This window comes from Jaculus jaculus, chromosome 4 (assembly GCF_020740685.1).
Source record: "Jaculus jaculus isolate mJacJac1 chromosome 4, mJacJac1.mat.Y.cur, whole genome shotgun sequence".
NCBI classification, from domain to species: domain Eukaryota; kingdom Metazoa; phylum Chordata; class Mammalia; order Rodentia; family Dipodidae; genus Jaculus; species Jaculus jaculus.
This window is the reverse complement of record NC_059105.1, coordinates 129,820,186-129,892,274: the sequence shown is the minus strand read 5'-3', so window position 1 is coordinate 129,892,274 and position 72,089 is coordinate 129,820,186. Positions and strand designations below refer to the sequence as shown.

The following is a 72,089-nucleotide window of genomic DNA, read 5'->3' as shown; positions in this document are numbered from 1 at the left end:
AGCAGAGTGTGGTATCAGTCTCCTATGACCTTGGTGGTCTGAGGCAGGCTGCTACGGCTTATGGTGCGGGCTACTAAGGCTTACGGTGTGGGCTATTAAGGCTTATGGTGCAGGCTATTTACAGAAACCAAATAAGCAGTTCACTTCATTACTCATTTCCCATCCTTGAGAGCTATCTCATGCCCTTTTTACCTAGTTTTATATTAGGAGCGGGTTCTGATATAATGAGAAGAGGGATTCTTTACTTGCTTCCAACAGAGAGTAAAGCCTGGAGTTTGAGGTATGCAGTGGCCCGCTTAAGCTCCCTTTGGGGCGTGATAGTATTTCTGGGCTTCTGAATTCTTGGGCCTTTCACAACCTAAAACAGGCCATGGTGACTAATGGTCTTACAAAAACAAAAGGGGGAGATGTTGAGCCTTGAGAGGCCTGGATGTGAGGCCTAGTGGAACTTCCTGAGCCTAGCTAAAGTTTGGTGATCTGCCTCTGCCCAGCTATGACTCAGCAGGGGCCAAATGGCCTCTGGCCTGCTACTTCCACACAGGAAATTAGAGTTCCAGCCCATGCATGCTTAGAACTCAGCAGGGGGCCAAATGGCCTCTGGCCTGCCACTTCTGCACAGGAAGTTAGAGTCCCCCACTCGTGTGCGCTTACAACCAATCATCTCAGAGGTCGCAGTATGCTATTGGCCCTTACATCTCACCCCACCCTAAAGTCTCCACCTTCATTCTCAACATTATATAAACACCCGCCTGTAATAATAAAGGGAGTTTCTGCTTCAAAAAGACTCCCGTGTCAGTGTGGTTTTTCTCCAGTGGCCAGGAGAGGTTTCTGGGTCGTCTGATGCTCATCATCCCCTCAACTCCTAGGGAGGCACCAACAGGCCTGGTCCTTCCCTCGGCACTACCTGGCTCCACCCAGCAGGGCCCGGCAGTCATGCACAAGAATCAAGTCCAAGTCAGACAGGGACCTTAATATCAGACCTGAAACTCTGAAAGTACTGGTAACCCTTCAACATATTGGCATGGGCAATGACTTTGTGAATATAACCCCAGCAGCTCAGGAAATAAAACCATTAATCAACAACTGGAATCTCATGAAATTTCAAAACTTTTCTACAGCAAAGTAAACTGAATGGAGCAAAGACACAACCTGCAGAATGGGAGAAAAGTCTTTGCCAGCTATACATCTGACAGAGGATTAATATGCAGAATATACAAAGAACTACATAAAAAAATAAGAAATCAAAAAACCCAATTAAAAATGAGCTATGAAACTATGAAACTCCAAAGAAGAAATTCATATGGCATATAAACATCTTAAAAAGTGTTCTATATCCTAGCCATCAGGGAAATAAAAATTATAACCGCTTTGAGATTCCATCTCATTCCTGTCAGAATGGCTATCATCAAGAAAAGAAATGATAATAAATGTTTGCAAGGATGAGGAAAAAGGGGAAAACTTCTACACTGTTGGAGGGAATGCAATCTGGTACAGCCATTGTGCAAAGCAGTGTGAAGGTTCTTGAGACAGCTAAAACTAGATTTACAATATGACCCAACTATAGCACTTCTAGTCATACATCCTAAGGACTCTTCTTACTACCTTAGTGATACTTCCAAAACCATGTTTCCTTGCTGCTCTATTCACAATATTTAGGCAATGGAACCAACCTAAATATCCCTCAACAGATGAATGAAAATAAAGATGTGGTACATTTTAACAATGGAGTTCTATTCAGTGGTAAAGAAAAATGAAATTTGCAGGCAAATGGATTGATCTGGAAAGGATTATACTTAGTGAGGTAATTCAGGCCCAGAAAGCTCAATGTCGCATGTTCTCTCTCATAGGTGGATCTTAGCTACATAAGTGTAGAGTTGTGTGTGAGCTGGTACCAAAAATTGGTAGTAGAGGCCAGTAAGCTAGAAAAAGGCTATCAGGGAGAGACTAGAGTGGGGTAGTTTGAATAGGTGGCTCCAATATATTCAGGTTTTTATTGTTTGTAGTTTGCATCTGCAGCCACCTAGCTGGAGGCAGTGTCACTGGGTGAATCTTAAGGTGTGGTGGTGGGTTTCAGATTTCAATTTAAAGATAAGCAAAGTGCACCTAGCTGGATTTCCTGAAGTCAGCTGTGCTGTGTGCTTTTTGGCTTGTGCTTCTCTCTCTCTGCTTGGACCTGTGAAGGAAGGCCAGCTTCTTCTGCCATTTATGGGACTTCCCTGGATCTGTAAGCTTCAATAAATATCCCTTCCTCCGTAACTGTGCCTGGTCTGGAAGTTTATCTCAGTGAACCTGAAGCTGTCTGCTTCACAGAAGGAAGGACTTAAGGGGACGGTATGAGATTTCATTTCACTTTTTCATGGGTGTAGCAAGCACTTATTACTGTATTACAACCAGGTTGCACAAAATCTAGTCCTTATGTTAAAAATTCAAACACTGGGCATCAGGCTCATTGTTGGTTGTCTGATGCCCATTCCAAGTTTTCCATGAGCATTTCTCCAGAGATTCATCCATGATTACCATTGTCTAGGTTTTTTCTTTTAAAATTTCTTTTGTTGACAAGTTCTATACACAAAGACAATAAACCATGATAATTTCTCCCCTCCCCAACTTTCCCCTTCACATCTTCACTCTCCATCTTATCCCCCCCTCTCTCCATTACTCTTTCTTTTATTTTAATGCCACCATCTTTTCCTATAATGAGGGTCTGTGAAGTTATTTTTAAGCACTGCACGCGGATATCGAAGCCAATTACTGTATGGACAGTTGCATTGCAAGTAGTCGGACCCTTTCTTTGACTCTTGTATTCTTTCCACCACCTCTTCTGCAATGGACCTGGCAGGTGTGATAGAAATGTTTCAGTCCTGGACATTTCCCCATCATTTCTTACTATGTTGCCTTTGGTTTAACGCAGTGGAAACCAACATCTGAAAAGAGAAGTTACTCTAACCAAAACTGATACTATATGAACATGAATATTAAGTATATATAATATATAATAATATATAAGTGCATAAAATAATAATATCTGAATATCAACATTAACTATATATATGATCATATATAATAAGTATATAAAATAATATCTGAATATGAACATTAAGTATAGGGCTTACAGGGCAGTTTGGTGAGCATTATATATGCATTTAGGCAGACATGAGCAGATGTTGCACCCCTAACACTTTTGATCTCCCCTGTCATAGGCTTTTGATTAGGTTTTCAGTACCAACCATGTATTCCCTCCCATAGAGCAGCATACAGTCCAAATAAAAAGCATTTGGTTTTCTTCAGAGCAAACATGCCACTATTGCACCCATTCAGTCATTTTTCTGAGACTTCCAGTGTCCAATGATCTTTACTGCTGATGGTATGGTATATATGTAACTAGAAGAACAGATTAGTGGGAGTGGAATGGTCTAAGTGAGCCTAGGGGGAGAGATTGAGTAAGAGAAGGATGGGGGAGGGTCAATCAAAATTTAGGATATTCTGAATAAGACATATGAAACCCTGTGTTTTTGGATAATGGCACATCCAGAAACCATAGATTGTTACTAGAAAATATTCAGTGTCAGAGATGGGATACCTTCCAGTGAGTGGTTGACCAGGGAGTCCCCTGTTGCCTAGATGATATTTTTGAGCATAAGACTATTTTATATGTTTTGGTGCCTAAGATTTGTAATATTTTATCTTTTCCATGTGGATTGAGTTACTATTCATTTTTAAATTTAAAAAGTAATTATTTATTTATTTACTTTGGTTTTGGAAGTAGGGTCTCACTCTAGTCCAGGCTGACCTGGAATTTACTATGTATTCTCAGGGTGGCCTTGCACTCACAGCAATCCTCTTACCTCTGCCTTCCAAGTGCTAGGATTAAAGGAGTATGCCATCATCCCTGGATTAAGAAAATTTTATTTTTAACTGATAGATGAAAACATAAAATTTTCCTTGTTAATGGAGTGTCATGTAATGTTTCAATATGTGAATACATTGTAAAATAATTAATCTGGAATATATACATATATTTATCATTTCTTTTTATTTTTAGCTTGTTTTGGCATGGAGATGTGTGTGGTGAGCATGCATGTGTGTATGCATTTTCCCATGTGTGTATACATGTGTGAGCATGCCTGTGAAGGCCTAAAGTTAGCATAGCGTGTCTTTTTTGATTGGCCATTCTCCACCTTATGTATTGATATGGGGCCCCTTATTGAGCCCACGGTTTGCTAGTCTTACTAATCAGCTTGACTAGGGGATCCTGTCTCTACCTCCTGAGTGCTGGGATTACAGGCAGGTCACAGTGAGTGCTTGCCATTAGCAGGGATGCAACTGATCTATACTCAGGTCCTCATACTTACACAGCAATCATTTTATCCAGGCCTCCAACATTTAAAATTTCCCGGAAGTCAAATTCAGTTCCCTTGTTAAGTTTTAGCAGTCTTTTTCTAACCTGCTATCTATTTTGGTATTAATCAGTCTGTATAATAATTTATTTTTCCTGTTTACTGATAATAGCTTTTTCAAACCTTCATATTCAAACAATTTGCATATTTGTGCAATATATATATATATTATATATATATATTTCACTGTATTACCTATTCATTATTAATACATTTAGGTTTATTTCTACCTTAGTTTGAGCTAAAATTTCTTCTGCCTTTTCTGTTTGATTTTGTTGCCTTTAATCACTCTTTTGTTAAATTAATTGAATATGTTCTCTCATTATATTATTTGCCTTTTACTTACTTTTATTTTTATTTTTCTTACTCTACTTTAAAAATTATTACAAAAATGTTAACATGAATGTTAAACTATCAAATTACAAAGATAATAATTATTTTTTTTTCTAAAACAACTTACTGATGTTAGAATAGGATTATTACAGCAAATTATTACCATATTTTGTGCACATTTACAGATTATGTTTTTTATAAACAAAAAAGTAATAATTATTTTATATAGAAAGTTTTTGGATTTTCCATATTTCTTTGCTGAATATCATCCTTCATTGCTTCTTTTAGATAGTAAATAAAACTGCCTTTATTTTATAATCATTCTTGAAAATGAAGATTTGAATGTAGGAAATCTGAGTTCACATATTTTCTTTCAGTGCACTGAAGAGATTGTTCTGCTCTCTTTGGCTTCCATTGCTACTTAAAACTCATCCAGTGGTCATCTTTCTTACACAATTCATCTTTTTTTAATTTTAAAATCATTTTTTATGCTTAATGACTCATAACTTTATTATTGTATCTTCAAAATGTGCATTTTGCATTGTTAATTTTCTACTTTTGGGGCTTTTGTTGTTGTTGTTGTTTGTTTTTTTTGAGGTAGGGTCTCATTAGCTCAGGTTGACCTGGAATTCACTATGCAGTCTCAGGGTGGCCTCGAACTCACAGTAAACCTACCTCTGAATTCCAAGTGCTGGGACTAAAAGCATGCGCCACCACTTCTGGCTCAAATTTTTACTTCTTTTTAAAATTATTTCATTTATTTATTTGCAAACAGAGAAATAGAGAGAAGAGAGACAGAGAGAGAATGGGCACACCCAGGGCCTCTACCCACTGCAAATGAACTTCAGACACATGTGCCCCTGTGCATCTGTCTTACGTGGGTCCTAGGGAATAGAAGCTGAGTACTTTGGCTTTGCAGGCAAGCGCCTTAACTGCTAAGCCATTTCTCCAGCCCAAATTTGTACTTCTTAATAGGCATTTTCATTAGTTCTAAAAAATTCTCAACCATCTTAAATCTAAATGTTGCTTCTCCTCTCTTACTAAAAGTCTAATCATATAGGTCTTAAAATTTTCACTCTATCTTCCATGTGTAGTAATAGTTTTATAATGTCTTCTACTCTGATTTCTCTTTAGGACATGCAAATCTTTTATCTTTTATAATGTTTTCTACCTCCGTCTTCCTCTCTTGCTTTCCTATCTTTCAGATTGCTTTCCCTTTTATTAATTCTCTTTCTTATCTACACATATCTGAATTTTATACATCAGTATTATGTATTTAATTTTAATTATGATATTATTTGTTTTTCACTGATCAGTGTGACAAACTTTATATTTATTTAATTTTATACCTGCTTGGTAGTTATTTTCCATATTCCTTGAACCTTAATTATTTATTTTTTGGATTTTCAAGGCAAGGTCTCATGCTAGCCCAGGCTGACATGGAATTCACTGTATTCTCAGGGTGGCCTCAAACTCACAGTGATCCTCATATCTATGCCTCCTGAGAGCTGGGATTAAAGGAATGCTCCACCACACACAGCTTAACTGTTTAATATTATTTGCATGTACAATGAGACAGATAGAAGAAAGCTAAACAGAGGGGAAAAAATGGGCACATCAGGGACTCAAGCTATTGCAAACGAATGCTAGATACATGCATCTGGCTTTACGTGGGTACTGGGAAATCAAAACCAGGTTGTTAGGCTTTACAGGCAAGCACTTTAGCCACTGAGCCGTCACTCCAGTCCAAAGCATAAATTTTATTTTTATTTATTTTCAAGGAGAGAGAGAGCACATTAGGGCCTCCATCCAATGCAAAGGAACTCCAGAAACAAGCACCACAATGTGCATCTGGCTAATGTACATTCTGGGGAATTGAATCTGGGTCCTTAGGCTTCACAGGCAAGTGTCTGAACCACTATGGCATCTCTCCAGCCCCTCTGTATTCATTTTTTAATCTTATTTATTAATTTGAGAGTCAGAGAGAGAGAGAGAGAGAGAGAGAGAGAATGGGCACACTAGGGCCTCTAGCCACTGCAAATGAACTCGAGATACATGCACCACCTTGTGTATATGGCTTATGTGGGTACTGGGGAATCAAACTTGAGTCCTTAGGCTTCACAGGAAATCACCGTAACTGCTAAGCCATTTGTTCAGCCAGTCCTTATTTGTTTTTATTCTCTATTATAATTCACTTAATGTGCTAAACTCAATTTAGCCCATATTCTTTTCCTGATACATTCAATAAAAGAAGGATTGGAATCAGATTATTTTTCTTCATATTTTCTACTGTTTGTGTGTTTGGTCATTTTTAAACTTGAGTTCAACGTTTTTGGAACTTCATCTGTGCCAATTTGTTGACTTGTATTGAAAGATTCATTAGATGGCATTTGGCTGTGTTTCTGTATTATCTGAAGACTAGTGCTCTAGCACTCCTTTCATTACACACATGGTTTATTTATTTATTTCTATTTCCAAGTGCTGTGGATTGTACATGCAAGCCTAGCATGTGAAGATTAGCTTATGGTAGAAACTATCAGGAAAAAAAATGCTTTCTTCTATTTAAAGTTCAAGATGAGTAACTCATCTTGCTGATCCATTGGAGGGATTGTTTCTCAGAGGTTTGGCTAAGATCAAGTTAAATTCTTTGGAAAAAAAAGTGATGTTACAATGAGCACATGGATCTAGTGTCCCCGACTCTATAGAGAGGATCAGCCCTTTCCTTAGCACATACTAGCCCACTGTTCCCTGTGACCCGTGTAAACATAAAAACAAAATTCAACTCTTGAGGTTTACTCAGTGCCTTAGATTACAAACCATGCTACCTATTTTTGCTAAATTCTCTGAGTTTTTACTCTCAGTTCCTAACCTCTCAGTATCCTAAACTTTCATACTTACTATATCATTGATATACCTCAAATAATACTTTTTTGTTTTGTTTTGTTTTGTTTTGTTGAGGTAGGGTCTCACTCTAGCCCAGGCTGACTAATCTTAATCTTCACTAATCTTAGGGTGGCCTCGAACTCACTGTGATTCACCTACCTCTGCCTCCCAAGTGCTGGGATTAAAGCTGTGCACCACCATGCCATGCTTAAATAATACTTTTATATTTAAACCTGTATTTCAACTTTTTATAGAAGGAGTTGGCCTCTACCAAAATGGTATAAAATCATCTCCAGAAACTTTACCACCTCAAGTGGATGAAACAAACAGCTGGAAGTGAGAAGCCCTGTCTGGCTTTGTGCTCACTGCATGACTCTGAACCAGCAGGATACAGTGCAGCTATTGGTGTTTCCATGGGCAGAACAAAAGGTAAGGTGTCATGGTTTGGGTAATAGATCAGTAGATGAAACAGATGAATAGAGAGAGACAGAAAAACAGATGAACATGCTCAAACATTTGTCAACATAGTTGATTCAAGCCACTCAACTAGTGGCTTGAAAGTGTTCTGCAAAATAAAATAGTCATTATGTTTTACTTTCTTCTAGTTATGCTATTCTTTGATATGGAGTAATGTAAATGTCTTTAAAAATTAAAATTATAGACATGGTCATCAAGGTGTAATTCCAATGGATTTTGCAAAGGCTTCTGCAAAAGTTGCCTGATGTATTGCTCAAACAGAAAATAGTAGCTTACCTGGTAGTTCTGATTATTTTAATCTAACTAGCAGCAGTGGTGACTAGAGCAATACAGTTAACTTGAAGAAGGAAAGTTAAATGGTTTGGGATTTGTTGCTCACATATCTGTCTCCCACAAATTCCCACTGCAGTTAATGGGTGGGGGAAGCTGGACAAGTTTAATATAATGAAACAAGAGTCAGAAAACTCAGATTTTCCTAGAATAATGGAAGAAATCAAGATAACCTTTCATAAGGGCTATTTATAAATAGTATTGAAGGATTTAAGTGTGAAATATAATGTGAATCATGTTCTTTATAATACAGTTGTTAGATGTCTCAATTGTTCTGTTGTCCATCCACAGAGATGTTCCTAAGAAAATTAAGATAAAGTTTTAGGGTGCCTGATTTGTACATGACCCTACCAGTTCCCCCTTTTTCTCCTATCTTAAATAAATATTAACCTTTATTTTTATTTTTTTTATTTTGTGTAATTTTGTGAAGTGGATTGCCCAAGTTGCATAAATTTCAGAGTCCACCAAATCTGAGTCAGCCACATCTGTTCCTTTATTGAATAAAAAAATTCATATTTCACCTTCATTTTTCCTGCCTTATCTCTCCCCAGCTTTATTAAGGATGAATAATAAGGTATCTGGATTCAAGGGTCCTTTCTGCAGAACATGGCACTGGTCTGTGAAAACCAGGGGGTTACTTAAAAATCTCTTCCAAGGTTCACTACCTCCCTTGTAAGAAATCACTGGTGATTATGACATCATGATGCTTGAAGTTGTCATAAAGCTGGTGAAGAAAATGTATGCCCTCTTTTAGCTCCTTTTCCAATAGGAAATATGAATGGATAATATGCAAAGAACTCTATCCTGGGAAAGCATGTCTGGAAATGTTTACTGCATATTAACACTATTGTCTTCCAGAGAAAAGAGAACTTGCCCATCTTCACATAGGATCTCACAGATTCAAAAACACTGATAGACAGTTGGACTTGGAATGGGAACATTGATTCTTGTGCTACATACAACTTGAAAACCAAGATAACATGACCAATTGTTAATTTCAAAATATTCTAATTTGTTTGCATTGTTTTTATATTGAAATTTCATTCATACACATAGACATATTGACTATGGCTAGCCACTTCTAGAAATTTTGGGTATTTTTGTTAAAGAAAAGCAGCCTATTTTTATGTTGAGGGGAATCCAAATATCTACACCATGAACTTAGATTCCTGTGGCTGCCAGATCTGACAGGCAATTATCAAGGCAGAGCCAAGTTCACGCAAGCCTGTCTACAACGCTCTTATAGCTAAAGACAAACCAAAATATTGACAAGTTCTTCCAAAAACAGCATGTATAACTTGTAGCTGAAATAAGCCTGATGTAAGAAAGAATACAGATGGCAGTATAATCATAGGCTGGGTCTACAAGATGCCAAACAACCCAGGCAAAAGTGAAAAGCTCAGTCGATCAGTTGGTGGTTTTGTCTACATGCCACTGAGCAACAGGTTTGGCTGACTCCTTCACAGAATAGGAGGAGCCTTTGACATGGCTTGAGCAGATGTTCTCTCATGAGGCATACTCAGGTTTAGCTGTCAAATCTATAACTCAGATAAGTTATTTGATGGATAATGAACTTCTTTTACCAAAACAACCTTAAAATGTGATACATGGTTTATCTGTAGTTTTTAATTCATTCTGAAGCCTATTTCAATGCTTGTGAATGGACAAGAATAGAGGGTACCTGACAAGAAATACAATCTCCCAATTTACATGCCTATCTTTAAGATTCCATTAACTCATCCAGCAGTTTTATTATTCAAATATATTGAAGGGTAACTAAAGTCCACATTACTTTCTTCAAAACCTACAATGATAGCTGTTGACTTTCTGTTTCACAAAAGGTCATGTGTTAAAGGCTTCCTCTTCATTTGGTGGAGTGACTGGATGTGATGGCTCAAACTACTTTAGAGTATTAATCCATGGATGGATTCATAATTTAATAGTACTTTTGAGAGCTGGTGGGAACTATAAAGTAGAGCTTAGGTGGAGGAAGTAGGTTACTAAGTGTATAATTTTGAAGGATATATCTTGTCAGCACCTCTCTCCCCCTCCCTCCCTCTCTCTGTCAGTCATTTAGCTCTACTACATGTTTCTCACTATGATGTTTTGTCCCAGTATGCAAAGGTCCAAAATAATGCAGGCCAGTGACCATAGACTGAAACCTTTGAAAGCTAAAAATAATGCTTAAGTTTTTTTCTCAGACTTTCTTTTCACAATGATCACAAGTGATATAAAATGAATAGAGACAGAAAAATGGATTAAGATATTAAAAAACTTGAGTCAGGATAGTCAACTTCTCACCAAGTCTCTTGAATTTGGTTGGCTAAATAGTCCTTAAGTTTTTTTTTTGTTTTTTTCCCCCAGTGGTATTACTCCTTCACATAAACTAATGTGAGTGCTTTGAAATGGAATTACCTTTTAAAAAGTGAAATTACTATTTATTTTTAAAACTAAAATATAGCTTTATGGATGCTAACAACTAAACAGTTGCTAAGAAGCATGCTTGCTTGTGAAAATCCTCCCAGGGGCCAGTGGAATTTTTTTTTCACTCAGTCTTTGCAAGAGTCATCAGGAACAAAGACAACTTCTAGGTCCAACTCTATCATTGTAGCCCTTCTCTCTGATTTCTGGCCACCTTCTAGTCACTAGTTTTTTAAATGTACTTATTCATTTATTTACTTATTTGCAAGCAGAAACAGAGAGAAAGAGAAAGAGAATAGGTGTACCAGGGCCTCTAGCCATTGCAAACGAACTATAGATGCGTGCACCACTTTGTTCTAGCTTGGTTGACAGCCTGTGATACTATTATGGAAAGGTGGTAGAATCTTTTGGGAGTGGACTTCATGGAGGGCAGTTAGGTCACTGGTAGCATGCCATTAAAGCAGGTGTTGGGACTCACCTTGCTTCTGTCTCTCTATTTCCAAACCACTGTGGAGTGAACGGGTCTCCTCTGCTACACATTCTCCCACCCCAATGTCCTGGACTGCCATCATTCCAAAACATATCAAAGAAGCAGGAATGGACCTCTGGAGCCCAGGAGCCCAAATAAACCTTTCCTCCTCACAGATATTTGTCAGTGATGAAAAATTGACAAACATATAGAGAAAAATGTACTATTTTCTTGAAATACTCATCTAAATACTAGGCCAAAAGAAGTATGGGAAGTCTTAAGGAAGAAAATATTGGTGCAATTACAAATACTCTATTTTTCTACTTTACCCAAATTTGTCCTGTTTTCAATGTTGTTTTTATTTTTCAAAAGCTTTTATGGCAGTAGTATGCAATGTATCTTTGTTCAATAGGATAAGGATCTGCCAGTGTGTTTGAAAGTCCAGCCCTTTCCAGAAATTTTTATGACCCAATAACAGATTTTCAATAGGTTACTGTTCCCATTGATTGAGTAAGGATGTCAACTACCATATAACCTATAGAAAGCAGAAGAAATACTAGTGCTTTCTTGACATAGACTCATTACTGGCAGACCACACCTCCCTCAGAAAGTGTAGGCAATCTTTGCAGACAAATGGAAGTCTTTCTCTTGGAAGGGGAGAGATGTAGTTGGAACATTCATAACTATTTTGCATGTTAATATTGAGCTGAGCTTTTTTAATAATCCTTAACTATTTAATACAAAATTAGCGTGCAGGTGGTGGGAGCAATGAGGGGACTGAGACAGTGGTAGCAGCAGTGGGAAGATGGAGTTTCCCGGAAGAAATGACAATTACCTGATGATCACTGGGCCCTCGCACCCTTCCTGACAGGGGCCAAGGCATTCCATACACCAAGCCTGGGTGATGAGGAATTTGAAATCTCACCCATCTCCTTGGATTCTGATCCCTCACTGGCTGTCTCCAATGTGGTTGGCCACTTTGATGAGCTGGTAGATCCTACTTCTTCATAGGATAGCAGTTTTTCAGCCCAATATGGGGTGCAGATATTGGGAATGCCTGTGGGCATGACCCATGGCTTGATGGAGCAGGGCAGGTGGGGGGGCTCCTGAGTGGGAGCTTGACCATGGACTTGAACCATTCTATAGGAACTCAGTATAGTGCCAACCCACCTGTTACAATTGATGTTCCAATGACAGACATGACATCTGGCTTGATGGGGCATAGCCAGTTGACTACCATTGATCAGTCAGAACTAAATTCCCAACTTGGTTTGAGATTAGGAGGTGGTACCATCTTGCCACCTGCCCAGTCACCTGAGGATTGCCGTTCACCTCTTCACCTACTAGTTCACTTCATGAGGATAGTGTTGAGGATTTCCGGAGGCAACTTCCAAGCCAGAAGACAGTAGTGGTGGAAGAAGGGAAAAAGCAGACTGCCCCAAAGAAGAGAAAAAAAGAAAGATCCTAATGAACCTCAGAAACCAGTTTCTGCATATGCTTTATTCTTCCATGATACACAGGCTGCCATCAAGGGACAGAATCCTAATGCCACCTTCGGAGAGGTTTCAAAGATTGTGGCTTCAATGTGGGACAGTCTGGGAGAAGAGCAAAAGAAGGTATATAAGCGGAAAACTGAAGCTGCTAAGAAAGAGTACCTCAAGGCTCTCGCTACTTATAAAGACAACCAGCAATGCCAGACTACTATTGAAACAGTAGAATTGGATCCAGTACTACCATTACATACTGCTCCTCCACCACCCGTAGCTACTGTTGACCCAGTGTCTCCAGCACCGGCCTCAACAGAGTACCCTGCTGTTGCAGTCTGGTTCGCATTGCTGGTAGAAATCACCCAACCCAGAGCAGCTTCTGGGAAAAAGAGATTTACTTTGGCTTACAGGCTTGAGGGGAAGCTCCATGATGGCAGGGGAAAACAATAGCATGAGCAGAGGGTGGACATCACTCCCTGGCCAACATAAGGTGGACTACAGCAACAGGAGGGTGTGCCAAACACTGGCAAGGGGAAACTGGCTTTAATACCCATAAGCCCGCCCCCCAACAATACACTCCCTCCAGGAGGCATTAATTCCCAAATATCCATCAGCTGGGAACCTAGCATTCAGAACACCTAAGTTTATGGGGGACACCTGATTCAAACCACCACACCTGCTTTGTCCCCTTGCATTATTGTTAATTCTATTCTTTCATCCTCTGTGGCAAACCAGGCATCTTCTGGTGCTCAGGGTCAACTTAATATTACCAAGTTGATTATTACCAAACAGATGCTGCCCTCTTCTTTCACCATGTCTCAAGGAGGGATGGTTACTGTTATTCCAGCCACAGCGGTGACCTCCCGTGGGCTTAAACTAGGCCAAACGAGTACAGCTACTCTCCAGCTCAGCCAACAAGCCCAGATTGTCAGTAGGTCAGTGTTGCAGGCAGCTGCAGCAGCTGCTGCTTCTATGCAACTGCCTCCACCCCGACTACAGTGCCCTCCATTACAACAGATGCCCCAGCCTCCAACTCAACAGCAGGGTACCGTACTGCAACAGCGTCCACCACTTCAGGCCATGCAACAACCTCCACCTCAGAAAGTTCGAATAAATTTGCAGCAACAGCCACCCCCTCTGCAAAGCAAGATTGTGCCTTCCCCAACCCTGAAAATGCAGACAACCTTGGTCCCTCCAGTTGTAGAAGACAGTCCTGAGAGGCCTATGGGTAACAGCCCTGAGGCCCACACTGTAGAGGCGACTTCTCCTGACACAGTCTGTGAAATGATCACAGATATAGTTCCTGAGGTTGAATCTCCTTCTCAGATGGATGTTGAGTTGGTGAGTGGGTCCCCTGTGACACTCTCACCCCAGCCTCGCTGTGTGAGGTCTGGTTGTGAGAACCCTCCGGTTGTGAGCAAGGACTGGGACAATGAGTACTCAGCGATGAGTGTGTGGTGAAGCACTGCAGGGATGAGTGCTTGGCCTATGTGGCCTCTAGGAATCCAAACACCATGGTATTTGTGAAACAGACTTCCTTCTTCTCCAAGACTCTGAAGATTTGTCTGCTGAAAACATGTCCGAGAGCCTGTTTGTCAAACACAAGCTGGGCTTCTGATAGTGCCTGAGCACGACCTGTGGTAGTCATGCTCCCCTCCCTCTTCCTTCAGTGGAGGGCCAGGATACATGAAGCAGGGGCAGAGAGTGCTGTCTTTGGAATTGCTTTTTAACTTTCATCTTCAAGCAAAGTTACCAGGATAGTAGCAAATGAAAGGGTGAAGAGAACGGACAAGTAAACCATAGGAATGATAGGGGTGGTGATAGGGGTGGTGATGGTGGGGGGGGTGGGGCTTGAAGAAACTTGATGTAATTGTTACAGGATTTGCCTAAAATATTAAAATGATGGGAGCGTACTCAGCTTTGATTCTAAAAAAAAAAAAAAAAAAAAAGTTTAAAGATCTTGCTTTATCCAAAGAATAAAGGGAGGGAGGTCCAAATAATTTTAAGTTTGGCTAGATAAATCTGCCAAGTAATGTACCATGAATAGTTTGGCTAAGTTGATACCTGTAAACACGTGGGAAATTGAAGCAACTGGCCGTAAACCTCATGAAATTAAACAGCAAATTGTCTTAATATCCATTACAAGAAAGTAGATGGCTTGTGTATTTTTGTTGGTACATTTGTTTGATTATATTGGACTTCTTTATTTGTATAATTGCTTTGATTCACCATTTTGTATGCTTTGCCAGATAATTAGTTAATAAGCTTATATTAAGTCCTACTCTGTGTCAGAAATAAAATACTCTAAGGATTCTGTTTAACTTTCATATTTACAAAGGTGATAAGTGGCTCCATTTGAGCAAGAAGTAAACCTATATTTCAGGACAGTGTTATTCCTCCTTTCTATTTAAAAAGTCAACCTTTTACATACAAACACTCTTGTTCTAAACTTCAGTGTCTTACAAGGAGGAGAGTGAATAAGTCAGATTTGTATGCACATGGAAACACTGAGCAACATTTAGACAATGAGCTTTCTAGGAATTAACAATTGTTGGGTATTTATAATCTTCTGATATAGACTCTGGGACCTCTGGTGAGGACCAAAGGCCTTGGCATGACCTCTTCAGTGGGTTGCCAAGCCTGTCCCTGAGTGTATCACAAGACTATGGGAACCCTATCAACTTCTTTATATATTATTCTTATTTATTAAATAATGATTTTAATTTATTCTTTAGTTTCAGTAGTATAATTAATGACAAAGGAATTCCAGCCTCTAGACCCTAATGAGAGGACTGGTATCACATAAGCCAAAGTAACCTTGCTATCTGAGTGTCTCCAACACTATTTTCTTTATCTTTGACTACCTTGAAGACCATTTTCAAAGTATATTATGAAGGCATGTCAAAGGGTGTATCATCAGCTTAAAAGTTTGGAGAGGTAGGAAAAGTAAAACTCCAGACCTAGTGAGGTAGTTCAGCTTGCCATCAGGTCCCTGAGTACACTCATTACTTGTCTCCATTACCATGTTATGTCTTAATTACTCGGTTCCATCTTCCCACTCTGGGTCACTATGTCACAGCTGGCTTTTCTGCCCATCCCTAATTAATGAAACCTTATATAGTATCCAAGTTTATTGTAATAACCTCTGCTAAGGGATGTAGTGGATGAAAAGGAGACCAAAAACAAACCAGAAATTGTCAGAGATGCTCTCCAAGTAACCTTGCTCCATTAAGGGCCTTAGTTCAGGAGTTCTCTTTTCTGCTTTTAACTGGGATGGGCCTTCCATTTTATTTCACTTGGAATTTCTGGCATAATTAAGTACAATGATCAGATTCTGCCTGAGGAAGAAAAGAGGTGACAAAGATCAGGAAACACACATGTCTGCATCATTTTAGGATTTTGAAAATAGTTATTCCCTCATGCTTCTCGCATTTAAATTTATATTTTGTCAAATAGAAAAAAAAGCTTAATACTTTCAAATGGCAACATAGAAAAGTAACATACATTCATCAAATGGTTTCATTGTTTCGAAGGCATTGTTTCTTTTATAATTGTGACATGTCATGTAAAGACAAATTATGTGAGAGCTTTTTCTAATTTGTTAGATGTAATGCCAGGCAATAAAAATTTGCAAACTAAAAAAAAAAAATCCTTTAAAAATCTGATCACTATTATGTATGAGTTTCTGTCTCTTTCTTTCTTACACACACACACACACACACACACACAGACCACAGCACCACCACCACCAATTCTGTTTATTAGAATTCACACTGCTCTTGAACAGATAGCTCATCTGCATTTTATCAGGTGTCCCTGTAATTAAAGCTTATTGTAAAGTGAGATATTATTGGTATATTTTATTACTTGTCTATGTGAGGTGGAACAAAGTTAAAGGCATAAATGAATTCAGTTTTACAGTACTTTGTTTTAAACAAATGTCACTACCTACACACACAAACCTAATTATCAGTTCTTACACATTCTGCCAAATATCAAACCTATAGTTCATAAGCCACACACTTGACAGGCAGTAAATATATTCCCCCTAATTTAAAATTTTATTGCAAAATACCCTCTGCACTATGTTAACCTATACTAAATCACATCCTATACCCTTAGCTCTACTGGTGTTTGCTTACTTATGATTCAAACAGGAAAACAGTACTAACTCCTATTTCTGGATATCTGGAATAATAAAGAGTGAGTGAGAAAGGTTATGTATAAGGAAAGAACTCAGAACACTGGCACAAGAGTTGGCATCCACTATAACAAAGAATAACAGATTCATCCACGACTCATGGTGTTTTGGTATGGTGTCCAAAGATTTTCTGTTCTGAAAGTCAAGGTTGCTTTGTATATTTTTGTATAGTTCAACGACTCTCTGCAGCAGCGTAAAACCCAAGACCCAGATGCAGGCCCTCACATTGGAACTGGGCAGCTGGTTTGAATGCATGTGGGCTAGTATTGTATTGAGTTCTATTTTCCTATGCAAATTTGTGTAAGTGAAGGCCAGTCCATCCTCACTCTCACAATGGGCAAATTCCTTGAGAGGAGAACTTCCAAGAGGAGATGTTGCCAGTGGGGTCCTTCTGTCATCAACAGACAACTGTTTTGTCATCAACTTATAGGAACAAGTGTACACTCAACCCAAGCAGAGGAACTTAACCCATAGTCTTCACAGGGGCTGTTAGCTCCCAGCAGACATCATTTATTATCTTGACAGACAAAGGGATGTGGTGAAGATGGACACTGCGGTCCTGTTCCATTTGCCACTGTGAATTATCCTCCCATCTTATCCTCTAGTCGTGGTGGGCTCTGAGTGGCCCACTTTGAAAAAGAGTCTGAAGCCATCAGAACAAAAAGCACTGGGAGGGCTTGGGCTGCTAAAGGCTACATCTGGGCTCAGCAACATGCATACTAATAACATCATTACGGCCGAGTGGTTTGGAGAGCGTGTTTACTTTGTTGTGGTTGCTGTCACCTTCTACAGCTGAATTGTTAATATGTGGTTTTAAATTCAAATAGCACACAGGGCTAATTTTCTTGTATTTGCCCAAAAAATTAGGTTACATAGTTCATCTAATTTTCCCTCCACTTTTTCATGTGTGGGTGGTACTCCTTGTAGAGAGTACTTCTTTTCCATGACATTGAACTTGAACCTGACTGACCTTTCTATAATGAGTGAATTGAAAACATCTCCCTTTGGAATGTGGCTTGTAGATACTGGCTAAGCCAGTTTTTCTGCGTTTGATGAATTAAAGGGGCAGATTCCTTTTCACAAACCTCAACCAGACGAGAGTTTTTGTTTTTTTGTTAAACAGGATTAAAAGAGGAAAAAGAAAAGTAAAATGTAGGAAATGAAGACAGGAAAGAAAGAAGGAAGCAAGGGAGACAGGAAGGAAGAAAGGAAGGGAGAAATACAGAAATGAGCTTTGTAAAACCTTTCTTAGAGGAAGTCTGTTTCATTAAAAGTTAGGCATTGATTTTAACAGACAGTGACTAGGCGAGGGCTTGTACTGTCCTGGTTTGTGGGTTGTTTTTTTTTTTTTTTCTTTTTAGTTGTTCTGTTTTCATCATCTATTTAAACATTCTAGAAAGAGCCTGCCACTTTAAAGTTCTGGGTATTTTAGTAAACATTTAAATAACACATTTTATATTTGTCTCTTTAAACTCAGATATTCTATCTTTTCTCCTTGTTATTTTTTTTCTCAAATTAGTCCTCCCCCACCTAAAATCAGAGTTACAGGGAGAGACACTTGGGGTCAGAGCTACTGCATAATGAGCTAGTACATTTCTTCTCTTATGTGTTGATAGCCTGTGGATTCATACTTCTTCATTGTTTAAAGGGGGAAAAATACAGAATTGATGGAAGACAGCTGAAAACAGTAAGCAGCAGAAAGTCCAGCACTACCAGCATCTGATCTTAATCATAATATATCCTCTGTCTGGTTTGTCACAATCTATCGCTCAAGAACACCTTCAATGGACAGTAATTTGAGGTGTGGCTTATTAGATCACACGATCTTATGAATAATAAAAAGTTATGGAAAATTGCATCCAGGCCTGCTATCCAATTTTCAGTGGTGTCACCCACTTTATAGTAAGGCAGCATGTTTATGCATGATTTCTGTTTCATATGTATTGACTAGATCATTTTCTCTGTTGTCCTGAGAATTGATGACACACACTGTATTAAGAATGATGACCTCCACAAGGGGGATAACACTTCCTCTAGATTACACTATTGTCAAAACATATTGAAATTTTCTTTACACATGTTACTGCTGTATTTTTCTGCCTGAAAGACTCTGTTAAAGTGGAATCTTGCATTTGGTTTCTTTCTTTTCTCCCTCCCCCCTCTCTCTTTAAAGATCAAGGGACAGGTGTCAAATTTTTCTTCTCTCCTAATACTTTTGTGGAATGACCAATGAAAAATAATAACATCATCCTTCCAGATAATCTGTCAGGACTATGTCAACCCTTCAGGGCAATTTTGATAACCTTTTTGGAGGAATTTGCAAGATACAAATTCCTTTTGCGTACTTAAAGATATTACTGTGTAGGAGCCCAAGAATTCCATTATGTATGGATTCAAATATTCTGATGGATAAGAGGCAGCTGAAGAAACTCCAAATAGTAAAAAGCTTCAATGAAGATTGTCTTCTCTCCCACTTTCCCTGAAGGAGTCTTGCTGAAGGTGATATTATTCTTCGTTGTGCCCATCCCTCCCCCCACTCCCACAAGCTCCTTTTTAGGAATCTACACAGCACTCAACTTGCAGTGATGTAACACCACCGCTGATACCACAGGCATGTGAAAATAGTGTGCAATATTACTTTCTCCCTTGCACTGGATCAAAATGCAAATCCACCTTCTGTGAGATAGTGACCCCTTTGTGGCACTATACCACGCAGCATGCGGTGAAATGTCTTGTGGGGAATAAAAAGTAGAAGACAATCATAAAACGCAAAGAAAACCAGATCATTCATCCTGGAAAATCTGTTATTTTTGAAAATATCAAAGACAGGCAAAAGATAACTAATATGGAATTAAGAGTAATTTTGAAATCAAATGTAAATGAACATTGGATAAAACTTTTTATGTTTAAGTGTATTTTTCTTTCTGTTCCCCTTCCCAAGATCCCTGATATGTTAATTGCCCCATGATGGTGTATGATGTTCCATGCAGAGGGAAAGGCTGACTGGAAATCAACACATGATTTATATATGTGTAGGGAAAAACAAAATGTTAAGTATCAAAGACTAAATGTCAGGAGGCATTAACAATAGAAAACAAAGATCCATGAGAGGGAATTTTACATTTTAATTTAATTTAATTTATGTGACTTTTGTATTGGAGCTGGTTGAACTGACAGGAAATGAAGACAGTGTCAATCTAGTCTGAGATATGTAAGGCTTATCATCGAAATTAATTATATATTCATTACATTTTCTATTTCCCTTTTAAAGTTGGACAGGTGGGAATGCTTTAGCTCCAAAGTCCGGTTCAAATTCTTTAAGTCTTTAATTTTCCTTTAACCTTCATGTTTCCAGAGAACCTGCGTAGCTCTCCTAGCTAGCTCTGGTCTGAAACCCTCCTTCTTGACCTCCCTCTGCTTAAAATCACCTGGCCTCATCCCCCAGGTTAGCTTGGCTGGCTGCCCATCCATACATTTCTGTCTGCCTTTGAGTGTTTTCAGAAGCCCATTAAATTGTGCCTTGGCAAGCCAGACACCCTTCCCTCTCCCAGAGACCCAGTGAGGGGTTATCAAATTCCCTCATCAGACCTTCAAAGCCCACATTCTTGGGCCTGCCGAAAAGCTATGCAGTTGCAAAAGAGAGATGTTAGAACTTGTAAACATGACATACAGTATTATAATATGCCTTGGGGTGAGGTAAGGCACAGAGGTTGGGTGGGTCTGGAGATACAAAAGGTGGCCTTTCTGAGATGTTGTAATGAACATTTTATTTTTGAGACAGCACAATATTTTTCGTAAAGGGGCTGCTTCCCAATCTTAAACTATCTAGCCCAACTGTGCTCTTTAAGATAGCTATAACTACTAGTGGCTTCCAAGTGAACCGGGAATGCAGTGGGCTCAACTTCTGGATAAAGCAAGACAGTCTCCCTCCCACACACAGGAAGTGTTCCAGCCCCCAACCTTTCTTTAGTTAAGACCCAGGTGCCCTGACTGAATTCCAACCCAAAATTATTTGAGTAACAGAGCAAAAGGTCTGTGGCCCTAATTGGTCTAGACTCCAAATGTTTTAGCAGGTCCCTCTTCCTATACAAAATGGTCCTTAAATTTTGCTTTAAAACGATTAGCTGCCCCTGTGATTGTAGACAATAATGTCTAACCTTGACCTATTGCTTAAGACATAATTAAGATGGCATAATGAGTTGAATAGTAAGATCCCCTTGCATCAGCCTTCTTTCTTGTCTTGAAGAAAAGACAGAAATGGAATAAATTAAGAGAGCTATGTTCCTCCATCCCTCCTTTCCTTCCTCCCTCCCTCCCTCCCTCCCTCCCTCCCTCCCTCCCTCCCTCCCTCCCTCCCTCCCTCCCTCCCTTCCTTCCTTCCTTCCTTCCTTCCTTCCTTCCTTCCTTTTCATTCATCCCAGTGTCATTTGTCTTTTACAAGAAATCTGATGGAATTTAATCTACAGCATGATTTCGGACCGGAAGTACAGCTGCACAGTACAGAATAGGACAAGGGGGGTGTGTTTTATAACACACAAAACAGTCAGGACTGCTCTGGCCAGAAGATAATGCAAACTAGCTTTGCTGGAAATGAGCTGCAAAATACCTTCATTTTCTACTACAGTGAAACCCTGATAAAATCACAACTGTTAAGGTCATACAGTATATCAGGTGGAATCACAGTCTTTAGAACTCCATTATTAATGCAGACAACCTCACAATCAAAGAGGATGAGAGCACAGTTTCCAGATGCCAATGATTTGATCCTATCTTATTTGGCTGTTTACATTTAAATAATGTGACTGTATAAATTTAAATAATATAAACCACCAACAGATGGATCCCAGTGAAAAACTGTGCCTTCCCTAAGACCCTGAATGTACACTATACAGTGCTTTACAATTTATTTGAGCAGAGCTCGTATTTAAAAAAAAATGGGGAGGGGATAAAAAGAGACTCATTTCTTCTACCATTATGGAAATAAAAGGACGACTGCTTTAGTTCGCGGCTGACTGTGCCAAGGAAACATGCAGTTCTCTAACCTCTGGTACAATGTACCCATAAGGTAGCAAGCATCAAAGCATATTAAAAGATATTAACTGCATATTTGCTTATGAACAAGATAAAAAGCTGTAGGGCCTCCAGCTTCTCAAGCTGTGAGTGGAACAGCTTTGCAATTTGCCTGCAAAACTGCATTTTGATCTTAATGAATATAAAATGGCTGCCATTAAAAGTAAAACAGATTATTTCGGGTCTTCCAGGGCCCATAGCTCTTTGCCGGCCTTGGAGGGCCACTATGATCTTTCATTAAAATCTCACAGCAGGGCTCCCTCACCAGCAAATCAAGCCTTGCAGTCTAGGAGATTGGCTACATTTAAAAGTAATTTTCAGAAATCTACACAGATTTTCAATTTGGTAATGAAAGCCATAAGAGAATGCGGGCGGCATTTTGTCGCGTATTGTTACTGATGCTTCACTCACATTCGTTAGAAATTAAACTGCCCCGTAACTATCGCACTGATGGCAGCTTGCCATTTCGGCTGCGTTCTAATCTCCATTTGTTAATGAGTAGCATGTGCTAATTGTTGTCATCCTCACCACCAAGCAGTCCTTCTCTAACAAACATATTTTACCTGCTCTGGGGTGAAACCTTGCAGTTTGTCCTGGACCAAGTATTATCAGTGTCTTGGAGCGGCTGATTAGGAGCTGGGGCAGCACCCTTCCACCAGGTGAGAGGGAATCAAATTTGAAATTGGTTGCTTTTATTTTATTTGGACTCATCCCTTTGTTTTCAGGCAAGCCTAAGTTTTCTAAAGTCCTGGGTTGCTAATGCCCAGGGATGAGAAAACATGAACACTATGTGGTACTGCCCAGGACAGAATGAGCAAAGCTACCCTACAAACCCTGAGGACAGCTAGAGCAACATCAAGGTTACATAGGATGAGGGAAGGGTGAATGTTAGGAGGGAGGAAGGCTAAAAAGCCCCTATGACCCTAAGTGCTAGCCCAAGCCCAGGGGAGAATAGCCACACCCCTTGAAAGTATGTTTAGCCACCATTGTCTTTGAGAGACAAACTTGCCTGCATTCCCTGGGTACAAAAGCCTGGAAGGCTGGAGCTGTGCCACTCTCCAGTGGTGGATTCTAGGGGTACAGGTGGTAGATGCACAATGGCAAGGCTGTTAAGGAGAGGTGGCACAACCAGGGGTGGGGGTGTGCAGTAAATACAGCCTTCTAGTGGATCTGAACAAAGAAAAACGTAAAATAATTATGACTGATTTAAATAGCAAAGACCATACAGAATGCCTTCCAAGACAGTGGGGTTTTGACTTTACCTGTGCCCTTACTTAATGTAAGAACTAAGAAAAGTTATTTTTCTGAGATCCTAGAAACAAAAATGTCAGATTTTGCTTCCCTTTTGGAAAATGCATTCAATAAATTTTCTTCACTTGGCAAGTCTCTTTACCTGGCAACCTTTAGGGCAAAGCACTTCCCTGCACTAAAATGTGACCAACAGCAAGAACTACTCTCTACTTTCTTTCTGACTGGATATAACTCATTCCTGCTGATACAGAAAGAATCTCTATTTAGAACAGTAATTCTCCATAGCAGAGGGCTGGCAGCCACAAGAGAGAAGATATGCAAAGCTATGTTAATTTTCAGAAGGCCAAAACCAGTGCCTTGTGGCTCAGTGTAAGCACATCTTGTAGCTTCTAACACATGGGAGGATCTTTGGTAGACCTGGGTTATGCTTCTCTGCTTTTCACAGTGTGCAATTTTTTTTTTTGTTGTTTGTTTGTTTTGTTTTTTTGAGGTAGGGTTTCATTCTAGACCAGGCTGACCTGGAGTTCACTATGGAGTCTCAGGGTGGCCTCGAACTCACGGCAATCCTCCCACCTCTGCCTCCCGAGTGCTGGGATTAAAGGCGTGCGCCACCACGCCCAGCTACAGTGTGCAATTTTAACTGGACCAGATGTCTATGATTTTAAGAGAATGACATGGAGGCATTGATAAGGTGCCACTGCTAGTGTATGTTAGTATATGAGGAGAGAACTCAGGCCCATTCTTTGTCTCCTCAGTCTCAGGAGACCAAAGGAAATATATTGAATCCCTAAATATGGCAGCACTGTTGGCTGTAGTATATACTTAGGGGACAACCAAGTCAAATATTCCTGATGGTCTTGTGCACTTTAATTTCTGTTAACAGTGATACTTAAAAGGATAAAGAAGAAATTTACTCATGACCACTTAGCACAGAAGTAGCTGCATGATTCCATTTATTTCTTACTGTTTTACCTCCGTAAACATCACCCTGTGCAGATCACTACTTCACAGTTACCAGATTTACAACATTAGAGATCTAAAATTCAGCATTGGCAAAATTGTGTGTTCTGTTGTGTTTCTAAACAACTTTAGCAGTTGTACATAATGCCACAATCTTATAGTATTTGACTGTACCTATATAGACAATGTTTGATAAGCATTTTAGTTGAGATTTGTATTTTTAACTTTAGTATGTTATAAAAATATGTGTTTGAGTGTATAAAAAAAAACTGGCTAAGCAGTTTTGAACCAATTACACATTGGTTGCTATTTTAAGTGCAGGAAGCATTCATGTAATGAGTTAGGTGTTTTTTTTTTTAATTTAATATATGCAATTCTGCTAAACTCTCCAAATTCAAAAGGCCATGATTTTACTTTTCACTGCATGCTGTAATATTCCTGATAGCGTTCAGCTATATCTTGACAACTGAATCTTTAAGGTCTCTGGTATTATTATTCAGCATGTGCTAAGTTGTGAATGTAGCAAAGGTGTCTTATCAAACTTGACTCCCAAGTATTAGAATGTAACATATATTAATATATATCTAATTGCTACAGAAGAAAAAAACTTGACTTTAGGTCATAGAAGTTAATATAATTATTCTTCAGATAATCAAGTTAAGTTCTACCAGTTATAATACATTGTAATTGTTTGTTTCTTCCAGAAACATAATACTATGGAAACAAGCATTGTTCTTGCCTCATCACTTTGACTTGACTAATTCTGTTGAAAAATAAATACACTTTTATGCATACTCATGTTTATGTTAAATGGAGAATCTCATGACAAAAATGAAAGACAAACTATTTATGGCCTTGTAAAAGGCCATAATTAAGATTTTTGAATAATATGTTTTATTAATTTATTTGTGGACTTGTTTTTTTGGTCTATTTCAACTTTGTAAATTGTTTTTGGTTTCTATTACAATTCCATTATAAGCCTAAATTGTAAAGATAATTGGAGGGGAGTTTAAAGTTAATGGTTTGAAAATATAAATCTACTAAAATTCACACTTCTGTTATCATTTCATTCTTGAATGTATAGTTAGAATTCAAAATCCAAGACCTTCTCAAAATTTCATGTGTAAATATTTTTAGAATATTGTAGTCTCTGGTTTCATCAAATTAATTTTTATTTTGATGTTTGAAAAAGGTTATTCTGAATTGTATGGTGGATCTTACAGGTTGGTTGAAATATAGCATTCTAATGAGTATATATGTTTAAATTAATAAACCTCACATATTTAGGCCCCATAAGATAATGTGTTTAATTCTAAGCATTACTTGTTAAAGTGATTTAGAAAGTACAATTAATTTTCCATGCAAATATCACTTCAATAATTGTCTATTGGAATGAAATTTATCATCAAAATCCAAATGGCCTTGGGCAGTCTTTTACTTCTAAAACAGAAAGCTATGAGCTGCACGTGAATAGAGGGTAGACAAGGACTCAGAAGGAAGAGGAACGCTGTAACCTTTCCTGTCTGCCCTTGCATTCTCCCCTGTCTTTGGGGAAAGGGGCCTGGATTTTTGGTCCCAACCGGCCCCAAACTTTACATACTTTCTTCTCCAACTTGTCACAACTTTTAAGTTTTCATTACTTCATAATCAACTGCCTCTTGTATCCTCTCTGCCTATCTGTCCCATTTCAACTGATTTAAGCAGATGTTGAGATGAGTGAGCAGCAAATGCACATGAAAAGCAATGAGTAAGTGGCATTTGCACTTCTACTATGCTTTTGAATAAGGGAGTAAAGAAATTAGTGTTATGGGATTGTCAACTGCTTTCTGGATAAGAGCCCCCACTTAGAGAAAGGGAACTCACATCCAATCCTGAAAATAAGTCAAAATCTATGTCTTTTGACTAAACACAGATGTTATATAGATCAAACCACCTTTTATGTGTGCATGTTTATGCCCTTTGGTCATAGAGCCTTCTTTTTACAGATAAGGGCAAATACTGGGGAGGCCCAAGACTCATCAAAATAAAAAGAACAAGAGAAATCTCAGGGCTTAGCACTGATAAGTCATCTCTAGCATATTTTCAGGACTCAGGAAACACTGCAGAGGTAGTGAGGGAAAAAAGAAATATGAGTGCTGCTCTCATTGCTAGCCAGAGCACCATCTCTTTAGAGATGGTACTAGACACTGAGGAGACTCAAAATTCATCAAAGTAAAAGGTGACTGAAAGCTCAACCCTAAAATAGATTTCTGCAGTGCTCTCCAAGGCTCAGGGAACATTGCAGAGGAGGGAAAAGTAAATACTGTAGGACCCACAGGGTGAAGAGGAATACTTTGGATCACTCTCCTTCAAACTTACTAGTGCCGTGACTCTACTAGTGTATCTATACCCCCACAACACCAGCATGGTTCTGTGCCCATCAACATTTTAACATTGAGGATGGAGGAAGACAAAACAGAAGAGACAGCAAAACAGAAGAACGACCACCTTGAAAGAGGAGGGTTCTCAGGGGATGCAGTGAAGGAACAAAAAGATAAAGGGACTATATGTTCATGTATTAAAGAGTTTTTTTAGAAGATGAGTATACTATACAACATGCACATATCTAAACACCTAGCAAGCATTGGTTAATGGCTATAGTACTAAGTGAAACACCCAAACCAGCATAATGCTACACATTTCTGTAGAAATCTAGAGGCAGCACAGAGTTCACAAAGGGAGCTGAGGTAAGCAGTGCTATATGTCAATGCTTGGGAAGATGAGCTCACAGAAGACTTGCTGAACTTTTCTTCTCTTTGACCTCTTGCCTATGGTTCTCAGTAACATCAAAAGTATTTTTGAGGCAAGTGGGTCCTACCAAGTTCAAAGACTGATGTGTACATATAAGAGACAAAGGAAATTTTTTTTTTTTTTCTGGGATGTATGTGTTACATGCAGAAAGACAACACTTGCTCTTGTGGTACATATAGCAGTCAATACCATTTTAGGTGACAGTGGTCAATTGATCTAGGAACTGAAGATGCAGGCAGAGACTGGATGCCACAGACACATGGTGTTAGAGGCATCTGCCTCCAGTTTTCCTTGAAATACAAGGAAGCTTTGAGAAATAAGTGGGTGGTGCAAAAGAAGGTTTAGTTTTCTTGAACAATGGCTCCTGATAGCAAAAGTGATTCTTTGAAGAGTGGAAGAAATGTTTGAAGATGAATATACCCAAACCAAGTGCATTGTGTTTGCATATGTCAGGAGCTATACTAAATAAACCTTTCAAATATGATACCAAGGTATATAAGGAATTGTGATTTAGAGGGTATTAAATTGAAAACGAATTGCCTAGGATTTTTCAAAAGAAAGAACAGGGAAGATGGGTAGAAATAATGTATTTGTCCTATATCTTCACTCATATAATAATTTGTAAACTAAGAATGACAATAAGTATGTAATTTAATTTTTTTTTTTCGAGGTAGGGTCTCACTCTGGTCCAGGCTGATCTGGAATTAACTCTGTCATCTCAGGGTGGCCTTGAACTCATGGCAATCCTCCTACCTCTGCCTCCCAAGTGCTGGGATTAAAGGCATGCGCCACTACACCCGGTTTGTAATTTAATTTTGAACAAGGGAAAAGATTATCTGGTTAGTGAACTAAACAATATGAGAAATTTGGAAGTGTGATGTGATTTCAAAGCTGGTTATGTTAACAGAATAATATTTCTGGACACAGAAATTATCATAGATTTTTAAGGAAGCAGGTATCAAAATAGTGAAACTATAAAAATGGTCCTATAACTAAATAATTTTCAAGGGAAATTAAGCTTATGTTTGAAATTCTGACAAAATAATCACAGATTATTTCAGAGGTATATAAAAAATGCACCTTGAAAGGAACATTCTTCTTTCCCTTTGTAAAGCTATTCAATGTAGAATATAAAGGGACATATACCCAAAATAGGAGGATGAAAACATGGTGAGGAGCCAATATAAAAAAGTGCTGCAAGAATATTGTCAGGAGGGTTAAAGCTTAACTCTAGGCTGAAAAACTGCCAAGGACAACAGAAAGCTATTTTAAGCTCTGTTTGTAAAGAAGAACAAAGGGATAGGTACATTGATTGGTGAACACAGCAAAATGTTAACAGATGTCACAGAGAAAACAGAACTATTCAAGTCTTATTTTGATTTTACAGTCTCTATCAAGAAGAATGATCTTCAGCTGGAAAGGGCAGAGCAAGCAAGAGTTGAGAGAAAACTGAGGCCCAAGATGTATCAAGACTTCCTAAAATACCATTTAGTTTGTTAAATGAGTTCAAGACTCCATGTAAGACAAATTATCTTTCAAGTTACTGAAAGGTCTTAAAAAATAATTCAAATGTGACTACAAAAATTCTCCTCATTTTTTTTTATAATCATGGTTGACCATGAACAAATATGGACTATAGAAGAAAAAACTTAATCTTTACAACCAGAAAGCCATATAGATCATACTCCTAGAATTCTCTAGAACCAGATATCACCCACATAAACTCCTTATGTACAGTGTATGAAGAGGCATTCACTTTAGCCAGGAGGCATTTACTTCAGATCACATGGATGTCTCCCTCTCTTTCATTCCAAATCTCATGTTCTTTTTTCCTTTCTCTCATTTTTGTTGTTTGGCCTTTTTTTATGTTTATTTATTTATTTGAAAGTGACAGACAGAGAAAGAGGCAGAGAGAGTGAGAGAGAATGGGCACACCAGGGCCTCCAGCCACTGCACACGAACTCCAGACGCATGTGCCCCCTTGTGCATCTGGCTAACGTGGGTCCTGGAGAATCGAGCTCTAACCAGGGTCCTTAGGCTTCACAACCAAGTGCTTAACTGCTAAGCCATATCTCCAGCACGTTTGGCTGGTTTTGTTGCTGTTGTTTTACAGGATGAATAGCCAAGTAGTTTATGGATCTAGAAAGGTTCTATTTGATGGAGATATTTATCATTTTATTGTATAACCTAGAGTAGAGTAAAAAGGCCTGTATAATTAGGTTGATTCAAAACTGCTTGAATAATGGTTCCCAAAGAATTTGTATTAGCTAATTGGGAAGGATCTGAAGAGGTCTCTACAGATATGTGCCCCTTGGACTCCATTTTACCCTCTTGTTCTTTCTTTGCTTATGCTTAGCTTTACTCCAAGGGTCCCTATATTCTATTAAAATATGTGCTTCTATGCATCTGTGTCACATACTTAGTGTCCACTGTCTGAGTAGCCTGGGCTCTGACAATATGAGCTGGGTCAGATCTAATACTTTCCTTAAAGCATCTCATGGTTAAATGGGTGAAAGAGAGTAACAGAGGGGGTCCACAAATATAATAATGCTTTAAAGAAAGAAGCATTAATCAACCTTCTTTTTGATTTTTTTTTCATTTCTTTATTTATGACAAAGAGAGACAGAAAGAATGAGCATGCTGGGAATTCTTGCCACTGCAAACAAACTCAAGACACATGTGTACCTGGCTTACATGGGTTCTGTGTCCTAAAGCTTCACAGGCAAACGCCTTAATTGCTAAGCCATCTCTCCAGTGCTATACCAACCTTCAAAAAAATCTTTTATTATATTTATTTACTTATTTGCAAACAGAAAGAGCAACAGAGACAGAGAGAATGGGCTCACCAGGACCTCTAGACACTGCAAATGAACTCCAGATACATGTAGCACTTTGTTCACCAGGGTTTATATGGGTACTGGGGAATTGAACCAGGGTCCTTAGGCTTTGCAGGCAAACACCTTAACTGCTGAGCCATCTCTCCAGCTCAGCTTTTTATGGGGGCTATGCTCAGGCCTTTGCATATTTTTCAAAACTTTTTTAAAACAGAATGAGAAAGCTGTGACTATCCCACTGACAAGACCTGGATCAAAATATGTAAGATATCCAGTGAGAGCTCAACATCAGATCCATTGTATTCCAAATTTATATACCATTACATCCCCTGCAAAACTGAGTCCACACAAATGTACATCAATGCCCAGCCTTGAGTGAAGTGTACTGTGAGTACCAGAGATCAAATGTCATTGTAGGAGCTCTTCCCAGAAAACATGGATTTCACTTGGAAAGCACAGATATGAGTAGTTTGAATATCACTAAGAGGTCTGTTCATGAGAAGTTTGTTCTGCAGCCCATGCTACTACTGAATGAGAAATTTTTAGAAGATATAAGAGAATGTTGGGAGAGGACATGGGGATCCTGGTGTCCATCTATCTGTCTGCCTGTCTCTCTGTTTCCCCTCTCTCTGTCAGACATACCATACAGATATCTTACAAAGAATATGTGTTATTAAATACTATTAACAAAATACGGAATCATATGTCTTTTTACCTGACTTATTCCTGACTTCCAATGTTCTCTTTCTACTTCGGTGTCCTTCTGAACATTCAACAGATGTGCTTCATTTTATGGATGAAATGAGTTCTTATAAATTTATATCTTTTTTTCAGTAAATGAAATATTACTTTAAGATAGTAGGGAAGTTTCTTTTAAAAGAAACCTTAAGGCAAATTGCTTTGTAAAGCAAATAATGACCCTATAACCAATCTTTCTCTAAGTCTAGATTTCCATATGTCATATTTGACTAAAAAAGACACATCTATACTTTATTTTTATGTCTGTCTGCTGACTGTACTGCAACATAATAGTATGCCAATTTGAAATACCATAATTTTTACACTTTTTCAGTTCTCACAATGCAATCTTAGAAAATGTATTATTTTTATATAATTCTCACCTGTCCTTTCTTTCCCATCCTGGAAGGTTGGAACTTCAGAGCTGTCAGCCCCTGCTTCCCTGAGTTTGGGGCATATCCATGATAGCTCATCTTGTACAAAGACATAATGATGTGCCAATTTGGCATGAAGTATTATGTGTGCATTGACACATTTACTATTTATATCAGGCTGCTGATATGTATGCAATTGCTTTAGCTGCCTTACCAATCAATAAACTGAGGCTCCAAAAACTCAGCTTCTATAGGTATCCAAGCTGTGCCACAAGCCATGATCCATGTCAGCTGATCTACTTTTACCTCAGCTTCATAGAGTATAATTGACAAATACAGATTGTATACATTTAAAATGTTCAAAGTGAGACCTTGATTTGTATACACTGTGAAATAACTCCCATTAGTGTGCTAATTTATTTATCACCACATCTAGTCACTACCAGTGTGTGTGTTTGTATACACATCTAAGATGCAATCTCTTAAACTGTAAGTATTATTCAATATAGTCACCAAGGTATTAGTTCTTCAGACTTTATTCATATATATATATATATATATATATATATATATATATATATATATATAATGTATTTGATATATGTATATATATGACCCTATAACCAATATATATATATATATATATATGAATGACATATATATACATATATATATATATATATATATATGAATGACATATATATATATATATATATGAATGATATATATATATATATATATATATATATACATATATATATATATATATATATATATATATATATCCTTCAAGGCAATTCCATTCATCTATTTTTGCTTTTGTCACCTTATTTTTTTTTCCCCACTATTTCTAAAGTTGTTGGTCTTCCATTAGTCTTTAAAGTAGTTTGAAGAGCTGGGAAGACAACTCACAGATTTTAAGGTTTTTGCTTGCAAGCCTGATGGCTCAAGTTCAAGTCACTAGCATTCACATAAAGCCACATACAAAAAGTGGCACAAGTGTCTGGCATTAGTTTGCCAAGGCAGTAGACCCTGGTATGCCAGCCCCACACATAGATAAATACATAAAAGTATTTTTAAAGGTAGTCTGATTTGATTTTTGTGTATAGTGTTACATATGGGTCTAGCATGTGGGGTTTCCATTTTCTAACCCTATTCACAGTATCCTTCCCCATTGTGTTTTTTGAGCCATGCAATTACTACTATTGTGTGTATTTTCTTGTTGAAACAAAGAACGTTAAAGAAACTTTTGATTTCACAAGAGATGACATAGCTTTGGGTGATAGGAAAGTGCATTGTCAGGAGAGTCCTAATGGTTTCTAAAACTTTCTATGTTCCCAGTTGCCTAGACAAGTTAGTTTTCTTGCTTGTTTCAGGCCTCAGTGTTTTCATCTGTGAAATGTAGTGCCAAGGTTGCAGTGACCAAAAAGCAAAACAAAACTCCTACTCTTCTGCTTAAATGAGATACTGTATCTATTGGAAGGGCTGTTTTTATTTCTTAACATTTTCTTCCTAGAAAGTGTAGTTCAGATTACCAGAAACCAGGAAACCTTTTCATGGGCTACTTCTACATTCAACACTTTTTTAAAAAAAATTATTTATTTATTTGAGAGCGACAGACACAGAGAGAAAGACAGAGGGAGAGAGAGAGAATGGGCGCGCCAGGGCTTCCAGCCTCTGCAAACGAACTCCAGACGCGTGCGCCCCCTTGTGCATCTGGCTAACGTGGGACCTGGGGAACCGAGCCTCGACCCGGGGTCCTTAGGCTTCACAGACAAGCGCTTAACCGCTAAGCCATCTCTCCAGCCCATTCAACACTTTTAAAGAAGAAAATGGGAAGCAAAATTAATTCTGCCTTGGTGTCTGCTTGGATCAGGATGCTGTCCATCCCCAGACTGATTTGTTCCATAACTAAAATCTTTTAAGCATTGGGTGGGGTGGGGGAAACCCTGAGTAGTACATCTTTAATCTAGGATCTCAGAAGGAAGATTCAAATCTTCAGTGATTTAGCCATGTGCATTTCAGAGATGAAAGTCCCCAGCCCACTCCTTGCCATGGAGTAAGTTTGATGCAATGCTCACTGTTCCCATCACCTTCACAGAGGCCCTCCCTGCTGTGCTTTTCACCAAGGGGAAGAAATCCAGCTTCCGGTTATGTTTCTCTGATTTCTTTTCTTTATGATCAAGATGACTTATAAACAGCTGCAATAAAAATGAATTTTCCCTAAGTGTCTTCTCAGTACCATCTCTGAAAAAGCAGAGAGACTAAAAGATGCATGGCATTCTCAGATTTTGCCCCTGAAGCCACAAAATGCACACGAGCAATTTCTTCATTTGACCAAAATGAATGGACATCACAAAAACAAATGTAACTTTGGTATCCCTGATTTGGCTGAGACAGCTTAAGGGCTTGAACTTAATAGACTTTTTCTGACCGATTGAGATCTCAGGGCAGGCTGCATCATCTTGTCAGAACCCGTAGCCACAGCCAAAGCACAGGCACTGAACTGCCCTTGATCCATGACCTTAGCAGACAAAATAACAGGCTGCAGAATATCCTAACACTCCCAGGGAAGGAACTCTGAAGACATTGTTCATTTTGCTGGGTGGTGTTTAAGAAAGGCAATTAAGCATTAAGTATAGATTGGTGCTTAAACAAAATGCCTAACAGTAAAAGCATCTTTCTATATTCCAAAGGTCTAAGAAAAGCTATGTCTAAGAAGGGATTAACTACTATCAGATGATATTATGACTGGATTAATGATGTTTCATATTCACTATATTTATTTTTTTTAAAAGGAAAATGACTAGGAATCTTTTAAGGAGCAGATAACTGATTTCTATAAACCTTAAAAGCATAAAGAAAGCTCATTTTATAAGACAGTATAAATAATGTATATATATATTTGTAAATACTTAATTGGGATACTTTTTCCTTAGGGAAAAAAAAAAAACCTTACAATTCAAATAAATTGCTCTTAACATTGTCTGTGGGCCTTGAGAAAAGTATGCATGTGTGTGAGAGAGTGCATGTTTGTGCATGTGTATGCATGTGTGTGTGACTGAGAAGAGTCTCTTTTTATATCAGTGCTTTCCATTCCACCAAGTATTTTAACCATTCTTATTTTAGATGATTGTTTTTGTAATAGATATAGTAAAGGTGATCATTTTATTTTATTGCTAGTCATTGCTTACTGAAATATTTTGTCAGATGGAAGTAATTACTGTGGCTATATTACTTTTCTAACCTGTTCCGCAGTGGATCCCAAGAACTCATACTATGAAATTCTTTCACCCTGTTTAAAGACAGTCACAAGCTATTATGCTCTGACCTTACTTACATAAAGACATTCAACAGTTATGCTAGTTCCTTGTTCTTTTTTTCTTTTATGTCTTTGCTATGTGTGTTTTTACATCTCTGGAGGTTACGGGAACATTCTAACCTTGTGAAGAAATGTAAAGATAAGAAACACCTAGCAGTGCAGTAGCAAATATGAGCATGAAAAGCAATGGAATGTAACAGAGCATTTCAGGTCAAAATACTAAATAAATACTATATCACATCCACAAGAGAAAGAGAGTATAAAGAATGAAGGAAAAATGGAAAGAGGTAGTGGGTGAGACACAAGGTGGGAAAAGGGAAAGGGATCAACAAAACTGATATCAATAACTCAACTTTAGCAATATATACTTGGCCACAATTATACAGATCTAATATTTTCCATTGTAAATTTACATGATCTCTCTCTTCCATTCTCTGGATCTCCTTATGCAGACAGAATTGCACTGCACTGGTAGCTTTTATTTGAAAACATGGCCAAAGGAAAACATTACTTTAAAAAATCTGCTAGATAGTGTTCTGCCTAACAAGTGAGTTGTCTGGAAAATTTATATCTTAAAGATTTTCCCAAATACAACAGTAGACCCAGAAGCACACAGGACAACAGCAGGGTATAAAAAGAGATTGTAGTTGATTCCAAGTTTGCAAAGAAAAAATCCTGCTCATTTATTTGTTTAACAAAGTACAGTTCTCTCATCTTTGTCTGGTACCTGCTAGACCATACTCCTACTCCACACCCAGGAATCTTCCTTGGGAAAGTCACCTGGCTCTTCCTAGGATGTGGCACTCACCCCAGAGAATATACAAATTCCAGCTGCCAATGCAGAGGGTAGCCAAGATTTCAACAGCATCATCCAGGAAATCTGTGATCCTGACTTGACTTCCTTGGAGACCTGAATGGGATAAGTTCCTGACAGAAACTTGTCACAGTTTGTGGGATTATGACTCTACCTGGTAATAACAGTGTTAGCTTATTTTTTATTCATTTCTTTACTTTTTAATTTTATTTAATTGAAAGTATAAATTATGATGTCCTTGGCCAAATTTCTCAAAATGACTGTTTTTTGCACTCTTGTCACTCTTGTCAATATTACTGCTAAGAATTCCAAGAGGTGGACTGAGTGAAAGGATAATCTACAAGTAACTAGTGGACACATCTGTTGAGTCCTTCTAAAAATTCTTAGTGCTCTCATGCTATGTGTTATAATCACAGTCTCAAAACCAAGTTGACAATTAGTAGAGGAAAGCAGAAATCTCCAAGCAAACTCCCCCCTGCGATGAGACAAGATATATAGTTGGAGATTCTATCACATGGTTTCAATATTTTATAACATCCACTTGGTTCTATACCCAATTCACACACAACAAACGGCTTCACATTTGCTTCAATCTGTATGAATGAAGACATGAATCCACCCGAATCTAAGGGCTTCCCCATATCAGGTGATGCTGATAGCTACAGTAGCTCCTGCTCTTCTCAGAACTCTGGGAAGAAATGCACATGGATTTACATCTTCAGAGAGACTGGGAAGGAAGATGAGAGGATAGTCTGGTAGAGGAAGCAGCAGAGTAGATTTTCATAACTATCAGAGTTGACAAAGCCTGTGAGGATTGTGAAGAGAAATGACTAGGTCTTGGGCTGAGTCCATGGCACACTATGTCCACTTAGGAATAAAGAAAAGGGAAACATGAAGCAGAAGGGCAGGGAAACCCAGGATCACATTGTGTCACAGGGACATGAACTCTAAGTGGCCACATCTGTGGACAGACCCAGGTATGGCTCAGAAAAGTAATCACTGGCTTCTGGGGATTAATATCAGGTCTATTCTCAGTGGTGGGATGTTGAAGGCAGATGCATGAGTTAAGAAGGAATGAATGTGAGAGAAGAGGAGGGATGCATCCATGGTTACTTGTTTGAGAAGTGGCCATGTGACAGAGAAGGTAGAGAGTCCCCAAGAAAAATAAATAATTAAAAGTATGTAAATTATTTGCATTGGGAAATATTAAAAATCAATTTCTAAGTAGTGTGAGCTGAGTTTAAAGAAAGTAATAGTTGAATAAACATGATGGAAATATTCAATGAAACAGAGCATTTTCATGAATACTATTATTAGCAGGTGCACTTGGATATTACACAGCTTTTTCATACATACAGCCTTCAAAGTTTCTGCTAGGTAGATCTTACTGTTGTGTCTCTCATGACAGTAAGGGCTATCAGTCTGCCTTGAGACACAGGTGGTCAGTAGTGGAGACAGGGCCTGTCCTTAAGATGTATTCTTACAGTCTTGTGCACTTACTCCATTTTCCAGCAGAAGAAATCATCATTGAAACTTATTTATAAGAGGAAACACATTTTTAGAAATCCATACATTTCTTCTCTGCATCTGCTCAGTAACCACACACCTTAGTTTTATCTGAAGGATACTGACTGCCCACTTGCAAACTCAGAATGATTCTTTGCTATTGTAGCAGTTCCAACTAAAGGAGCTGTCTAATCTCTGTCCATATGATGCCAATGACAACCAAAGGTGCACATACCTAGAGCATCTACCAGGTATCTGCTCCAGCAAAGCTCTTGTACCAAATACCGAGACTCAATGAATTTCAAAGATTTTAGCCTCTCATACACATCTTAAGATTGATATGCACAGTGCAAGTATGCTAAAATAATCACATCAACTTCTTTTTGTACCCAAAACAATCTAAGGTAAGATTTTTTATAAATGATAATTAAGCAAGCTAATATAGTAATAAGTGGAATACACAGTAAGAATATGTACTAAAATATCTGCTTTGTGCAATGTGGAACTGGTGTTTCAGGAGATTAACAATTATGATCGCCAGTCCTCTTCTGATTCTATAATACTCCACACAATCTTTTTTAAATTACTTTATTAACCTTTCCTCCTAGCACAGAAGTGCCCGATTATAGATAATATTTCCAAATCATCTGAGGTGTAAGTGTGTTTGATTTGCTCGGTAATTATTTGTCTACTTTATTACACTGGCCGAGCACACACGCTCCTTGACCAGCTTTATCTCAAGTCCAGTTAAGAATAGGGTCATATCCTCTGTGGATCATTCCCTTTGGGCTCTGATATTCATGAAATTTTTAGACAGGAGACAGGGCTGGTGCATAGGAGCACAGCACATTTTAACATGAAAAATCGTTCACTGCCCAATTATTAAAGGTTTAAAACCCTGCGCTTAATGGAAAGAACGTTGTTCACAAGTGAAGGAAAGTGTTTACTCCCCCATGACTAGGACCTTGGGCATTTAAGTCTGAGCATGTAAATGTCCCTTGTTGAAGCTTGAAAGCCTATTGCTCACACCTCTCTGGTGGCCTTACCCAAACGCTTCCTAATTTGTCCCTTGTCATACACAACACCTAGGATAATGCTTCTATTTTGGTCTCCATCATGTATGCATTTTGAGTATCTATGTTGGCTCACACAGGCAGAAAAGGGTGGGAAGGGAAAGCAGGAGGGGCCATCAAAGCCCTGCCCTTGTCACAGGGATTGGAGAAAAGAAAATTCCTCCAGGTCTCACTGAGGAGAAGTTTGCCTGTTTGAATTATAGATCTCAGGGCAAATGTAACTGGTACTTAAAGATGGAAGTGTAATGAGATGGAACAGGGTACCAGCTTACTGTGGAGGCCACCACTAGGATAAACACACAAAGCCAGAGACTCTGTTTATTGTCCACAATAAACAAATTCTAACATTTCCATATGTAGCAGGATTCCAGGGCTCTGTTAGTAATGCAGGAATATGCTGGTCAGCTCAGTCACCCATGGAATTAGAGTGTAGGGTAGGATGCCAGTATTTTAGTCCCAAACTGAGCATAAAAACCACAAAGTAAAATTCAGTGTCAGCACAAAGTTGACAGCAAATGATTATAAGAGCTTCGAAAGCTTGAAAAGAGTGTAAATAAGTAGAATCCCCTGAGGGCTCACTCAGCCTGTACACACAACAACCCTGATGGACAGACAGTCTCGGTGGTAAAGTCAGTATGAGGCACCATGAAGATGGGAGCCTTCTGTCAGGCGAAATCCCAAACTGTCACCTTCCTGCCTAAATCAGCTCCTTCCATGTGGGGCGGGAAGCAGAACCATAGGTATGCCTTTGCAAGGCCAACTGCCCTTTGCCTAGGAAACAGAAATGTTAATTATCAGCTCTTCTGTGGTTATCAAGGCGTGCAACCCACCAGCGTTTGCACTTTGCTAACACTTGTCTCTGTGATCTTTAATCCTTAGTGCTTTTAGTCCACAAAAGATTGTTACTCAGCACGACTCTGCTCATTTCTAGAATGTGAGACATAAAGGCAAAACTGCTCCTCCCGTAGTCTCTAGTAGTCGGTTAACTTAGAGAAGTGATTGCAATGAAATTTATTTTACTTTTCTTTGTAAGTGGGTTTGCAGGCAAACATACATATGCCCAAACTAGTATCTAACACAATGGTTCTCAAGTGCTGAGAAAACCTCAAGAGCATCTGGGGTTTGACTTTCAGGCCCGGGTGCCAGACGTCATCTTTGAGAGGACCCAAGGCCCATCACGAGGTGGAAACTTATAAGCTAAAAGGAGAAAAGAAAACAGAGAGGCCTTCTCCACAAACATACAGACCATGCCACAGGTTTGTAGTTCATTACAAGATAATTAATCAATTATCAAACCACCCCTTTCCCTTTATTATTTATGAGACATAAGAACAATTTTCATATGAAATGGCAGGCCACTTGTATTGAAATTTTGCAGTTCAAGCACATTGGTCTTATTTATCTGAACTGAGCAGACGCTTTACAATGCAAGCCCATGTGACTGGACTGTTTGCTATTGGAAGCTGAGGGAGATTGAGCTAAGCAGAGAGAATAAACATGACATCCTATAGACATTCATGATGATCAACTGTGCAGTATTATCATTACCATTGCTGTTTATTCATAGAAGAAAAGAGGAGCAAATACACTTGACATTGCTAAAGGAGGAACTATAGTCACTGGAAGGACAGGTGAGGATGAGACTTACACAGTCATAGCTGTAGAGTATAACTGTAGGGCCTTAAAGTGCAATTCAGTTGCTATAGTGTATATATCCTATTTATAGGTTCACCAATTTTCATTTCTTTCAGAGCCTTATATTACACCTGACAATTCTTTGGAAAGCAAAGATTTCAAACAGCTTTTGCTTAGGGATCAGAGTACTTATGCGGTCTCCCACATTGCCATCACTGAGGGTATAGTGTGACCGTGATGCAAATGTCATCAGATCTCACTCTGATGTCAGCCTAGGTTAGGCAAGGCATGGTTGTGCAACCCCTTTGCCTCTTGGGGCTTCAGGTGCCTTGTGCTTCAGATATGAATGTGAATACACAGCCAGGCATAGTTATATGTGCCTGTAATCCCAGCAACTGCAAGGCTAAAGGCAGAGGGACTGTGAGCTAGAGGCCTTCTGGGCCAAGAATGAGAAGATTGGGAGGGGGGGAGGAGAAGGGAAGAGAAAGAAGAGAAAAAAAGTGAAAGCATGAAGGAGGTAAAGAGAGACAGTGAGAGAGGACGAAAGGAAGGGGGTAAGGGGAGGAAGAGAGGGAAGGAGGGAGGGAGGGAGGGAGAGAAGGAGGAAGGAAGGAAGAAAGGGAGGGAAAGGGAAGAAAAAAAGACATGCATGATTATGTTTTCATTCTTGCATTGCTATTGCATCTTGAGGCCCTTGGCCCTTCTTTACTCACTGCTGCCAGGTGAGGTAGCAAATGGTATCGTCTACTTTAGTCAAGGTGAGAGTCTAAACTTTGTAGAAGCAAACAAGATTCCTAGAATCACACAAACATTTCAGTAGCCAAATGAACAGAAAGTCTCTTTCCATGGCAGTGTTTTTATGTCTGTAACTATGTGTTAAATTACTTCTTTGTACACAAAACAAAGACATTGTTTTTCCATTTGTACAGGTGAGAAAAATGGGTTAGTTATGTAACACTGCACCTCAGATGCTGCACACGGCAGGATAATCCTGTCATTTGCTTTCCATGGGGGCTACTTGGATGGCCTCAGAGACCTGTCAGCCACTTGCTAAGGATCTAATAATGAAAGGGCTATAAAAAAATACTTCCCCTAGTACTTCACTCTGTAGAGAAAGCACTTAGGGACAAAAATACTCAAAAGTTTAAAAGAACCACAAACCAGTAAATGAGAAAATTTGAAAAAGATTATTTTAATATAAATGAGTACTATGAAAAACAACTAATCCCTAACTTTAATACAATTTTGTAATCTTTGTCCAAAACAAGAAGAAAGAATGGTCCAATGCAGGCAGAAGCAAACTCTTCTTTTTAGCTTTTCTGAGTGTAGCTGGATTTGTTCACATGGACGAAGTAATAGCACAAATGTGAATCTTGGAAGCATTACTTCTTAGCAAAATTAGCATAACACAGCACATCGGAGTATTAAAATTTAAAAAGGATTTCAAACTGTCCCAGTATCATCAGCAAAGTCATATCACAGACTTTTTATTGGTTCGGCAGCCTAGGTGTAATTGTATCAATATTTTAATGTTTGATGCATATTGCTGGCGATACATTGCTTACATAAATAAAAAGCACCAATACTCAATCGCCAGTGAAATAATCACACACTCTAGATCTTTATTATATCATGCATTATTTAATTACAATAATCAGAGTCCTTTTGAAGGTAAAACAAGATTAAAAAGGTTTTGTTTTATTGGATCTATATATCTGATTTAAACTTTACATGTTAGCTTTACATTAAGAATTTATAAGGCATCAATTCAAATGGATCTATTAAAAGAGTTTATTTCTTTTATAATTAGTACAGTACTCTTAAAGTACTCCAACTATGAGAGATAATATTTCAGTCTCTTAATGAGGTTTTTAAGTGTAATTGATGTAACAATCATTGAATTACACATTTCTACCTGAAGAATAATGAAGGAAACATTTTAATGAGAAATTTAATCAGTATTAGCAAATGATCTACTAAACTGCCATTTGTTGACATTTAAAAGCTAAATAGCAGAAAACTGTATTTTCCTAGGTCTGCACCAGCATCAGTGGTGATTACTTTCCTATTTCTCTGACTTTGCAGGTTGATTTTCTACCATCACTAATTTATTTATAAGTTTGATAAAACTTTCTTTAACCCACAGTTGTCAGCTTCTTCCAGAAAGTGTGGGGCTTGACACTTAGAGGGATAATTTAAATAAATTAGCCCCTTTCTAGCCTTCAGCAGTTTTCAGCATAAAAGGGCTCTTTCTTGTGAGTATTCATGCTTGCATCAGCTTGATTTTGATGAATGTCCTGCGATTTCCCTGATAGTACCTCAGACGAGAGATCTTAGACCAGTGTCAACAAGGGATTTTCGACACTCTCATTTCAAACTCACATCAACACTCTGTGCCTGAGAGGCATGGAGCATAAGGGAACCAGCTGTATAGCTGTGTCATCTTCCGGGTTTCACTGACGGGTTTTGGGGAACCTTCATGCTATAGGAGAAACCTTAGATGGAGACATCATACTGAAATCTATAACAATATGTTTTGAAGATATCCCCAAGATAATGCCAAGTAGGTTTGATTTATGTACTGTTGTGGATCAGACAAATTTCCTGGCAAGCTCAGTCCTGGAGGTGAGAAACTGGGAAATTCTATGTCCAAATCAGTATGAGCTTGAGGGGCCTGATTCTTGCAGGGTAACGGATGGACTAATGAGATTTTGCCTGCTTTTTCCTCTATGTTCACCAGGCGGCAGTGTATCTTGTTATTTAGTGGTTTCTCTAATAGCCAGTCCTGTCTACACTCCTTAAGCAGATTTCAATCTTCCTAGCAGTGTGATTCCTCTGATAAGATTAGTCAGTCTAGAAGGCAGAAAGTGGTTTGGAAGAAAACACACTTTTTTTTTTTTGTTTTTTGTTTTGTTTTGTTTGTCTCACTCAAGTTCAGGCTGACCTGGAATTCACTATGTAGTCTCAGGGTGGCCTTGAACTCCCTACCTCTGCCTCCCAAATGTCTGGATTAAAGGCTTACACCACAGCGCCCAACTCAGAAACATGCTATATTATGCAGCCAAGAACCATGAGATGTTTAACTTTTTAGGTTAGCACATATTAATTGCACAGAGTAGGACACTATAGTGCTTGAATGTATAAATACAATATGATTTTATCATATTCACTCATTTTACTCTGTTTTGGGGGAACAGAGGGAGGTTCAAGGTACGGGCTCACTCTCGCTCAGGCTGACCTGGAATTCAGCGTGTAGTCTCAAGCTGACCTTGAACTCATGGCAATCACCCTACCTTGCCTACCAAGTGCTGGGATTATAGTTGTGAGCCACCACATCTGACCTTTTATTTTTTTAAATTCCCTTTTCATTGTCCCTTTCCCATTTGAACATCCTTAATAGCCCTATCTTACTTTCTTGTCTTATGACTCCATTGATTCCTACATGACAGAAAATATGAAATCATATGTTTAAGTGTGATTTTTGATTTAGAGTCATGATGCAAGTGGGTGAATGGGAGAAGACAAAAGGTGCCAGCATGTGATTCATGAGTTTCCTAATGATCACTAAAGTCCACTTTAGTCCAGAAATGTGTAGCCTGGGTCAGTGAGATATATTTTGTTTCTCTCCCTCTTCTTTTCCCTCTCCCAGTTTTTCCTTCATCAGAATACATGCTCACAAAAATGATTTTTAAAATTTTCTTTTGCAGTCTTAAAAAAATAAATCATAGGCCTGGGGAGAAAACCCAGTCAGTCAAGTGCTTGTCTTAGAAATATGAAGCATTGAGTTTGAGCCCTAGAACTCACATTTAAAAAGGGACTAGGCATGGTGGCATGCATTTGTAATCCCAGTACTGGGCAGCAGTGCTAAATTGGTCCCGGCGTCCCCCTGGCCAGCCAAGATAGACTAATTGGTGAGTTCAGACCTGAGAGAGACCCTGCCTCTAAAAAGTGTGGACATTGCCTGAGAAAAGACACTGAAGATTGTTTCGCATGCATATGTATGCACACCCCCCCCATGCAACGTATACATGCACATAATTTCCCTCATAAGTGAGGGAGCTTGATTCTATAACTAACACTGTAACGCCTTGCCTGTAACATGACTGACAACTCCAGCCCTGAAAGGTTGTGTTGGACATGACCGCTTCCTTGGGTATTCAGCCTCCAGTCTTCCTATTTCACACAAACTAATAGATTATGACGCCATAGGCTGAGACCATTAGTAACTGACCTGAAGAAAACATTAACAAAGAATCTTTCCATTAAAAGGAAGGCCAGTGGTGACCTGTTCATTTTGGAGTTTGGGTGGTAGTGTTATGCTATGATATTGTCAATATTGTTCATTATAGAAGAGGGAATGTCCAAACCCACAAAACACATAGTTTTCACAATGTAACAGGCCACATTTCAAGATTATTCATAAGTCACTTCAGATCCTACCTTGGAAAATGCAATTGCAATAAGCCAGTAGTAAAGAAGTTCTCTTTGAATTACAACATAAGAGTGACTGAAAAATATAGCCCATGTGTCGTGTACAGAAAGAATTTTGGATGCTGGTGACATATATTTATTTATTGAATTTTTAAAGATTTATATCACATTTTTTTAGAACCAGGATATATGTTTACAGATATGAAGAATATTTTTCACAACTTTCAAAGCTTCTAGAACCCATACACCAGAAGAAAATAAAGATACAGCATCAAAGAAAGTATAAGAGAATATTTGGCTAGAAATATAGAAGGTCTTTTTACAAAATCTGGGACATGATTAGCCATCAGAAATTTTCACAAAAAATATTAAGATAGTATTATTCACTTGTGGGATTGTATACAGAGACATTCAACTTTGTATGGAAGCTATTTGATTTGTATCAATGTACTTTTTTACTTGCGAGAGAATTATAGTGATATCTATATAATAAAACTATTTAACTAAACTAGTTTCAAGATACAAAGTATAGCTTTCTTTGAGACAAACAGATAAGTGAAAAAAAAAAAAAAACTAATACCTATTATATGTAGCACTAAGCCAATGCAAAATAAAAAATGGAGCACTTCTTAGAATGCGAGAGAACTTTGCCTCCTGAAGGCATAATAAGCTGAGGCCAGGACAAGAAACAGCTCCACTCCAACAGCACAGAGATAAGGTCAGCCATGTGAACGGCATGATAACTGTTCATATATTGTAATCCCTTCATGAGTGCCACAACTATTCTGGCATTAAAAAGTATGCCATTAATGCAAAAAAAAGGGGGTGTATAAGTGGAAATAAAACCTAGAGTAAGAATTAGTTCAAAGTAAAGGTTCTATTTGAAGCACCTGTATTCTTATAAACAGTTGGTGACTCTTTTCTCTAATCACTTTGGTTTTACCCACTGTGTTAGAATCCCAAACACTATAACTTGTCCATTTAGCAAACTAGATATAAACAAATGCTACTTTAAAAAAATGCACTTCAGAAAGGCTCCATCTAAAGGTTATGGGAGTATGAAATGGAAACTATGGAGAAGGTTAACAATGGTTAACCCCAGGGCAGCATCATGCTGCTGTTAGCAAAGGTGGTCAGTGACAGAATCTTCCAACAGCTGCCAGGCCCTGATCCCAATTCAAGAGATGCTACTCATTACATAAAAGCTTATAAGAGCAGATCAGAAAGCACATTCATGAAGGGGCCTTCCTCTTCTTTTCCTCTCATTCAAGGAAATATTTTCACAAAACTGGCATGAAAGTACTAGTAGTACACTTGTGGTCCCTGATAAATATGAGCCCAGTCAAATCTCTTGCTTTTCTACATTGGGGCCTCATCCAGACTTGGATAAATATTGAAGTGTGCACACATATACTTTCATCACACAGTCATACAGCACACCCTATTCCTACATTTGGCAAGCCCCAAACTTCTCAGAGTGCCACTGAGCCCTTGTGTCTAGGATGGTACAGGCATTTCTAGTGACAAACTCAGCTGACTTTCTGCCTTGTTGCTTCACCATCTCACTGACATCTGAAACTTGTTGTTAATCACTTCTCAGAGGAAGTCTGGTTAAGGTACCTATTGAAAGAGTAGCAGGACTTCCATTTGTGCCAAAAAAAAAAAATTGTTCACCTGAGAATTCAGGCCTATTTAGCAACACTGGAAGCAGTGGTGATGCAAGTTTCTTACCAGGTTATTTCCATAAAGAATCAGGGTCCCCCTGAGGGCAATTAGTGACAAATGGAAGTCAGTTAAAGCAGAGGTGTAGATGGGAAATTCATGAATGAGCCATGTAAAGGAGAGGCACAATTTCCAAGGAGAATTTATGACTGGTCACCATGTGGCCAACATAGCTCTAGCAACATACTATCTTTTTCTTATACTTTGAGTATCAATCCTGCTTTCTATTTGTTCTTCATCTACACTGAAATGTCACTCCCTTTGAAGCCCAGGGTGAGATAACTGCAACCACAGAATAAGAGAAAGCACAGAAGAAATTGCTTCACTCTACTATTAGGCCCAATACATCAGCAACAATGGAAGAAGCAATAGCCAATATCCTCATCCTGGTGCCCCTTCCCTCTTGTCCAAGAGTGTGAAGAATCTTGGAATGGACATTATTGGTCAGTGTTAACTGTCAAGGAGTGCCTTCAAGAGGTGATACCACCCTGAATTGGTAATCTTTGGGACTACAGATATAGGGAAGACAAATGCTTTTTATCAATGTGAATAAGAACTGTCATCTTTTTTTTTTTCCTTTGTTTGGATGTATATGTGTACGCAAGTTCATATGCATGTGGAAACTAGAGGTTGACATCACGTGTCTTCTTTGATCACTCTCAACTCATTTACAAAAGCAAGGTCTCTCCATTATACCCATAGCTTGCTGAGATTTAGCTATCCAGCGGTCCCTGGAGATGCCCTTGTTTTTGCCTTCCCAGTTGTGAGATTACAGGTAGTCCACCATACCTGTGGCTTGTAGAGATAGATACCCATCTCCATGCTGCACAGAAAGCATTTGATGCACTGGGCCCTCTCCCTAGCCTTGAGAAGTCTCGTCTTTACAGACAGTATCCAGCGGCATGCTCATGGAAAATAGCAGCAGAAGAGAGGGAAATAGAAATGTCTTGCCTTCTAAGAGGTCTAGTTCAAGAAACAAGAAGCAAGCTGCTCCCTAGAAGTTTCTAGCACAGACATCCATAGAAGCCTGAAATTATAATAAAGCATGAAGAAAAGCAATACAGGAAAATATTCTTTGATGACTGTAGTTCTCATCTTCCTTGGGATGTCAAGGTCTTCAAGTTCCGAGACACATAGGCCCAAATAAGCAGTGTGCTTGGAAATGAGTTGAGATGAATTTTGATAGCCCTGAAGTAGAAACACTAATTTTGAGCTAAAAGCAAAAACAAAAAAAAACAAAAAAACAAAAAAACTAAGGCTGGAGAGATGGCTTAGTAGTTAAGGCACTTGCCTGCAAAAGCAAAGGACTCAAGTTTGATTCCGCAGGACACATGTAAGCCAGATGCCAAGGGGGTACAGGTGTCTGGAGTTCATTTGCAACAGCTGTAGACCCTGGGGCATCCATTATTTCTCTCTCTCTCTCTCTCTCTCTCTCTCTTTCTTTCTCTTCTCCCTCTCTCCCCCTATTTCTCTCTCACACACAAATAAATAAATAAATAAATAAATGTTTTAAATACTATTTTTCTTTCTCATACTTAACATTTATTTCAACGTTAATGTTAACATTCTAGAGCCTTTCAATCATGGTGCAAGGACTTAATGTTGTGTGTTTTAATTGCTAACACTGTTATTAATAATGTTAGTCCTAGGCTCTGAAGATCCATCAGACAAATTTCAGTGACACACTTAAAAGGCAAATAAGCCAGGCATGGTGGCTCACACCTTTAATCCCAGCACTTGGGAGGCAGAGGTAGGAGGATCTCTGTGAGTTCTAGGCCACCCTGAGACGACATACTGAATTCCAGGTCAGCCTGGACTAGAGTGAGACCCTACCTCAAAAAAACAAAAAACAACAACAACAAAAAAGGCAAATGAATCTGAAATGTCAGGCCCAGGGACAGTTTTGGTGCTAGAGTTGGTAAAAATCTAACAAAAAAACAAGAACATCATGAAAGCAGTCAAACTTCTCCCCAAGTCCTCTAAATTTTGTATGTCATTTTTGGAGCCTTGGATTAGTTGCTTATTTTTCAGATCAAAGTCATGGGTTTGCTAAGAAAAACTTATGCCTGTTTGTATGGTGTGGTTTCTATTCTAGGAACCTAGGGTGGAGGTGGTCCAAATACAGCCTTAGCTGCACAGCGTGCAACAGTAAGTTCTACAGAACACAGCTGGCGTCACTGCGTGGATTAGAACCGTGAGCACAGGCTTTTAAAACATGCACTTGCACAGTTCCCTTCTGCCAGGGGAGAACAACTGCAAACACAAGGATATTATTAAGTTTGAAAAACTTCTGGTCCATCAGAATTTATTAATACAGAAACTCTACACATGATGTTTGAGATCTTTACATGACTTTATTCTTGGTTCAGACAGAGGAAAGTAATCACCTTTAATCTCTGCTTGAAAAAGACTAAAACAAAACAAATAAGCAAAACCCCGACAAGATTATAATAATGGTTCTCAAGACATTGAAACAATCCCCTCTTCTTCTGAAGTCCTTGTTTCTCCATCCAAGGAAAGGACAGACATGGAATGGTGAAAAAAAAAACCATGTATTTACATAGGAGGATAACAACAACATGAATGAAAACTTCACTTCTGGTGGCCACCAGTTTGTCAACCAAGAGAAGAAAAGAGGTTATAACTGTGACACTACATGATAGTGGGTCTATTGATGAAGGTGATGATCTGACTCTTGAAAGGCCTTCCCATCTAAAGAGGTCTAATTGTGTATTCCAGTTTAGAGGTCTTTTCAGGCTTTGGCAGGGCAACAAGAGGAGCCCTACTGAAGCAGCACTTGGACTAGTGGGCCTTCGAGACATGAACCAACTAAGGCAGGTCAAGAAAATGTCTTTGATATGTGTGAAGTCTGATTCAAGGCTGGGCAAGAACTTTTCTCCCCTCTCCACCTGAAAAGCATGAGTCTTTCTTTGGTAAAATCTACACTGAGAAGCTAAGTGCAGGAGTTTGTACAGACACATGCAGACTCTGATTGGTCAAGCAAATTTGGTGAAAATACAGAAATCAATCAGGAAGGCCTATCAGAAATGCCAAGTGTTCAAAAGTTCTTTCCAAGAACTCCTGTTAGCATGATGACTCACAAACCACCCCACTTGCCTTTAACAATATGAGAATTTTCTCCCCCATATACGGATCCTAACTTTTACTCTGTGTGTGTGTGAATAAGGAATTCCAAGGTCAGATATAAGGTATGAAATGAAGCAGGTGACCACAAATGGGAACAAGAAGAGATTATAAAAGGTTGATGACAAAAGGAAACATACATGAAAGAGGAAATGAGGCTATGGTGGGGGAGGAAAGAAAACAAAACCAATAATTGTGTTTGTAAAATGCCACAATGAAACCTAATTCTTTGGATGCTAATGAGAAATTTAACTCTCTCTTTGCAAAAACATGGTGGAACATAGAACCACAGAAATTAGAGTGGCAGACTGCCTGATAAAAACTCCTCTACTCCCAAACTGTCTCTCCATGGATGGATTTGAAGAGAAGCTATGCCAGCCACAGCAGGGCACTTTGTGCCCAAGGACTTTGTACCTGCTGGGGGCTTCTGATCAGGAGAGTCTGTGCCCCAGGGATTTCTGAGCCCTATCTTCTGGCTTTAATAATAGCTTGGATCTCCTGGCTCTTGTCTCAACCCTAGTTATCAGGCATTGAAGGACAAGTGGTCTCAAAGAAAAAGGGAATAAAGAGGGGATCCCAACATATGTTGAAAGAGTCTTCAGACTATGGTCCAGGAAAAAAGAGCTAGGCAGAACCCAGTCATGTCCTCAGTTGAAGAGAGAGCTAGAATCATGGGAGAAAAAGGCAGTGGGAGGCCCAAGAAAGACCAATAAAGAGGGCTGCCCAGTAAAGCTTGGAGGCCTGCAGAGAGCATTTAAACTGACTGCGTCAGCACAGACATGTGGTGAAAATACAAGAGGCAGCTAAGAAACATCCAAGAAGATCGGGAACATACTGCCAGGAACCTACACTAGACAAGGAAAATATCTTATCACACCAGCAAGACTAGAAGACCTCACAATTGATAGGAAATTGTGAAGAAAACATAGACATTCCTGTCTTTATAAGAGGGAGATAGCCATCACTTAGGTCAAACACTGCTCTGAAGTCTCTTAATGGTCTCAAACAGTAATACCCTCCAAGATTAAACTTGCCTAGGCAACTTAGTCATACTCTACACCAAGGGAACAGTATTATGGAAATAAAGAAAAATAATTCATATCTAATGGATAAAGTTATAATACTAATGATTGCTAGATATGCAAAGAATGAGGGGCAGAAAAATCAACAAAGAACAACATAAAATAGATACAGACAATTGTATTAGAAGACAAGGTCATTAAAACAGCTATTACAACTGTATTCTCCATATTCAAAAAAGTAAGAAGAAACATAAACCATAAAAGGACAAAATCCAATGCTTTGAGATGAAAACTAACCTGATAGGGATTAGAGCACATTGGTCAGTGCGGAAGAAAGGATTAGGGAATTTGAAGACATAGACATGATTAGGAAGCACCAAAAACAGAAGAACAACATCAAGCTGTCTGACATTGCTATAACTGGGATCCTGTAATGAGAGGGTAGAAGTGGGGAAAACATGAAGAAATGCCTGAAAACTTTCCAGGCTTGAGGAAACCACAAATTCAGGAATCTTAATGACCCCCAAATACAAAAATGATGCTGAGAACTATCCTAAACAGGGGTAAATGCCTCAATGTGTCCAGAGGAACATAGCTAACAATTATTGCAGTTTTCTCTCCAGAAGCAATACAAGGAAGAAAAAGATTAGGAAGCAAAATAGGAGGAGGAACAGAAGGAGGAGGAGGAGTGAGAAGAGGAGGAAGAGAAGAGGGAATGGGAAGAGGAGGAGAACAGGAGGAGGAAGAAGGGAAGGGAAGAGGACAAGAGTGGGGGCAGGAAGAGCTGCTATCACAAGCAAAGCAACAGCTTTGGTATACTGAATGGAAAAGAAAATCACCTCTTAAGTAGAATTCTATAAGTAGAGATAATATCTTTCAAAGGAAGGTGAGGGCTGGAGAAGTAGCTTAGTGGTTAAGTGCTTGCCTATGAAGCTTAAGGACCCTGGTTCGAGGCTCGATTCCCCAGGTCCCACGTTAGCCAGATGCACAAGGGGCGCATGCATCTAGAGTTTGTTTGCAGGGGCTGGAAGCCCTGGTGTGCCCATTCTCTCCCTCTCTCTCTCTCTCTCTCTCTCTCTCTCTCTCTCTCTGCTTCTTTCTGTCTGTTGCTCTCAAATAAATAAAAATAATTTTTAAAAAAGGAAGGTGAAATAAAGTGTTGTTTTTTGATTATTTATTTGTTTTAAAAGCTGAAAAGCTTATGCTCAAGGAAGCTTTTCAGGAGAGGAAAAATGACACCAAACTGACATCAAATGAGTCATCAGATATAAAAGGACTAAGGGTCCTGGGGGTGGTAATGAGTATTTAAGAACTTGTTTTTATAATTTAAATGTCATTAAAGGGTAACTGGATGCCTCAATAAAAGTAACAGCACTGTGATATGGCTTGATAATATATGTAGGAGAATACATGAGTATTGTTGCAAAACCAGGATAAGTTTTATAGAAAGTCATGTTAAAAAAGTGTTCAATCAACCTTGAAGGAGCTCTTAAAAAGAATTATAGTCACTAAACCAACAAAGTGGTTATTTTTATTTTTCATTGTCTGGGCATGGTGGCAAAAACTGAATTCTCAGAATTCAGGCAACTTAAGGAGGAAAACTGAAAGTTTGAGGCCAGCCTGGGCCACAGAGTCAGATGCTACCTTAAAATAAATAAAATCTGTGATAGGGTTTTAGTTCAGAGCTAAACTACTTGGCTAGAATGTGTAAGTCCAAAAAGCATGCACATACACACAACAAGTGAGCTAAAATATAATAATAAAATATCACTCCACAAGAAATTCAAAAAAAAGGGTAACAAAGAATATGGAGGACCAATGAGAACCAAATGGAAAGATACATCTTTTCAATAACTACATTAAAAAAAATAGTTCAAGTATTCCAATTTAGAGGCTAAGAGTTCCATGTTTGATTTTTTTTTAAAGTGGCCTACATGTCATTTATGAGAGACATATCGTGCAGTTTAAAAGGATGGGAAACAATTTCACATTCTAAGCAAAGCATATTGCCATCGGCCTCTATCCCAACACTAGACAAGCCAAGGCAGGAGGATTGCAATTTGAAGCCAGACAGGGCTGCATGGCATATCTATTGTAATTCTAAGCAAAAGAAAGCTATAGTAAGTCTCCTGCTATCAAAGCAGATGAGCAAAGACAAAGAATATTAGCAGAGGCAAAGTCATAACATAATGATGAGGAAAGCAAAAAAAACAAAAAACTATAAACATTTATGCACCTAATAAAATAACTTCAAAATGTGTTAAGAAAAAAGAAACATGATTACTTGGGGGAGAGAGAGAAAAACGAACTAGAAAGACAGGAACAAGGGAAGGAAAACTGTGGGGAGGGAGAAGGAAAGAGATAAAGAGGAGGGAGAGAGGTAGATTCTAAAAACATTAGAGTATACAGTTTTTCCAAATGCACATAAAATACAAACATAATCTAGATGACAAAAATAGTTCTCCATAAATTTAAAAGAAAATAAAGTCTTTAAAAACTATGTTTTATACATTTGAGAAAATTAAAGAATCAAAACAATGAGTTTTATTATAAATTACCAAGCATTTGGAAATTTTAAGCATTAATACAAAAGAAATTAGAGAAGAAAATGAGGAAGTACACAGAATTGAAAGGCTGAATCAATATAAAAACACAATGTATCAAAATTTGTGGAATTTAGTAAATCATACTTGGAAAAGAGAATATTCCTATATATCTTCTTCAGTTAATAAACCCAGCTCCCAGCCTAAGAAACAGAAGCACCAGCCACATTACAAAGCAAATTAAATAGAAAAATGGAAATAAGAATTATCAGAGCAGAAATCAATGAAAGAAAGAATATAGGAAAACTACAAAAAGAGAAAGAGATCAATGAACCCACAAAGTAGGCTCTTTGGAAAAGAAATTCATTGACAAATGCCTAGAAAGTCTAATTAAAATAAGATGGAGGAAACAGAAACTACCAAGTTCAGGAAGGATATGTAGCATCACTAAGAGTATGAAGAAATTTACAAGATAAGATAACTCCATGTACAGTTTTGTCAAGAAATTTAAAAACATAGATAAAATGAAGAAAAAAAGTTCCTTGAAGAAATGTTACTAAAATTCACTCATGAACAAACAGATAATCTGAAGAGTCCTACTATATTTTCAAAACCTCAATCTTGAAGTTTGAAACTTTCCTAGAATGAATGTTTCTAAATCACTAGTGAATTTTTTGAACATTTATAAAAGCAATAGAATTATCATAATAGCAAAGTCAAAACCAGAAATTGTAAGAATGCCACTGATCAAATCCTGCATGAACATAAATACAAATGTTTTTCAAAAAACTTATCAAGTGAAATTTTTTGCATGGATTTCACTAAATGAATTAAACACACCAAAGCCAATGAGGTCACACCAAATATGATTCTTATATCATGTTAACAACTTCCTTGTATAAGTAGTAGTGTATGTTGCTGAGTTTCCTAATTTCCCAAAGTAATAAAAACACATCTCCTTCACAAAACTTATCTCAGGATATACAGAGAAGGGATAGAGTACTGTTTACTCAGGATTGATTTGAGATGCAAACTACCTGTTATTGGATTTCATATCCATCACTTTTGAACTTTAGAAATTGACAATTTTATTTATCCTTCTCATGCTCCAATTCCATCACCTTAAAAGATGATAACTCTAGCCAGGTGTGGTGGCTCATGCCTTTAATCCCAGCACTCAGGAGGCAGAGGTAGGAGGATTGCTGTGAGTTTGAGGCCACGCTGAGACTATATAGTGAATTCCAAGTCAGCCTGAACTAGAGTGAGACCACACCTCGAAAAAAAAAAAGTGTGGTATTGAGAGAATTGAGAGAATACTTCTAAAATGTTCAGAAGAATGGAGTAGTTGGGTCAGAGCAGGTCCTCTTTTATGATCTGCAGATACATAAGCAGTGAGCACATGAAGGCAGATGATACTTTTCAGAAACTGTAGCCAAGTTAAGGTGTATTGAGTGTAGAATACATTTTTTTAAACAGAACAATGAGGGAGGCAGAAAAGAGGACAGGACAACACAAAACTGAGTTGTACATTGAAAACAGACAAGGCAGAATCTGGTGTGCAATGACAGCAGTGTATTACTTACTGGTCAACATTAGAGAATTTGCAATGTGCATTATCATCGAATCTATGTGCTTCCCATTGCTGTCATAACAAACTGTCACAGACTTGGTGGCTGAGGACAACAAAAGTGTATGTGTTTCAGTATCTTAGACAGAAGTAGTCTGAGCCAGGTACTAGGGATATTGCTCTGTGGGTGGGTGCTTGCTTAGCAGTCTGACACAGGGGTCACTGGTCAAAAATTATAAATTTTGTGGCACTACCTCACTTCTTTAGGCTTCAGGATGAATCCAGATTCTTATCTCTCCAGTTTCTTGAGATTACCTACATTTCTTGGTTTGAAGACCTTTCCTCTATCATCAATGCCAACTATAATGGGTCAAATCCTTTTCACTTTGAATCACATGGACCTTCCTTTCTGTATTTCTCTTCTTCTTTGAAAGACCTCTATGATGAAACTGTACCCAATCCCAAATTCCACCATAATTTTATATTCATAAAGTCAGCAGATCAGTGCCCATAATCTCATATACAACCTTAACCCCTCTTTCATATGCACAAATTAACATCTCCACAGGCTGTGGGATTGGAACATGGTCATTATTCCTCCTTCTCCCAAAGCTATTGCAAAATTACATGAAAGACATGTTTACCTGAGCCAAGATAGTGAAAGAGAAATAAGACAGGAAAGGATATACTAGAAAATAATTTTAGATACATAATTGAAAGGACATGGTTGTTTGGAAGATATGAAAGATGTGACCAAGAACTGAAAATCAACAATATCTCCTAGTTGGTTAAGTTTGAAAAGCCTGGTAAAAAATGATGTCATTTGTCCTTAGGTTATTTCTATATACAAATATAAAGTCCTTATAGAATATTAAGAATGAGATATTCCAAAGCTTGTTGGAAATTTGGCTTGGAGCTCAGCAAAGCAGTAATGCTGACAACTAACATCAGTGTCAGGTAAGATAAACTCTGTAACAGAGCCCTATGCTATAAGTCATCAGACAGACTAAAGACAGACACACTTGCTCAGATTTAGTATTCACCAGTTCTCATAGCTGTGACATGAGGTTAAGCATGAGAAAATAAGATTTATCTTAAAGTGTGGTATAGTTACCTTTGTATGGATGGGAGAAGGCACCTGACCAAAAGCAGCTTATGGAAGGGAAAGATTTATTTCAGTTTACATTCTAGAAAGGAGGAAGCTTCATGATGATAGAGAAAAGATGCTAAAACAGATGTTTTACATCACGTCTGGTACAATGGGTGGAAAATAGCAACAGGGAGTGAGCCAACTAACCTCCAGATCCACCCCCAGCAACACACCTCCTCCAGCAAGGCTCCACCTCCCAAATTTCCATCAGCTGGGAACCAAAACTTCAAAATACATGAATTTATAGGGATACCTAATTCAAATAGCCACGTTCTGCCCATGGCCCTATAAACTGATGTCTATCCATGATGTAAAATGTAATGTATTCAGTAAACCTTTAAACTTCCACATAGTTTTTACCAATCACAAGGCTGTTCAAACATCTCCATAGTCCAAGTTCTTTTAACTTTGAGATGTAAAGCCAAAAGCACATAGTGACGCTGAGTAAACACTCACACTGCAAAAGATGGCATTACAAGGAAAGATTGAACTAATGCAATATCTAAAATGAACAGGGCAAAACATCGAATCCTAAAGCTCCAAGTCTGACATCTGTAACCAATGGCAGAGTCTCTGGGCTACAATTCCACCCCTATAGCTGGGCTGCTCACAACCTATGGAACAATTAATTACATATGTGTAGCTCTCCTTGGCAGCAATTTCTCAATTATAGCAACTTAATAATTCTAGGGTCTTTCCTGCAACCCCCAGTTCATCCTGTAGCTCCACTGGGTCTCCAAGCAGAGACTCCCAACAAACATGCCACACAATGCCCAGTGGCTGTTTCCAAAAGAAACAAACCACATCATAAGTCCTTTTTCCTGCATTTGTCATAATCCAGTAGCTATATGGAGGCTACCAAAGTTGTTAATTGAGAGGGGAATAAATCTGACTTTTTAGGACAGGAAAACTCCTTCATCCTTTAGGCCTCCCACTTTCAAAAGAGTCAGCATTCTCTCTCCTGTCCCAATGAAGAACACCTGGCACAATCTCAGTTGTGACAATCTCTCAGACAATTGCAGGTGAGGCATCACTGTCTCTGTTTTCCTTCTGTTCACACCAATCTATTTCTATGCAACACAACCCTGCCCAAGTTCTCAGAATGGAAAGAAGCAGTAAACTTGTCACACAAACCGCTTCTACCACATCCTAGACAGTTTTCTTCCCCTCACAAGCCAAACTTACACATTTCTTTCTGCATCTAGGTCTCACATCTCTAACCAGAATAGTCCATCAAGCTCTGCCTTCAGCACTGGAAGGCATATGTTAGGCCAAGGTTTTAAATCTTTCTACATTCCCTTGCAAATCAGTTTCAGAAGGTCAAAAGTCACACAGACAGGCTACTAGTAGCAACAACCTCACTCCTGGTACCAATTTTCTGTTATAGTTACCCTTGTGGTGCTGAAAAAGTACTAGACCAAAAGAAGTTAATGGGAGGGAAAGATTTGTTTCAGTTTACAGTCTTGAGAGAAGAAAGCTTCATGATGACAGAGAAACGATGGTAGAACAGGAGTTGGACTTCACCTCTGCCACAGTAGGTGGAAAGTAGCAATAGGATAGTGACTAGCCAACACCTCTAAGCTAGAGCTAATAAACTTAAAGGCCCATCCCTAGCAACATACTTCTTCCAGTAACACTCCATCTCTCAAGTTACCATCAGAAGGGAACCAAGCATTCAAAATACATAATGTATATGAGGGACACCTAAGTCAAACTACCACAAAGTAGAAATGTAAAACATCCATCATATATAACTGACTCATGACGGTTAGGTAATTCATAAGGTGTACAATGACTGGAGCATATTGTAAACTGCCACAGAGAGGCATTCATGAGGAACATATAAATGAAAAAGCTATTTTTTCTTAGAAGTTTTTCTGCCCTAAAAAGCATAACTTTGGGATGCTGGGTACAATGTATGACTTTCTAGTGTCATATTATAAAAGGCTTTGATTTGAAAGTTTGTCCCAATATTCCTGTTAAAGCTTAATACCAAAAGAAACACCAGTAAGAAGTAGAGACTCAGGAAATCATTAAGTCACCAAAGCCTTTTCCTCTTAAGATAGTTAAAACCTATAAAAAAAAAAGAAAGCAGGCATTGCTCAACATTTAACTGGATCCTCAATTTTCTATCCAACTGCCTTTATTGGGCACAGTTTCATTCTCTCTGGAAAATCCAGCATCTGATTGCCCAAGAGGAAGCAGTCCTCACATAGAGTGACCCCCAATCCACATGATGGGTTCTTCTCAGCTTCTAGAACTGTGAGAAAATCAATGTCAATTTTTTTATAAATTACTCAGATTCTGGCACTTTCTTACAACAGCACAAAATGTACTAAGCCATCATCTTATATAGGAAAACTTATGAGAATATATCCTTATTGCATTGGACACAAAGAGTCTATATAAGACTTGAAGAATCTTCACAACTTGTGAGGGACTTTAAACATATTTGTCTTTAAAATGTATCACTGAGGGCTGGAGAGATGGCTTAGCGGTTAAGCGCTTGCCTGTGAAGCCTAAGGGCCCCGGTTTGAGGCTCAATTCCCCAGGTCCCACGTTTGCCAGATGCACAAGGGGGCGCACGCGTCTGGAGTTCGTTTGCAGTGGCTGGAAGCCCTGGCGCGCCCATTCTCTCTCTCTCTCTTTCTCTCTCTCTCTCTGTCACTCTCAAATAAATAAATAAAAAATTTTAAATGTATCATTGAGAAAAACATGTGTAAAAGAAAAATTAGGGGGGTATGATCATGTTGATATTCCTAGAAAGAATGATAATTTTAAAAGGCAAAACCTGTGGTGTTACAAAGATCTGCCAAGTGACAGCAATGCCAGGGATATCCAATCCAAACCATGAGCAGGAAAACACCCTGCAATGAAGCCTTAGGTCCAACACATGGTTGGGGGTGGCTAGGAGGCAGCATGTACTGTCCATTTAGGTATAGGACCTTGATTTATTTCCTTCTGTCATGGAACCATACTAACCAAAGATAAGCCACTGGATGTAGCTATGGTGACATATGCATGGGAAAGCCTGGCATTACAAAGGTGAATAAAAAAAGTGAAGCAAATGATGTGTTTTCATTGTTGTGATGTAGTAAAACTCTCAAATGATGAATTCTAATTCAGCATTTCCTTGATATATTTTTTATAATTTTCACTCTAATGGTAATGAAAATCATTTTTCAATGTAATTTTGCAATAAAAATGTGTCTGTCTTTCTCATTACATAAGAACATGATCTTGTTCAGTTACTGAGCAGGCTTACACTTTACAAGCCATATCTTCTCTTTCCTACCATTTAATCTCTTCATAGTCTACAGATGTCAAGAGGTTCAGATTAAGCTTGTTAAAGATCTGCTTCACTCGAACTCACTGATGATTATTTATTTAGCAGTTTTATGTAACCCTGTCATTGATAAGCACTCTATTAATTTGCCGAGGGACAAATCAACACTAGTTATTTTTCTACTGGCTATTAGACTCGGCGCTGCTGTTTGCTACAAACCACTTGCCAGTTAATTATAAATTATGGGTCCTCTTTGCCTATATTAATTGATATCTCCTCTGCTATTGTAATACTAGACAAATAAATTGAAGGCAAGATTTATTAAGCAGTGTATATCTTGAGTGTCTTGATTAGTATTCTTTACTTTTTTGACAATTATACTTGCTTATACAGATTTGACAGAGCAATGCATTAAAGAAATGATCTTTACAGTGTTTCGTGGTTTTAAAAAGGCAGAAAGAAAAATAGAAAGATTTTATAGACTCACACAAATTCATTCTAAGCAGTTCCTAAAATGCCTTTGACTTTGTGCTATGAACTGCTGATGACGACTCCTAATTATGCAAAAGCTATCAAATAAACCAATATAATGCATACATAGCTTCAAATCTCTTTGCATGCAATGTACATGTAATTATATACCTGTTACATGAGATTTTACATTTGGGACCCTTATATCTTTTACTTTTTCATATTGCTTAAAATGTTATTTATTAAATTGTTAATTGATAAGTATGCTACATAGTGGCAAAAATCAACTCTAGCCTTTCTACTTTTTAGAAGCATAAATTGTACATGATACTAGACTCAGGATATGCACCTTTCCATCTGAGACCACAGAGGAACTGGAGTCAGAATTTAGGCCAAATACGAAGAAAAAATATTTTACGAAAGAATGTCTTACATCGTTTGCTCCCTGAACAATATCAAGCATTGAACAATTGCAAATTTAATGGGAAGGTTTACCCCAGAGGGTCATTGTACTGTATTCCATTTTCAAAGGGCTTCAGAACCTCGCTATTTGCCAAAAGATCTGAGTTTCTGAAATTCTAATTTTGTATGTAATTTCTCCACTTAATTGACAGTTTTGACCCACGTTGCTTTTGTGGTATCCTGGAATCCTAATAGTTCCCCATAAAACATAAATCCAGCCAATGGACAGTGAGCCTTCAGGGGCAGGTGGGTAGTTTGTCCTAGTTCTCAAGAGTAAGGAGAGATATATTGTTCAAGCAGGTCTATTCCTATTTCACCTCACATATAATTGCATCTCTTCTCAACATATCCATGTTTGAAGATTTAACATATCCATGTTTGAAGATTTAAAGACTTTCCAGTTAGAATTTATAGGAATGCCTTTTGAATAAAAGTAGCTAGTTCTTTCAGAAAACATGAGCTTTTCTAATGAGCTTTGAGATTTTAAACAATGAGATTTGAAGAGTCATCTTCTCCTATGCATTGTACAACCCTTTGTTGGTTGTTTGTGGGCATACCTGTGGACGTCATGAGTGACAGCCCTGTCTGATTGCTTTTCCTCATTTCACTACTCACGCCACATGCCATTAATCATCACTCTCCACTTTCCTGTTCATCTGCAACTCCTCCAGGTTATCCTTCCTACCACTTCCCATCTCATTGCTCAAAAATCTCTTGGTCTTTCCACCATATTAAACAAGATAAGAAGGAAGTAGGATTTCAGGTATTAGCTATAACTTGATTAGTAGTGCTTTGTAGTTGTCCCAAATCTCTCAAATAATTATTTCTGATCATCCACATTTCAGGTATTCACATCACTTCTGAATTCAATTCTTTGTTTGTTGAACAGCTCTGTACTTTTGTTAAATGCCAGAAAATATACTGACCCAGTGTTTTCAACTAGGGGACATTTAGCATAGACTGACAGTATCATCCCAAATTAAGAAGGGAAAAGGATGATCACTGACATCTAATGAATAGAAAACAGCTATTCTTAAAGCCCTCCAATACATACACAGTCTCCAGAGACCTGAAAAGAAGTACTGGCCCCCAAAGTTGAAGGGGCTGAGGTAGAGAACCCTTACTTAGGTCTTCAAAATAGAACCTAACTCTTGTACCCAGTGGGCATTGGAGTAGAGCAAACTCTTAGGAGGAGAAATGTCAGAATAGCTGCACTTTCTGTTTTTCTTTTTCTTTCTTTCTTTTTTTTTTTTAAGGTAAGGTCTCATTCTAGCTCAAACTGACCTATAATTCACTCTGCAGTCTCAAGGTGGCCTTGAATTTTCGGAGATCCTCCTATCTCTGCCTCCCAAGTGCTGGGATTAAAGTTGTGTGTCACCACGCTTGACTGTGACTCCACTTTCTACTTGTGGGTGCCCCATAGAGGTATCTGGTTGTGTTATGAATATGGAATCCAGCTGAAATGCTCAATTCTGATACATTTCAAATATGCACACTTGGGCACTGAGCTAAAGCTCACTGACATCATCAATGCATTCAAGGGGAGAATTCAGTAAGATTGAACTGGAAATTCTGACTTGGTCAGTGAGGTTTGAGAAAGGGGGAAGGGACAATATCTATTTGGTCACTAGAGTAAGAAGCAGACAAAGGGGCTCAAGTGGACAAAGGCCATGATGTGGAATTCAGTGTTCTGGGAAGTAATTATTTTTTTCTTTTTAGAAAATATTATTTATTTATTTAAGAGAGAGTGTGTGTATGGGTGCACTAGGTCTTCCTGCCACTGCAAACAAACTCCAAACAACATACCACATTGTGCATCTGGCTTTACATGGGTACTGGGAAATTAAACTGGGCCATCAGCTTTGCAAGCAAATGTGGTTAACCACTGAGCATCTCTTCAGCCCTGGATCCTCTAATTAAACACTTTACCAACATCCAGGGAGTGGAAAGACCACGTAATATATTGTTGTTCTTAAACTTCTATCATCCCATTGCTTATGTATTTTAGCATATATGTATGAATAACAATATACATTGATATTTATGAGTCCACAGGCTCAATATTAAACATAATTTCACATTTAAAAATAAACAGATATTCTAATATTTTAGCATCATATAACTGCTCTAATATTACCCATGTGAACTTTCCACATACTCATCCTACACACTTCATTTTGCATACTGCTGAGAGACGCAAATGAACTTCTTGCTGTAATTGTACATCCACTACTATTGGTCTTTTTTATTTGTATTTCTAATGTTCAGAACAAAGTGGGAATTTAAAACTATTTTACTTAATAAATAAGATTGGACTTTAATGAGCTGATGACCCAATAGAAAAAGATATAATACATGCAAGTACACAGATGACACAAAGCAGAATTATAATGCAGTAGTAGTTAAAAGAATACATTTGCATTTGTCATGAACCTTCCCAAAGTTGACATTAAGGTTCGGCCAAGGATGCCACAAATTTTTCTTAAGTTAGGATTTTTCATCCTTAAGTGACCCTTCAGTTATAATCAGATTTCCTCTTATTTAAGATTGATGAATTGAGTTTATATGTATATATTGTTTTACTTTATTTTTATTTATTTATTTGAGAGAGAGAAAGAGAGAGGGAGAGAGGGAGAGAGAGAGAATGGGTGCCGCAGGGCCTCCAGCCACTGTGAACAAACTCCAGTTGCATGCTATCCTTGTGCATCTGACTTATGTGGGTCCTGGGGAATCAAACCAAGGTCCTTTGGCTTTGCAGACAAACACCTTAACCAGTAAGCCATTTCTCCATCCCATGATGAACTGAGTTTTATAAGGCCCAGTTATGCTTATAATTTTGGACTGACTGTAGATCTGGATTCCTTCAGATTAGAGATGAAACCAGCCAACATGATACAATTAGAAACCACATCGATCTCTCTTCCTCAAATAGGAGTCTTCCTTTATTTTAGACAAATAGTATTCTTGGCCTTTTTTGCTCTTAAACTGATCACATTCAAATCAGTGTGTATCCAAGTCACAGGTTACCTTTGCCTTTCAAAAATTTGGGCCACCTTCCTAGAACTCAAATTTTTAGTTCACTGGCAAGGTTCTGTGTGTGGCTTTGCTCTGTTTTGCTTGTTGGAGCTTATAAGCAAGGAGACCACGTTGGAAGATGGACATACTCCACCTCAGGTGAACAGGGGATTTTCTTATATGGTAATAAAATAGCCATCATGATGGCATTTCTGAGTCAGAATAATGGCATTGACTTTCTCACTGATTGATATATGGTATAATGTGGAACCACAGTGCTCAACACTAGTATAAAGGGAACTTGAGTAATGGACAACTAATTGGCTCTTAACTGAAAATAAGTTACTTGTGGAGGGTGGAGCCCAGCACTTGGGGGAGGGGCGGGCAAAGTCATATTCCCTCTCTCCTTTGTCTCTCCTCACACTCCTGTGATGTTCACTAAGCATTCCCTGTGGGCATTCAGTTGAAAACCCTAGATTCTGTCATTGTCCTTCCTCAAGGTGGGTGAAACCACAAATGTGATATAGTCAAGAAGCATTCAACAAACTTTTCCCTACTGTACTGTACTAAAACATGACTATAGTAGAATTGTCAAATTGCATCAACAAAAAATCAGCTAAGTAATATCTGCTCATTTATTAAACAAATATTAATATGAATTGAATGTCTAGACATAAACCTTCTACATAGTAACTACACAAGAGGAAATAGTATCATTTTCACCTTGTAGGTATAGTAACTAAGAAATAAGAGATTAAATAAGGACACGGATGAGCAGGTATACGAAAGAGCAGAGTCTGCTTTTATTTTGAGGTAAATATAATACAAAATTCATTATTACAAGAAAACCAGTCCACTTTCAAAGCCATTGTATATCTGATGGGGCTTCAGAGTTTGATTGCAGAATTCTCTGAAAAGGGTTGTTTGGATGTAATTAACATGACAAACAAGGGAAAGACACAAGTTTAGCAAAAAGCTCACTTTGAGTGGATAAATTTCTTTTTCTAAATGAGAAGCCTGGATGAAAAGCACATAAAATAACTGCTGACTGAGTGGAGCTCTTGAGCTAAGGACTTGTGCTGTGAAAATTCTACTTTGTCTAGCAAACACTGTCAAACAGAAACCTTGAAAGAGGAACATTTCTTTTTCTCATTTTCTTAAAAAACAACAAAAAAAAAACTTCAGCCCTGACCTCACAACTTCCCTGATAACATTCAAAGTCACAGGTGGTAAGAGAGATGTAGCTGGAAGCACAGCGTCTATCTCCAGTGCTAAACTTATTCTCAGCATCTAAGGTTCAATCTGAAGCTGAGATGATGCCAGGGCAACAGGAATCAAGGCACTTTTGGGTGATGGGTGAGCCACATCCTCCACACATCAGTCAATCCCAGAGCCTTCCATGGTAGACACAGGCATTTCATGACACAAAGTCAAAGAGAACATTTTACTACCAAGTCCTCCATTTTCCAGTAGTTATCACATCTAAAAGAAAACAATCAAACACATTGGCTATTAATATGATTTGGCAGGAAATAGAAATTCCAGTGTTTTCAAAAGGACTATAGCTTAGTGATAGACACCATGGGCTATTGAGAAAAATGGAACATTCTTCAAAAGGTAATTCTTAGCCGGGTGTGGTGATGCACACCTTTAATCCCAGCACTCAGGAGGCAGATGTAGGAGGATCGCCCTGAGTTGGAGGCCATGCTGAGACTACATAGTGAATTACAGGTCAGCCTGAGCTAGAGTGAGACCTACCTCGAAAAACCAAAAATAAATAAATAAATAGTAATTCTGAAACATAATGTGCAGAGATTTTGTTTTGCGTGAATGTGTTTGGTGTATATTTGTGTATGCATTTGGGTGCATGAGTGCCTATGCACATGTATGCCTGTGCACAAAGAGGTCAGAGATAAATGTTGCAAATCTTCCACAATCACTGTCTACCTTATTTATTGTGATGGTCTTTCATTGAACCCTAAGCACACCAATATGGCTAGACTACCTAGTCAGCAAGCCCAGGGAATTCTCCTGTCTCTGACTTTTTTTTTTTCTTTTTAAAATTTTTTATTTATTTATTTGAGAGCGACAGACATAGAGAGAAAGACAGATAGAGGAAGAGAGAGAATGGGCGCGCCAGGGCTTCCAGCCTCTGCAAACGAACTCCAGACGCGTGCGCCCCCTTGTGCATCTGGCTAACGTGGGACCTGGGGAACCGAGCCTCAAACCGGGGTCCTTAGGCTTCACAGGCAAGCGCTTAACCGCTAAGCCATCTCTCCAGCCCCTGTCTCTGACTTTTAACAACTACCTGTATTTATTATGTTTCTCATGGCTGTAATAGGATTCCTGACTTGGATAGTTATGGAAAGAGAAGCTTAATTTGGCTCACAGTTTCCAAGGGTACAGTCTATCATGGTAGAAGAGACTTGGTATATGGGCTTGCTCAGTCCAGATTTGGAGGTGTTGTTTCTTACATTATTACATGACTGGTCAGGAGACAAAGAATGGGACTGCCATGAGAAGGGATATAACATTCCAGGTTACCAGGAATCTATTTCTTAGTTGTTATTTAAAGGGTATAGGGAAGTCAATTTTTGTTTCTGAGACAGGATCTCATTCTATAGCTCATGCTAATCTAAAATTCAGTGATCCTCCTCTCTTAGCCTCCTGAATGCTAGAATTATATGCATAAGCCCCAGTAAACTGTAGCTAGGCTACATGCCCCAATATTTCTACAACCTCCCAAAACAGAACCACCAGAGGGGAATCAAGAGTATAAACACACAAGCCTGGGAAAGTCATTTCATACACAAACCATAATAGCTTTTTAACCAATCCTTTTAGATTTAGAGCTGACTTTCATAAACCACCAATCAGATCCTAGATGTGTTTAAAATGCATTATTTTTATTTCCCTTTTCTATTTTCTCCAGTTTTCATGACTAAGTGATTATAGTCTTGTACTTCTGTGAGAATTGATGTGTCCCTATAACACATGTATATCGACACAGAGAAAGGGTTACAACTAGTGCCACCAGGTGCATGCCCTAGAAATACTTCAACAGTGCCTAAAAGTAAAAGCTGCCTATCAACAGGAATCTTTTTATCCAGACGAAACTTCTTGTTAATAATAATAACAATAACAATAATAAACATTTAAAAAGAAAAAGTAACAATTGGTCACACCTATGTTTTTATTTGATCTTGAACAGTCCCCCAAACATCGCCAATCATCAGCATTGCTTTGATGACACTAAATTTTGTGATACTAAATTGAATATATTGTGACAATTTGAGTGGGAAATGATCAGTGATGTTCTTAAGCTGTGTGTATCATACACTCATATTTCTTTAAGCAACTCATCAATAGAACATTCTGTGATACCAGTTCAAACCTGTCTTTGTAATAATTCACATTATTTTCATAACACAAAACAAAAAATTCCATTCAGAAAAGACAAAATAAGCATAGAAAACACAGAAATGGAAAGACCTGTAAATTAAATGTAATAAGTCAGTGGCTGCTTAGTTTCTCTTGCTCCTAAAGGATAATGGCCACTATTGGATTTTAAACTAAACTATAATTCTTAGACTATATTAAAGCAATGAAATGGTCATTCCTATGAAGTCACCTTACTTTTATAGCTCAAACTTTCAGGAGTTACTTTCACTAGTAACCAAGGTATACTGAGTGAGGATACACTATGTAGATACACATTTACATAGTAAGTGTATTTTGGATGAAGAATTTGATATTTTTTTACATGTGTATGTGATGTGCATGAGTCTGTGTGTGTGTGGCCTCATTAGTGTGGGTGCATGTGAATATGCATATGCACCTCTGCGTTAATGCATGTGGAGCCAAAAGTCATGTCAGTTGCTTTTCTCTATTGCTCTCTACCTTATTCTTGAGACAGGGCCTCTCACTGGTAGAGTTCATGGATTTGGCTAGAAAAGCTAGTCAGTGAGTCCTAGGGATTCTCTCTTTCCTCCTCCCCAGCACAGAGACGTCTGGTATGCACCACCATAGCTGATATTTTACATAGTATGGAGAGTCCAATCTCAGGTCCTTATGCCTGCCACTTTCCCAGACACTGCTTTTATTCTTTTTTCCTCCATATGATATATCTAAGTTTGAGATAGAGATATTCATATTTGAGTAAACTTCATTAAGTCTTAGAATCTTTACTCTTAGTAAAATGTCATATTTTAAATATAATACTATGTTACAAGTATAGGTATATCCCAGTAAATGTTTGTTACCCCTCATTTTTTTCCCCTTAGTTGATGTTTCTACTTTAGGCTTTCTTTCTTCTCTTAGTATAAAAACATGTGCCCTCATTTTCCTGTAGCTATGTCTCAAACTTTCCAACACAGACATGAGGCAGAAAGGGCACAGACCTAGTGAAAACTTGATCACCATGCTGAATGAGCTCTCAGGAAGAAGCTATGCGACAAACAAGATTCAAAACACACCCAGTGTTGGACTCACATGCTACTTGTATGCAATGGGTTGAATTTATTACATCTCAGGGAATCAACTATTTTTCTAGCAGTGAATGGCTCTGATTACTCGATCTCTGTGCATCCATATAGCCTCAGCTCTCTATTTTCTTTCCTTTGGAGGTTAGAGCCACCACTTCAACTTGGTGTTTTTTTTCATGAGTTTAAAGAACATGGTAAGTGACCGAGGTCTGGAAGACTATATTTCCTCCAAAGCTGGTGACCAATTAGTTGCTTGCTACTGACTGTCATTTTAGTGCTCTGAGTGCTGTGTTCCTGTGGCTTGGTGATAGACACACTGTTTATTTTCCACTTTACAGTCTTTGCCAATACTCTGAGTCCCACACCACTGCCTTTAATGCTGCTCTTCTGGATAGCTTATGACAGGGGAGAAGATAAAAGGCATGTGTGAGTGCAAATCAGCAGCCCTGAGCAAACTTATCTTGGGTGCAAAGCAAAAAGAATGACTCTTTTACCACCTCACCTGTTATGTTAATGCTTCTAAATGAAATTGTGGGAAACAACAAATCCATGAGGTTAATGCTCAGACATAAGTACTATGGCTAAAGACTTTGTGAGGGTTATTAAGCTGCTGACAAGATGAGAATCGGATGCATTCTCCACTGGTTCAGTGATTGTCTTCATTTGGGAGCAAGCTCCTCTCTCCCCCACCCAACTTTTATGATTCATCATATTTATTTTTTGTTTCCTCAAGCAACATCTTTTATTAGTTGCACACTCACTGCAGAAATTTAATTTCTGCAAGAGAACAACAGTGCAGTTGATTATTATTATTGAGAATCTGGTACAACATCGAGTGAAAGAAAATCTATAAGGCATTAAAATGACAGATTAGGCAAGAGCTGTATTCATTTACGAGTGTTAGAACACCATGCTAATGTCTCACAAGCACAACATAAAACGAATGTCAACTCTTTCATGCTGCTTTGCTAAGGTACCGCAAAGCTCCCAGGAACAGGAGCAGGAGCCTTCTTTAAGAAGGTAATGTCCTTTTGTAGTTTGCTCATAGGTTTATCCTTAACAAACACAAACAAAAACACTCTTTTCATCTGCAAAGCTTGAAGTTCTTATCCTTTGGCCATCCCAAACTAAACACTGCTAATCCCAGTAAGATATAAAACACTCATATCACCGCATTGATTTTTAATGGAGAGTAACACTTCACTGATTAGATAACCAGAACTCTTGTCATCCCTCCTTACAAACCAAAAGGAAATTGAAAAAGGGCTCTGGAATCAGCATGTCAGTTATTATTATTATAACAATATCATAATTTGTTATAACTAAAGACAGGGAAAACAGGTAAATTACAAGAGTGCTAGATTATCAAGCCAAAATTTGTAACACTAAACTAGTTATACTAATAAGAGAAACAAATTTATAATCTGTCATAATGTCTCAAAGAATTTCTAAGGCCATGGTAACTAAGAGTACAAGGAAAATAGAGCAAATAAGCTGTGATTACATGAATAGATGCTTTTCAATAAGCACTAACAGAGCTTCATATATCTCTTTACTTGCTGGAGAAAAGTGTAAAATAGTTTATGCAAAATTCCAATAGAAGAGTTAATTTTCAAAACATAAGTAGTTAAATATGAAAGCCAGTTTACCATGCATTGAATAAGGCAGAGTTCATATATTTTCTACATATAATAAGTTGAAATGTTCTTTAAAAATAGACATGTAATATGCTTTATTTTATTTTTTTAAAATATTTTTGTCATTTATTTGCAAGCAGAGAAAGAGAAAAGATAAAAAGACAGAGAGAATGAGCACACCAGGACTCTAGCCTCTGCAAGTGGCCTCCAGATGCACATGCTACTTTGTACATCTGGTTTTACATGGGTAGTAGGGAATGGAACTTGGGTCATTAGGCTTTCTGGCAAGCACCTTAATTGCTGAGCCATCTCTCCAGCCCTATACTTTACTATATATTATTAATTATATGTGTAATTATCCCCAGATCATGTCAACACATAATGAGTTTTATTGGTAAATGTTTAGAGATTAATTTTTTTATTCACTCACTATTTACTTCTCAGAAGACAATGTCAAATGCCAAGAGGTTCCTTTCTTTGAATTAGAGAATCTTGAAAACTTTGACTTCTTGGTTCTCCTATGGTGGGTGATTAAATAATGAGAATTTTGACTGACCTTTTAAAACAGCTTTCTGGAGCATAGAAGATAATAAGGGGAACATACAAGAAGATAGATAAATTTCCATGAGTAAGATATTAGGCACCATTTGCATGCTACATCTATCTTGTTGGCTGTATCCATGAGAGACATTAATGTTCATGTATCATACACACCTCCTATAGAACACATAATATTTCAATTCATTCTCCATTCAAGAATGCATGCTGGAATATTGGTTAAAGGAAAGCAGTCTTCCTAACTTCTTGACAAGAATTAAAAGTTATGTTGGAAATCTTTGCGTATGTTTTGTCTGTAGCATCCTTCATGGCACAGCCTGATTATTGAGGTGGGGAGGGTCTGACAGAGAGGAAGGGCAGCATGGCTGGGACTAGAGCCCTGCCTTCCAGTGCTAGCTGAATGACCTTTCACCTTCGAGGACCATAGGGGTCTGTAAAAAAATGTAGAAGAGTTTCTACCTTAGGTTCAACAGGGTGGAAGCTAAATGAAACCATGTGCTGGAAGAAAAGGTAGCAAAAAGCTAAGGTGGAGTTCATTTCAAATAAGAAAGCATTGTTTCCTACTGGCTTTGTATAAAAATGTCTTCCCTTACTAGCCTGTATCTTCCAAAACATCAACAAACTATCCCTCTTTTAGAAAAAAAACAAACAAACAAGCAACGAATGAAACTGTGTATTCATTGAAACTATACATGAGGTCTTGGAATTGATGAAGCAGACAAAGAATCATTCGATCTTAGGTTTAGAGCCTGATGATTATAGGAAAAAGATGGAAAACCATCCTGTGAGAAGGGGCATGAATATTTTAGGCAAATGATGTTACCTAAAATTTTCATGAAAATGAATCCACCCACTGTGGTAAAAAGAAACACAAAAACAAGAAAAAAAAAAAAAAAGAAAGTAAGAAAAGTAGAAAACACACACATTTGAGCTTTAGCCTTTTCTCCACTGACTGGCTGCTAATTTTTTGAACTTCACCCAGGCTGCATGTCAACAGACCACATGGTGATTGCTAAATTGCTCAATGACCACAAGCTACAGACATGGGGGAAATATTCATGAAAATTAACATCCCATTCAGTACTTACAACATTCCTAGCCAGCACTTTGTGCACCAGAAAGTCCTCGAGTAGGCTCCAAAACTTTTCAATTCCTGACAAATGCACTGGCCCCTCTCCCAAGAGCTGGGCAGCAATCTGCGTGATGAGTGTGTGGTGCGGGCAGCAGCTCTCGTGGGGAAGAGGAGCATAGAAAGCTCTTCCCAAGGAAATCTCAGAACCTGTAACCTTGGGATTTCTAAGCCATCAAGATTTACATGACCTGGCAGGAGGTGGGGTCTTAACTGCCTTCAATTTTTCTATAATGAATGAAATATAATAAAAGCCAGAACATTAATTAGCAACAAATATTTGATAAATGTTCTTAACACAGGAAATAGAAAGTCACAATTGCATTTAAAGTATGATGGCATTTATGAGAGTAAAGTTCCTCAAATATGAACTCTTAAAATATTAAAAGAAATAATATTCCTAAAATTCGTCTTGTCTACTTTATATGAGCTCATTCATGCCCTCTTAAGTGTTTAGCCTTTCCTATATTTATCATAGGCCTATACTCTAATCATGACTCTATGCCATTAACCTAGCTATCTCTCTTTCTCCAATTCAGTTTACACTGATGTGTTTCATGTTTAGAAGTTCAGCCCCTACATGCCTACCTCCTCATCCCACCCACACATGCTTGCTTTCCATCATTATGCAAGGAAAATATATTTATTTGCCTTCTTAAAATACTTTCAAATTCCCTTTCTACACACACTCCCTGAAAAAAGATGGTTTTAGGGAAGGCTGTAACATATTCAAAAATCTATTTGACTCAAGGCCTGATCTTTCTTAGGTCATGTTATTTTTTTTTCAAATCCTAGGTGTGCTTAAGCAATCATTTTTCAATGGCACAATTTAAGGTGTATGTATCAGGGGCATATCTTGGCTCTCTTCAGATCCACTGGCAGGTCAAGTCAGTGCTTGGCACAGTGCATTAATCCCACATATGGACAGTCTTTGTGGTAGACAAACCCATGTAAGCATAATAATGTCTAGATTTGGAAACAGAAAAAAATCTATTAATGTTCAAAGTGCAATATTATAGAAAACTATTCTTCTTTCTAATCACAAAGCCCAGTGCAGGGTGATAACTATAGGAAGACTCAACTTGAAGCAGAAATATTTTGTTTCTTTCCTGCTTCTGGAATTAGCAATGTGACTAAGGCCAGATAAGTTGTATTGTCATTGGAACTCCACAATGCAGAGGTTTTAGATGAGATAATTTCTAAGGGCTCTTTCATTATTAAATCCCAAGCTTCATATAGTCTTTTTACTCTCTGAAAGAAAAGAAAGAAAAACTTTCACAGAATGTCAAGGTCACTTCACCCTATTGGGTCTACTGACCAATAAAATACTATGGCATCTATGTTGAGAGCACTCAGTGAATAATTTTGATGAGTAGCTGAGTTTCTACATTAATTTTCTTTTCATTTTGTTATTATTGGTGTTCCTTAGACTAGCTCTGGGAACATTTCCAACCTTCTTAATCTCTTTCCAATCCTCACATTCCTATTCCAAAAGATGTCTGTCAGCTAAGGGCTCTTTGAGGCATCTCTTTGCAATCTCACAGTTACTGCAAACTCTAGTACAAGAAGTCCTTGGGAGCCCATGAGGAGCTTGCTTTTAGGAAAATGTGACTCTCCCACACCAGGCAAATGCCTCCTCCAGTCTTCTCCCAGCAGAGAACCATTTTTAAAGGAGGCTCTTAAGAAAACCATATTATTGAGGTGAGAACACCTGAAATGTTCTGAACATGTAAGATAAGTATCAAAGAGAGTTCTGAGCCACAATCCAAACATTACCCATTACTAGCACCATAAAATTGACTACAAAATCCCACAACCAGATGCTTTACACATTATCCCAATGTTTGATTTGACATGATTTACTTTATAAAAAAAATTGAGTAATTTGGTGACCTGCAGACTAGAACATGTTATAAGAAATTTCCAAAGAAACTCAAAGGGCAGGGGTCAAATAGGCAGTGAGTTGGTTTAAGATGTTCTGATGAAAATGGATTATAAAGTAACTATAGGAGGTTGTTCCAATAGTGTAAATAAATCAAAGATAAACTTTTCTCTGGCCAAAGGAATTGCCTGAGTCCATAATTTCCTGGAGGTGACTTGAAA

General features: G+C 38.3%; 1 pseudogene; it reads left to right on the top strand.

Moving 5' to 3' along the window:
* The first annotated feature begins 12,115 nt into the window (after positions 1 to 12,115).
* On the top strand, positions 12,116 to 17,794 carry LOC101606758 (annotated as a pseudogene).
* The last annotated feature ends 54,295 nt before the right edge of the window (positions 17,795 to 72,089 follow it).